General features: G+C 50.2%; 2 protein-coding genes and 1 long non-coding RNA gene across 4 annotated transcripts; 1 reads left to right on the plus strand and 2 right to left on the minus strand.

Annotated features, from left to right (window-relative positions):
- The first annotated feature begins 19910 nt into the window (after positions 1-19910).
- On the plus strand, positions 19911-25473 carry LOC136789022 (uncharacterized). 2 transcript variants are annotated; one of them, XR_010827727.1, is made up of 4 exons: positions 19914-23352; positions 23474-23537; positions 23648-24016; positions 24402-25473. It is a non-coding gene; the product is annotated as an uncharacterized lncRNA (long non-coding RNA). The 2 variants fall into 2 exon arrangements; XR_010827726.1 differs by having other exon boundaries at positions 19911-23352; positions 23648-25473.
- A 2682-nt stretch (positions 25474-28155) lies between these two features.
- LOC136789021 (uncharacterized) lies at positions 28156-31175 on the minus strand. The gene is made up of 3 exons (XM_066988281.1): positions 31073-31175; positions 30873-30936; positions 28156-30762 (listed from the first exon to the last, which is right to left on the minus strand). Exons 1-3 carry the CDS (start codon positions 31121-31123, stop codon positions 28637-28639), a joined length of 2241 nt encoding a protein of 746 aa, XP_066844382.1. The 5' UTR covers positions 31124-31175; the 3' UTR covers positions 28156-28636.
- Positions 31176-53149: 21974 nt separating this feature from the next.
- On the minus strand, positions 53150-56758 carry LOC136788966 (uncharacterized). The gene is made up of 4 exons (XM_066988159.1): positions 56621-56758; positions 55962-56427; positions 55761-55824; positions 53150-55650 (listed from the first exon to the last, which is right to left on the minus strand). The coding sequence occupies exons 2-4, from the start codon at positions 56046-56048 to the stop codon at positions 53549-53551; spliced, it is 2253 nt and encodes a 750-aa protein (XP_066844260.1). The 5' UTR covers positions 56049-56427; positions 56621-56758; the 3' UTR covers positions 53150-53548.
- Between the last annotated feature and the right edge of the window lie 12705 nt (positions 56759-69463).

Below are 69463 nucleotides of genomic sequence, written 5' to 3' on the forward strand. Positions count from 1 at the left end.
CTTTTGGTGTTTTCTTCAGTGTGACCTGTGAGGAGTTCTGCATCGTCCAGCTTCTGGGGTTCTGTTCAGCACTTTTCCCCTGAGGAGAGCTTCATCGTGCAGCTATTTGTGTTTTCTTCACTACGACCATGAGGAGGAGTTCATCATGCAGGTTTTCGGGTTGTGTTCACCAAGTTTTCCCTGAGGAGTTCTTCATCGTGCAGCTTTTGGGGTTTCTTCTCTGCAGCCTCTGAGGAGTGCTTTGCTGAGCAGCTTTGGTTGCTTTCTTCAGTGCGACTTGAGGAGTGCTTCTGCATCCAGCTTTTGGTGTTTCCTTCAGTGCCTTTCCTCTGAGGACATTTTCATCGTGCAGGATTTGTGGTTCTCCACAGCACGTTTCAGCTGAGGATTGCTTCCTCATTGAGCTTTCGTGTTATCTTCAGTGTGGCTCTTGAAGAGTGCTGCTCAGTGGAGTTTTTTGTGTTTTCTTCACCTTTTGGCCCCTGAGGATTGCTTCAGCATGCAGCTTTTGGTGTTTTCTTCACTGCGGCCCTGAGGATTGCTTCACCGTGCAGCTTTTGGTGTTTTCTTCATTACGGCCCTGAGGAGTTTTTCATTGTGCAGCGTTTGGTGTTTTCTTCACTACGGATCCGAGGAGTTCTTCATTGTGCAGCTTTTGCTGTTTTCTTCATTACGGCCCTGAGGAGTTCTCCATCGTGCAGCTTTTCGTGTTTTCTTCACTGCGGATCTGAGGATTGCTTCACCGTGCATCTTTTGCTGTATTCTTCATTACGGCCCTTAGGAGTTCTCCATCGTGCAGCTTTTCGTGTTTTCTTCACTGGGGATCTGAGGATTGCTTCACCGTGCATCTTTTGCTGTTGTCTTCCTTACGGCTCTGAGGAGTTCTGCATTGTTCAGCTCTTGGGGATCTCCTCACCACGTTTTCCCTGAGAGAGCTTCATTGTGCATTTTTTGGTACTTTTTTCAGATTGTTGCCCCTGAGAAGTGCTTCATCCTCCAACATATGGTGTGTTTTTTTCTTGTTGCAGGCCCCTGAGGATTGCGTCATTGTCCAGGTTTAGGTGTTTTCTTCACTGCAGCCCTGAAGATTGCTTCATCGTGCAGCTTTTGGTGTTTTCTTCATTACGGACCTGTGGAGTTCTTCATCGTGCAGCTTTTGGTGTTTTCTTCATTACGGACCTGTGGAGTTCTTCATCGTGCAGCTTTTGGTGTTTTCTTTTCTGCGGCCCTGAAGATTCCTTCATCGTGCAGCTTTCGGTGTTTCTTCACTGCAGCCTCTGAGAAGTGCTTTGTTGAGCAGCTTTTAGTGTCTTATTCACTTAGAGACCACTGAGTTCTGCATCGTGCAGCTTTTGGGGTTCCCCATACCACATGTCCCCTGAGGAGTTCTTCATCATGCAGCTTTTGGTGTTTTCTTCACTACGATCCTGAGGAATAGTTCATCATGCAGGTGTTCGGGTTGTGTTCACCAAGTTTTCCCTGAGGAGTTCTTCATTGTGCAGCTTTTGGGGTTACTTCCCTACAGCCTCTGAGAAGTGCTTTGTTGTGCAGCTTTTAGTGTCTTCATCACTTTGCGACCATTGAGTTCTGCATCATGCAGCTTTTGGGGTTCCCCATACCACATGTCCCCTGAGGAGTTCTTCATCGTGCAGCTTTTGGTGTTTTCTTCAGTGTGACCTGTGAGGAGTTCTGCATCGTCCAGCTTCTGGGGTTCTGTTCAGCACTTTTCCCCTGAGGAGAGCTTCATCCTGCAGCTATTTGTGTTTTCTTCACTACCACCCAGAGGAGAAGTTCATCATGCAGTTTTTCGGGTTGTGTTCACCAAGTTTTCCCTGAGGAGTTCTTCATCGTGCAGCTTTTGGGGTTTCTTCACTGCAGCCTCTGAGGAGTGCTTTGCTGAGCAGCTTTGGTTGCTTTCTTCAGTGCGACTTGAGGAGTGCTTCTGCATCCAGCTTTTGGTGTTTCCTTCAGTGCCTTTCCTCTGAGGACATTTTCATCGTGCAGCTTATGTTGTTCTCCACCGGACGTTTCAGCTGAGGATTGTTTCCTCATTGAGCTTTTCATGTTATCTTCAGTGTGGCTCTTGAAGAGTGCTGCTCAGTGGAGCTTTTTGTGTTTTCTTCACCTTGTGGCCCCTGAGGATTGCTTCATCGTGCAGCTTTTGGTGTTTTCTTCACTGTGGCCCTGAGGATTGCTTCACCGTGCAGCTTTGGTGTTTTCTTCACTGCGGCCCTGAGGAGTTTTTCATTGTGCTGCGTTTGGTGTTTTCTTCACTACGGATCTGAGGAGTTCTTCATTGTGCAGCTTTTGGTGTTTTCTTCATTACGGCCCTGAGGAGTTCTTCATTGTGCCGCGTTTGGTGTTTTCTTCACTGCGGATCTGAGGATTGCTTCACCGTGCATCTTTTGCTGTTGTCTTCCTTAAGGCTCTGAGGAGTTCTGCATTGTTCAGCTCTTGGGGTTCTCCTCACCACGTTTTCCCTGAGAGAGCTTCATTGTGCATTTTCTGGTATTGTTTTCAACTTCTTGCCCGTGACAAGTGCTTCATCCTCCAACATATGGTGTGTTTTTTTCTTGTTGCAGGCCCCTGAGGATTGCGTCATCGTCCAGGTTTAGGTGTTTTCTTCACTGCAGCCCTGTAGATTGCTTCATCGTGCAGCTTTTGGTGTTTTCTTCATTACGGACCTGTGGAGTTTTCATTGTGCAGCTTTTGGTGTTTTCTTCTCTGCGGCCCTGGAGATTCCTTCATCGTGCAGCTTTTGGTGTTTTCTTCAGTGTGACCTGTGAGGAGTTCTGCATCGTCCTGCTTCTGGGGTTCTGTTCAGCACTTTTCCCCTGAGGAGAGCTTCATCATGCAGCTATTTGTGTTTTCTTCACTACGACCATGAGGAGAAGTTCATCATGCAGGTTTTCAGGTTGTGTTCACCAAGTTTTCCCTGAGGAGTTCTTCATCGTGCAGCTTTTGGGGTTTCTTCTCTGCAGCCTCTGAGGAGTGCTTTGCTGAGCAGCTTTGGTTGCTTTCTTCAGTGCGACTTGAGGAGTGCTTCTGCATCCAGCTTTTGGTGTTTCCTTCAGTGCCTTTCCTCTGAGGACATTTTCATCGTGCAGGATTTGTGGTTCTCCACAGCACGTTTCAGCTGAGGATTGCTTCCTCATTGAGCTTTCGTGTTATCTTCAGTGTGGCTCTTGAAGAGTGCTGCTCAGTGGAGCTTTTTGTGTTTTCTTCACCTTTTGGCCCCTGAGGATTGCTTCAGCATGCAGCTTATGGTGTTTTCTTCACTGCGGCCCTGAGGATTGCTTCACCGTGCAGCATTTGGTGTTTTCTTCATTACGGCCCTGAGGAGTTCTTCATTATGCAGCTTTTGGTGTTTTCTTCATTACGGCCCTGAGGAGTTCTCCATTGTGCAGCTTTTCGTGTTTTCTTCACTGGGGATCTGAGGATTGCTTCACCGTGCATCTTTTGCTGTTGTCTTCCTTACGGCTCTGAGGAGTTCTGCATTGTGCAGCTCTTGGGGTTCTCCTCACCACGTTTTCCCTGAGAGAGCTTCATTGTGCATTTTTTGGTACTTTTTTCAGATTGTTGCCCCTGAGAAGTGCTTCATCCTCCAACATATGGTGTGTTTTTTTCTTGTTGCAGGCCCCTGAGGATTGCGTCATTGTCCAGGTTTAGGTGTTTTCTTCACTGCAGCCCTGAAGATTGCTTCATCGTGCAGCTTTTGGTGTTTTCTTCATTACGGACCTGTGGAGTTCTTCATCGTGCAGCTTTTGGTGTTTTCTTTTCTGCGGCACTGAAGATTCCTTCATCGTGCAGCTTTCGGTGTTTCTTCACTGCAGCCTCTGAGGAGTGCTTTGTTGAGCAGCTTTTAGTGTCTTATTCACTTAGAGACCACTGAGTTCTGCATCATGCAGCTTTTGGGGTTCCCCATACCACATGTTCCCTGAGGAGTTCTTCATCATGCAGCTTTTGGTGTTTTCTTCACTACGATCCTGAGGAATAGTTCATCATGCAGGTGTTCGGGTTGTGTTCACCAAGTTTTCCCTGAGGAGTTCTTCATTGTGCAGCTTTTGGGGTTACTTCCCTACAGCCTCTGAGAAGTGCTTTGTTGTGCAGCTTTTAGTGTCTTCATCACTTTGCGACCATTGAGTTCTGCATCGTGCAGCTTTTGGGGTTCCCCATACCACATGTCCCCTGAGGAGTTCTTCATCGTGCAGCTTTTGGTGTTTTCTTCAGTGTGACCTGTGAGGAGTTCTGCATCGTCCAGCTTCTGGGGTTCTGTTCAGCACTTTTCCCCTGAGGAGAGCTTCATCCTGCAGCTATTTGTGTTTTCTTCACTACCACCCAGAGGAGAAGTTCATCATGCAGTTTTTCGGGTTGTGTTCACCAAGTTTTCCCTGAGGAGTTCTTCATCGTGCAGCTTTTGGGGTTTCTTCTCTGCAGCCTCTGAGGAGTGCTTTGCTGAGCAGCTTTGGTTGCTGTCTTCAGTGCGACTTGAGGAGTGCTTCTGCATCCAGCTTTTGGTGTTTCCTTCAGTGCCTTTCCTCTGAGGACATTTTCATCGTGCAGGATTTGTGGTTCTCCACAGCACGTTTCAGCTGAGGATTGCTTCCTCATTGAGCTTTCATGTTATCTTCAGTGTGGCTCTTGAAGAGTGCTGCTCAGTGGAGCTTTTTGTGTTTTCTTCACCTTGTGGCCCCTGAGGATTGCTTCAGCATGCAGCTTTTGGTGTTTTCTTCACTGCGGCCCTGAGGATTGCTTCACCGTGCAGCTTTTGGTGTTTTCTTCATTACGGCCCTGAGGAGTTCTTCATTGTGCAGCTTTTGGTGTTTTCTTCATTACGGCCCTGAGGAGTTCTTTATTGTGCAGCTTTTGGTGTTTTCTTCATTACGGCCCTGAGGAGTTCTTCATTGTGCAGCTTTTGGTGTTTTCTTCACTGCGGATCTGAGGATTGCTTCACCGTGCAGCTTTTTTGTTGTCTTCCTTACGGCTCTGAGGAGTTCTGCATTGTTCAGCTCTTGGGGTTCTCCTCACCACGTTTTCCCTGAGAGAGCTTCATTGTGCATTTTCTGGTATTGTTTTCAACTTCTTGCCAGTGAGAAGTGCTTCATCCTCCAACATATGGTGTGTTTTTTTCTTGTTGCAGGCCCCTGAGGATTGCGTCATCGTCCAGGTTTAGGTGTTTTCTTCACTGCAGCCCTGTAGATTGCTTCATCGTGCAGCTTTTGGTGTCTTCTTCAATGTGACCTGTGAGGAGTTCTGCATCGTCCAGCTTCTGGGGTTCTGTTCAGCACTTTTCCCCTGAGGAGAACTTCATCATGCAGCTATTTGTGTTTTCTTCACTACGAGCCTGAGGAGAAGTTCATCATGCAGGTTTTCGGGTTGTGTTCACCAAGTTTTCCCTGAGGAGTTCTTCATCGTGCAGCTTTTGGGGTTTCTTCACTGCAGCCTCTGAGGAGTGCTTTGCTGAGCAGCTTTGGTTGCTTTCTTCAGTGCGACTTGAGGAGTGCTTCTGCGTACAGCTTTTGGTGTTTCTTTCAGTGCCTTTCCTCTGAGGACATTTTCATCGTGCAGCTTTTGTGGTTCTCCACAGCACGTTTCAGCTGAGGATTGTTTCCTCATTGAGCTTTTCATGTTATCTTCAGTGTGGCTCTTGAAGAGTGCTGCTCAGTGGAGCTTTTTGTGTTTTCTTCACCTTTTGGCCCCTGAGGATTGCTTCACCGTGCAGCTTTTGGTGTTTTCTTCATTACGGCCCTGAGGAGTTCTTCATTGTGCAGTGTTTGGTGTTTTCTTCACTGCGGATCTGAGGATTGCTTCACCGTGCAGCTTTTGCTGTTTTCTTCATTACGGCCCTGAGGAGTTCTCCATTGTGCAGCTTTTCGTGTTTTCTTCACTGGGGATCTGAGGATTGCTTCACCGTGCATCTTTTGCTCTTGTCTTCCTTACGGCTCTGAGGAGTTCTGCATTGTGCAGCTCTTGGGGATCTCCTCACCACGTTTTCCCTGAGAGAGCTTCATTGTGCATTTTTTGGTACTTTTTTCAGATTGTTGCCCCTGAGAAGTGCTTCATCCTCCAACATATGGTGTGTTTTTTTCTTGTTGCAGGCCCCTGAGGATTGCGTCATTGTCCAGGTTTAGGTGTTTTCTTCACTGCAGCCCTGAAGATTGCTTCATCGTGCAGCTTTTGGTGTTTTCTTCTTTACGGCTCTGAGGAGTTCTTCATCGTGCAGCTTTTGGTGTTTTCTTCATTACGGACCTGTGGAGTTCTTCATCGTGCAGCTTTTGGTGTTTTCTTTTCTGCGGCCCTGAAGATTCCTTCATCGTGCAGCTTTCGGTGTTTCTTCACTGCAGCCTCTGAGAAGTGCTTTGTTGAGCAGCTTTTAGTGTCTTATTCACTTAGAGACCACTGAGTTCTGCATCATGCAGCTTTTGGGGTTCCCCATACCACATGTTCCCTGAGGAGTTCTTCATCATGCAGCTTTTGGTGTTTTCTTCACTACGATCCTGAGGAATAGTTCATCATGCAGGTGTTCGGGTTGTGTTCACCAAGTTTTCCCTGAGGAGTTCTTCATTGTGCAGCTTTTGGGGTTACTTCCCTACAGCCTCTGAGAAGTGCTTTGTTGTGCAGCTTTTAGTGTCTTCATCACTTAGCGACCATTGAGTTCTGCATCATGCAGCTTTTGGGGTTCCCCATACCACATGTCCCCTGAGGAGTTCTTCATCGTGCAGCTTTTGGTGTTTTCTTCAGTGTGACCTGTGAGGAGTTCTGCATCGTCCAGCTTCTGGGGTTCTGTTCAGCACTTTTCCCCTGAGGAGAGCTTCATCCTGCAGCTATTTGTGTTTTCTTCACTACCACCCAGAGGAGAAGTTCATCATGCAGTTTTTCCGGTTGTGTTCACCAAGTTTTCCCTGAGGAGTTCTTCATCGTGCAGCTTTTGGGGTTTCTTCACTGCAGCCTCTGAGGAGTGCTTTGCTGAGCAGCTTTGGTTGCTTTCTTCAGTGCGACTTGAGGAGTGCTTCCGTGTACAGCTTTTGGTGTTTCCTTCAGTGCCTTTCCTCTGAGGACATTTTCATCGTGCAGCTTTTGTGGTTCTCCACACCACGTTTCAGCTAAGGATTGTTTCCTCATTGAGCTTTTCAAGTTATCTTCAGTGTGGCTCTTGAAGAGTGCTGCTCAGTGGAGCTTTTTGTGTTTTCTTCACCTTTTGGCCCCTGAGGATTGCTTCAGCATTCAGCTTTTGGTGTTTTCTTCATTACGGCCCTGAGGAGTTTTTCATTGTGCAGCGTTTGGTGTTTTCTTCACTGCGGATCTGAGGATTGCTTCACCGTGCATCTTTTGCTGTTGTCTTCCTTACGGCTCTGAGGAGTTCTGCATTGTGCAGCTCTTGGGGTTCTCCTCATCACGTTTTCCCTGAGAGAGCTTCATTGTGCATTTTTTGGTATTGTTTTCAGATTGTTGCCCGTGAAAAGTGCTTCATCCTCCAACATAGGGTGTGTTTTTTTCTTGTTGCAGGCCCCTGAGGATTGCGTCATTGTCCAGGTTTAGGTGTTTTCTTCACTGCAGCCCTGAAGATTGCTTCATCGTGCAGCTTTTGGTGTTTTCTTCATTACGGACCTGTGGAGTTCTTCATCGTGCAGCTTTTGGTGTTTTCTTCATTACGGACCTGTGGAGTTCTTCATCGTGCAGCTTTTGGTGTTTTCTTCATTACGGCCCTGAGGAGTTCTTCATTGTGCAGCTTTTGTTGTTTCTTCACTGCAGCCTCTGAGGAGTGCTTTGTTGAGCAGCTTTTAGTGTCTTATTCACTTAGAGACCACTGAGTTCTGCATCATGCAGCTTTTGGGGTTCCCCATACCACATGTCCCCTGAAGATTCCTTCATCATGCAGCTTTTGGTGTTTTCTTCACTACGATCCTGAGGAATAGTTCATCATGCAGGTGTTCGGGTTGTGTTCACCAAGTTTTCCCTGAGGAGTTCTTCATTGTGCAGCTTTTGGGGTTACTTCTCTACAGCCTCTGAGAAGTGCTTTGTTGAGCAGCTTTTAGTGTCTTCATCACTTTGCGACCATTGAGTTCTGCATCGTGCAGCTTTTGGGGTTCCCCATACCACATGTCCCCTGAGGAGTTCTTCATCGTGCAGCTTTTGGTGTTTTCTTCAGTGTAACCTGTGAGGAGTTCTGCTTCGTCCAGCTTCTGGGGTTCTGTTTAGCACTTTTCCCCTCAGGAGAGCTTCATCGTGTAGCTATTTGTGTTTACTTCACTACGACCAGGGAGAGAAGTTCATCATGAAGGTTTTCGCATTGTGTTCACCAAGTTTTCCCTGAGGAGTTCTTCATCGTGCAGCTTTTGGGGTTTCTTCACTGCAGCCTCTGAGGAGTGCTTTGCTGAGCAGCTTTGGTTGCTTTCTTCAGTGCGACTTGAGGAGTGCTTCTGCATCCAGCTTTTGCTGTCTCCTTCAGTGCCTTTCCTCTGAGGACATTTTCATCGTGCAGCTTTTGTGGTTCTCCACACCACGATTCAGCTAAGGATTGTTTCCTCATTGAGCTTTTCATGTTATCTTCAGTGTGGCTCTTGAAGAGTGCTGCTCAGTGGAGCTTTTGGTGTTTCCTTCGCTTTGTGGCCCCTGAGGATTGCTTCAGCATGCAGCTTTTGATGTTTTCTTCACTGCGGCCCTGAGGAGTTCTTCATCGCGCAGCTTTTGGTGTTGTCTTCCTTACAGCTCTGAGGAGTTCTGCATTGTGCAGCTCTTGGGGTTCTCCTCACCACGTTTTCCTTGAGAGAGCTTCATTGTGCATTTTTTGGTATTGTTTTCAGCTTGTTTCCCGTAAGAAGTGCTTCATCCTCCAACAGGTGGTGTGTTTTTTTCTTGTTTCAGGCCCCTGAGGATTGTATCATTGTCCAACTTTAAGTTTTTTCTTCACTGTGGCCCTGAGGATTGCTTCATCGTGCAGCTTTTGGTGTTTTCTTCTTTACGGCTCTGAGGAGTTCTGCATCGTGCAGCTCTTGGGGTTCTCCTCACCATGTTTTCCCTGGTGAGATATTCATCATGCAACTTCTGCTATTGCCCCTGAGATGTGCTTCGTCTTCCAAAATTTGGTGTTTTATTTTGTTTTGTATTTATATTTTTTCCTTGTTCCAGACCCTGAGGATTACTTCATCGTGCAGCTTTTGGTGTTTTATTCTCTGTGGCCCTGAGGATTGCTTCATCGTGCAGCTTCTGGTGTTTTCTTCATTATGGCCCTAAGGAGTTCTTCATTGTGCAGCTTTTGTTGTTTCTTCACTGCCGTCTCTGAGGAGTGCTTTGTTGCGCAGCTTTTAGTGCCTTCTTCACGTTGCAACGATTGAGTTCTGCATTTCGCAGAGTTTGCGGATCCCCATACCACATGTCCCCTGAGGAGTTCTTCATCGTGCAGCTTTTGGTGTTTTCTTCTCTGCGGACCTGTGGAGTTCTTCATCGTGCAGCTTTTGGGGTTTCTTCACTGCAGCCTCTGAGGAGTGCTTTGCTGAGCAGCTTTGGTTGCTTTCTTCAGTGCGACTTGAGGAGTGCTTCTGCATCCAGCTTTTGGTGTTTCCTTCAGTGCCTCTCCTCGGAGGACATTTTCATCGTGCAGCTTTTGTGGTTCTCCACACCACGTTTCAGCTAAGGATTCCTTCCTCATTGAGCTTTTCATGTTATCTTCAGTGTGGCTCTTGAAGAGTGCTGCTCAGTGGAGCTTTTGGTGTTTCCTTCGCCTTGTGGCCCCTGAGGATTGCTTCAGCGTGCAGCTTTTGGTGTTTTCTTCACCAAGTTTTCCCTGAGGATTGCTTCATCGTGCAGCTTTTCTTGTTTTCTTCACTACGGCCCCAAGGATTGCTTCATCGTGCACCTTTTGGTGTTGTCTTCCTTACGGCTCTGAGGAGTTCTGCATCGTGCAGCTCTTGGCGTTCTCCTCACCATGTTTTCCCTAGTGAGATGTTCATCATGCAACTTCTGGTATTGCCCCTGAGAAGTGCTTCATCTTCCCAAATTTGGTGTTTTATTTCGTTTTGTATTTATATTTTTTCCGTGTTCCAGGCCTTGTGGATTGCTTCATCGTGCAGCTTTTGGTGTTTTCTTCATTACGGCCCTGAGGAGTTCTTCATTGTGCAGCTTTTGTTGTTTCTTCACTGGATCCTCTGAGGAGTGCTTTGTTGAGCAGCTTTTAGTGCCTTCTTCACGTTGCGACCATTGAGTTCTGCATCATGCAGCTTTTGGGGTTCCCCATACCACATGTCCCCTGAGGAGTTCTTCATCGTGCAGCTTTTGGTGTTTTCTTCTTTACGGCTCTGAGGAGTTCTGCATCGTGCAGCTCTTGGGGTTCTCCTCACCATGTTTTCCCTGGTGAGATGTTCATCATGCAACTTCTGGTATTGCCCCTGAGAAGTGCTTCATCTTCATCTTCTTTGGGTTAAAATCTGGCTGGATGGCCGGGCCCAAAGTGTTGTGGTGAATGGAGCCAAATCCAGTTGGAGGCCGGTTACTAGTGGAGTCCCCCAGGGCTCGGTGCTGGGGCCGGTCCTCTTTAATATCTTTATCGATGACCTGGATGAGGGGATTGAGTGCACCCTCAGTAAGTTTGCAGATGACACCAAGTTGGGGGTGTGTGTCGATCTGCTCGAGGGAAGGAAGGCTCTGCAGGAGGATCTGGACAGGCTGGACCGATGGGCTGAGGTCAACTGCATGAAGTTCAACAAGGCCAAGTGCCGGGTCCTGCATCTGGGGCGTAACAACCCCAAGCAGAGCTACAGGCTGGGAGATGAGTGGCTGGAAAGCTGCCTGGCGGAGAAGAACCTGGGAGTACTGGTTGATAGTCGGCTGAATATGAGCCAGCAGTGTGCTCAGGTGGCCAAGAAGGCCAACAGCATCCTGGCTTGCATAAGAAGCAGTGTGGCCAGCAGGTCTAGGGAGGTGATTGTCCCCCTGTACTCGGCTCTGGTGAGGCCGCACCTTGAGTACTGTGTCCAGTTTTGGGCCCCTCGCTACAAGAAGGACATGGAGGTGCTTGAGAGACTCCAGAGAAGGGCAACGAGGCTGGTGAGGGGTCTGGAGAACAAGTCTTACGAGGAGCGGCTGAGGGAGCTGGGGTTGTTTAGCCTCGAGAAGAGGAGGCTCAGGGGAGACCTCATCGCTCTCTACAGTTACCTGAAAGGAGGCTGTAGCGAGGTGGGGGTTGGTCTATTCTCCCACGTGCCTGGTGACAGGACGAGGGGGAATGGGCTAAAGTTGTGCCAGGGGAGGTTTAGGTTGGATGTTAGGAAGAACTTCTTTACCGAAAGGGTTGTTAGGCATTGGAATGGGCTGCCCAGGGAGGTGGTTGAGTCGCCATCCCTGGAGGTCTTTAAAAGACGTTTAGATGTAGCCCTTAGTGATATGGTTTAGTGGAGGACTTGTTAGTGTTAGGGCAGAGGTTGGACTAGATGATCTTGGAGGTCTCTTCCAACCTAGACGATTCTGTGATTCTGTGATTCTGTGATTCCAAAATTTGGTGTTTCATTTTGTTTTGTATTTATATTTTTTCCTTGTTCCAGGCCCTGAGGATTGCTTCAGCGTGCAGCTTTTGGTGTTTACTTCTCTGTGGCCCTGAGGAGTTCTTCACTGTGCAACTTTTGGTGTTTTCTTCACTGCGGCCCTGAGGATTGCTTCACCGTGCAGCTTTTGCTGTTGTCTTCCTTACGGCTCTGAGGAGTTCTGCATTGTGCAGCTCTTGGGGTTCTCCTCACCACGTTTTCCCTGAGAGAGCTTCATTGTACATTTTTTGGTATTGTTTTCAGCTTGTTGCCCCTGAGAAGTGCTTCATCCTCCAACATGTGGTGTGTTTTTTTCTTCCTTCAGGCCCCGGAGGATTGCATCATTGTCCAGGTTTAGGTGTTTTCTTCACTGCAGCTTTGAAGATTGCTTCATCGTGCAGCTTTTGTTGTTTTCTTCTTTGCGGCCCTGAAGATTCCTTCATCGTGCAGCTTTTGGTGTTTTTTCACTGCAGCCTCTGAGGAGTGCTTTGTTGAGCAGCTTTTAGTGTCTTCTTCACTTAGTGACCTTTGAGTTCTGCATCATGCAGCTTTTGGGGTTCCCCATACCACATGTCCCCTGAGGAGTTCTTCATCATGCAGCTTTTGGTGTTTTCTTCACTACGACCCTGAGGAGAAGTTCGTCATGCAGGTTTTCGGGTTGTGTTCACCAAGTTTTCCCTGAGGAGTTCTTCATTGTGCAGCTTTTGGGTTTTCTTCTCTGCAGCCTCTGAGGAGTGCTGTGTTGAGCAGCTTTTAGTGCATTCTTCACGTTGCGACCATTTTGTTCTGCATCATGCAGCTTTTGGGGTTCCCCATACCACATGTCCCCTGAGGAGTTCTTCATCGTGCAGCTTTTGGTGTTTTTTTCACTGTGACCTGTGAGGAGTTCTGCATCGTCCAGCTGCAGGGATTCTGTTCAGCACTTTTGCCCTGAGGAGAGCTTCATCGTGCAGCTATTTGTGTTTTCTTCACTACCACCCAGAGGAGAAGTTCATCATGCAGGTTTTCGGGTTGTGTTCACCAAGTTTTCCCTGAGGAGTTCTTCATCGTGCAGCTTTTGGGGTTTCTTCACTGCAGCCTCTGAGGAGTGCTTTGCTGAGCAGCTTTGGTTGGTTTCTTCAGTGCGACTTGAGGAGTGCTTCTGCATCCAGCTTTTGGTGTTTCCTTCAGTGCCTTTCCTCTGAGGACATTTTCATCGTGCAGCTTTTGTGGTTCTCCACACCACGTTTCAGCTGAGGATTGTTTCCTCATTGAGCTTTTCATGTTATCTTCAGTGTGGCTCTTGAAGAGTGCTGCTCAGTGGATCTTTTAGTGTTTTCTTCACCGTATGGCCCCTGAGGATTGCTTCATCGTGCAGCTTTTGGTGTTTTCTTCACTGTGGCCCTGAGGATTGCTTCATCGTGCAGCTTCTGGTGTTTTCTTCATTACGGCCCTGAGGAGTTTTTCATTGTGCAGCGTTTGGTGTTTTCTTCCCTGTGGATCTGAGGAGTTCTTCATTGTGCAGCTTTTGGTGTTTTCTTCATTACGGCCCTGAGGAGTTCTTCATTGTGCCGCGTTTGGTGTTTTCTTCACTGCGGATCTGAGGATTGCTTCACCGTGCATCTTTTGCTGTTGTCTTCCTTACGGCTCTGAGGAGTTCTGCATTGTGCAGCTCTTGGGGTTCTCCTCACCACGTTTTCCCTGAGAGAGCTTCATTGTGCATTTTTTGGTATTGTTTTCAGATTGTTGCCCGTGAGAAGTGCTTCATCCTCTAACATATGGTGTGTTTTTTTCTTGTTTCAGGCCCCTGAGGATTGCGTCATTGTCCAGGTTTAGGTGTTTTCTTCACTGTGGCCCTGAAGATTGCTTCATCGTGCAGCTTTTGGTGTTTTCTTCATTACGGACCTGTGGAGTTCTTCATTGTTCAGCTTTTGGTGTTTTCTTCTCTGAGGCCCTGAAGATTCCTTCATCGTACAGCTTTTGGGGTTTCTTCACTGCAGCCTCTGAGGAGTGCTTTGCTGAGCAGCTTTGGTTGCTTTCTTCAGTGGGACTTGAGGAGTGCTTCTGCATCCAGCTTTTGCTGTCTCCTTCAGTGCCTTTCCTCTGAGGACATTTTCATCGTGCAGCTTTTGTGGTTCTCCACAGCACGTTTCAGCTGAGGATTGCTTCCTCACTGAGCTTTTCATGTTATCTTCAGTGTGGCTCTTGAAGAGTGCTGCTCAGTGGAGCTTTTGGTGTTTCCTTCGCCTTGTGGCCCCTGAGGATTGCTTCATCGTGCAGCTTTTGGTGTTTTCTTCACTGCGGCCCTGAGGATTGCTTCATTTTGCTTCTTTTGGTGTTTTCTTCCTTACGGCCCTCAGGAGTTCTTCATTGTGCAGCTTTTGGTGTTTTCTTCACTGCGGCCCTGAGGATTGCTTCATCGCGCAGCTTTTGCTGTTGTCTTCCTTACGACCCTGAGGAGTTCTTCATTGCGTAGCTTTTGGTGTTGTCTTCCTTACGGCTCTGAGGAGTTCTGCATCATGCAGCTCTTGGGGTTCTCCTCACCATGTTTTCCCTGGTGAGATATTCATCATGCAACTTCTGGTATTGCCCCTGAGAAGTGCTTCGTCTTCCAAAATTTGGTGTTTTATTTTGTTTTGTATTTATATTTTTTCCTTGTTCCAGGCCCTGAGGATTACTTCCTCATGCAGATTTTGGTGTTTTCTTCTCTCTGGCCCTGAAGATTGCTTCATTGTGCAGCTTTTGGTGTTTTCTTCATTACGGCCCTGAGGAGTTCTGCATTGTGCAGCTTTTGTTGTTTCTTCACTGCCGTCTTGGAGAAGTGCTTTGTTGAGCAGCTTTTAGTGCCTTCTTCACGTTGCGAACATTGAGTTCTGCATCATGCAGCTTTTGGGGTTCCCCATACCACATGTCCCCTGAGGAGTTCTTCATCGTGCAGCTTTTGGTGTGTTCTTCACTGTGACCTCTGAGGAGTTCTGCTTCGTCCAGCTTCTGGGGTTCTGTTCAGCACTTTTCCCCTGAGGAGAGCTTCATCGTGCAGCTATTTGTGTTTTCTTCACTACCACCCAGAGGAGAAGTTCATCATGGAGGTTTTCGGGTTGTGTTCACCACGTTTTCCCTGAGGAGTTCTTCATCGTGCAGCTTTTGTGGTTCTCCACACGACGTTTCAGCTGAGGATTCCTTCCTCATTGAGCTTTTCATGTTATCTTCAGTGTGGCTCTTGAAGAGTGATGCTCAGTGGAGCTTTTTGTGTTTTCTTCGCCTTGTGGCCCCTGAGGATTGCTTCAGCATGCAGCTTTTGGTGTTTTCTTCACTGCGGCCCTGAGGATTGCTTCACCGTGCAGCTTTTGGTGTTTTCTTCCTTAAGGCCCTGAGGAGTTTTTCAGTGTGCAGCGTTTGGTGTTTTCTTTATTGCGGATGTGAGGAGTTCTGCATTGTGCAGCTCTTGGGGTACTCCTCACCACGTTTTGCCTGAGAGAGCTTCATTGTGCATTTTTTGGTATTGTTTTCAGCTTGTTGCCCCTGAGAAGTGCTTCATCCTCCAACATGTGGTGTGTTTTTTTCTTGTTGCAGGCCCCTGAGGATTGCGTCATTGTCCAGGTTTAGGTGTTTTCTTCACTGCAGCCCTGAAGATTGCTTCATCGTGCAGCTTTTGGTGTTTTCTTCATTACGGACCTGTGGAGTTCTTCATCGTGCAGCTTTTGGTGTTTCTTCATTGCAGCCTCTGAGGAGTGCTTTGTTGAGCAGCTTTTAGTGTCTTCTTCACTTAGTGACCTTTGAGTTCTGCATCATGCAGCTTTTGGGGTTCCCCATACCACATGTTCCCTTAGGAATTCTTCATCGTGCAGCTTTTGGTGTTTTCTTCACTACGACCCTGAGGAGAACTTCATCATACATGTTTTCGGGTTTTGCTCACGAAGATTTCCCTGAAGATTGCTTCATCGTGCAGCTTTTGTTGTTTCTTCACTGCAGCCTCTGAGGAGTGCTTTGTTGAGCAGCTTTTAGTGTCTTCATCACTTTGCGACCATTGAGTTCTGCATCATGCAGCTTTTGGGGTTCCCCATACCACATGTCCCCTGAGGAGTTCTTCATCGTGCAGATTTGGTGTTTTCTTCTCTGCGGCCCTGAGGATTGCTTCATTGTGCAGCTTTTGGGGTTTTTTCACTGCAGCCTCTGAGGAGTGCTTTGCTGAGCAGCTTTGGTTGCTTTCTTCAGTGCGACTTGAGGAGTGCTTCTGTGTACAGCTTTTGGTGTTTCCTTCAGTGCCTTTCCTCTGAGGACATTTTCATCGTGCAGCTTTTGTGGTTCTCCACACCACGTTTCAGCTGAGGATTGCTTCCTCATTGAGCTTTTCATGTTATCTTCAGTGTGGATCTGTAAGAGTGCTGCTCAGTGGAGCTTTTGGTGTTTCCTTCACCTTGTGGCCCCTGAGGATTGCTTTAGCATGCACCTTTTGGTGTTTTCTTCACTGCGGCCCTGAGGATTGCTTCTTCGCGCAGCTTTTGGTGTTGTCTTCCTTACGGCTCTGAGGAGTTCTGCATTGTGCAGCTCTTGGGGTTCTCCTCACCACGTTTTCCTTGAGAGAGCTTCATTGTGCATTTTTTGGTATTGTTTTCAGCTTGTTGCCCGTGAGAAGTGCTTCTTCCTCCAACATGTGGTGTGTTTTTTTCTTGTTTTAGGCCCCTGAGGATTGCGTCATTGTCCAACTTTAGGTGTTTTCTTCGCTGTGTCCCTGAAGATTGCTTCATCGTGCAGCTTTTGGTGTTTTCTTCATTATGGCTCTCAGGAGTTCTGCATCGTGCAGCTCTTGGGGTTCTCCTCACCATGTTTTCCCTGGTGAGATGTTCTTCATGCAACTTCTGGTATTGCCCCTGAGATGTGCTTCGTCTTCCAAAATTTTGTGTTTTGTTTTTTATTTATGTTTGTGTATTTATTTATTTTGTATATTTATTTATGTATGTGTATTTTGTTTTGTATTTATATTTTTTCCCTGTTCCAGGCCCTGAGGATTGCTTCATCGTGCAGCTTTTGGTGTTTTATTCTCTGTGGCCCTGAAGATTGTTTCCTCGTGCAGCTTTTGGTGTTTTCTTCTTTACGGCCTTGAGGAGTTCTTCATTGTGCAGCTTTTGCTGTTTCTTCACTGCAGCCTCTGAGGAGTGCTTTGTTGAGCAGTTTTAGTGTCTTTTTCACTTTGCGACCATTGAGATCTGCATCATGCAGCTTTTTTTTTCCCCATACCACATGTCCTCTGAGGAATTCTTCATCGTGCAGCTTTTGGTGTTTTCTTCAGTGTGACCTGTGAGGAGTTCTGCATCATCGAGCTTCTGGGGTTCTGTTCAGCACTTTTGCCCTGAGGAGAGCTTCATCGTGCAGCTATTTGTGTTTTCTTCACTACGAGCCTGAGGAGAAGTTCATCATGCAGGTTTTCGGGTTGTGTTCACCAAGTTTTCCCTGAGGATTGCTTCATCGTGTAGCTTTTGGGGTTTCTTCACTGCAGCCTCTGAGGAGTGCTTTGCTGAGCAGCTTTGGTAGCTTTCTTCAGTGCGACTTGAGGAGTGCTTCTGCATCCAGCTTTTGGTGTTTCCTTCAGTGCCTTTCCTCTGAGGACATTTTCATCGTGCAGCTTTTGTGATTCTCCACACCACGTTTCAGCTAAGGATTCCTTCCTCATTGAGCTTTTCATGTTATCTTCAGTGTGGCTCTTGAAGAGTGCTGCTCAGTGGAGCTTTTGGTGTTTTCTTCGCCTTGTGGCCCCTGAGGATTGCTTCAGCATGCAGCTTTTGGTGTTTTCTTCAGTGTGACCTGGGAGGAGTTCTGCATCGTCCAGCTGCAGGGATTCTGTTCAGCACTTTTCCCCTGAGGAGAGCTTCATCGTGCAGCTATTTGTGTTTTCTTCACTACCACCCAGAGGAGAAGTTCATCATGCAGGTTTTCGGGTTGTGTTCACCAAGTTTTCCCTGAGGAGTTCTTCATCGTGCAGCTTTTGGGGTTTCTTCACTGCAGCCTCTGAGGAGTGCTTTGCTGAGCAGCTTTGGTTGCTTTCTTCAGTGCGACTTGAGGAGTGCTTCTGTGTACAGCTTTTGGTGTTTCCTTCAGTGCCTTTCCTCTGAGGACATTTTCATCGTGCAGCTTTTGTGGTTCTCCAGACCATGTTTCAGCTAAGGATTGCTTCCCTATTAAGGTTTTCATATTATCTTCAGTGTGGCTATTGAAGCGTGCTGCGCAGTGGAGCTTTTTGTGTTTTCTTTACCTTTTGGCCCCGGAGGATTGCTTCTTGGTGCAACTTTTGGTGTTTTCTTTCTTACTGCCCTGAGGAGTTCTTCACTGTGCAGCTTTTGTTGTTTTCTTCACTGCGGTCCTGAGGATTGCTTCATCGCACAGCTTTTGGTGTTGTCTTCCTTACGGCTCTGAGGAGTTCTGCATCGTGCAGCTCTTGGGGTTCTCCTCATGATGTTTTCCCTGGTGAGATGTTCATCATGCAACTTCTGGTATTGCCCCTGAGAAGTGCTTCATCTTCCAAAATTTGGTGTTTTATTTTGTTTTGTATTTATATTTTTTCCTTGTTCCAGGCCCTGAGGATTGCTTCATCATGCAGCTTTTGGTGTTTTCTTCCCTGCGGCCCTGAAGATTCCTTCATCGTGCAGCTTTTGTTGTTTCTTCACTGGATCCTCTGAGGAGTGCTTTGTTGAGCAGCTTTTAGTGTCTTCATCACTTTGCGACCATTGAGTTCTGCATCGTGCAGCTTTTGCGGTTCCCCATACCACATGTCCCCTGAGGAGAGCTTCATCGTGCAGGTTTTCGGGTTGGATGTTAGGGATGGAGGAGGGGCTTGGGCTTAATGAAGCGGACAGAGGGACTTCGTAGTGAGAATGTGCCAGCCCCAGCATAGGGATGAGTTCAGGTTGGTGGGGATTGCTGCTCAGTGATCACATCTTCCTGCCACTTGTAGGGCCATTGAAACAAGAGCAGAGATCTGCTTGATTTCCTTCTGTTGCACCTGCCTGTATCTGTTGAAGAGCTGAGTTACTTTACCAGCTTTCTGCTCTTGTTTGCCCTGGGTATGTAGAAAGAAGTACGCTTCTAGTTCCTGGAAATGGAAGCTCCATATTTTGGACATGTCCTCCCAGTGACGTTGTCCCTCTTGTGGTCAGGTAACCTCTTGTGAACAGTCATTCCCCTTGCTGATGGATCAGTGTTGTTGCATCGCGTGGAGCCCCAAACGTCAGTCCTGGGTTGCTGCTGTTTCCTGGGGAGCCCGCCCAGTTTCCCTGCACATTCCTTGTCACTAAGAGCACAGTCTGTGTGCCTGCCAGGTGCAGACCTGTCATCTCTTCTATTTGTCTGGGGCAAAGGTAGTCCTTTTTCCCTCTTGGCCCAGCTGGGAAATGCTGAAGAGAGCATGGGCAACCCAAAAGGCTTCAGGAACTCCCCCTTCCTCTGAGGCAGCCCTCCATCAGGGTGGAGAATGCTCTCCTGGACAATGCAGTCCATTTGTGGTGGCTGGCTGGAGGAGCTGACCCCAGAGTGTGGCCCTTGCTTCCTCTTTCCCTCCATGTAATCCTGAATCTCCAGCTTGGATGTTTTGGGTGCCCTCAGGCCATGCAGGCACTGAGTCTGTATGGCGAGCCCACTTGCTTTCCCCATGCTTCTGCTGGTGCCAATGGAAGAGCGTGATTTTTGGTTTGTCACAGTCATGCCATGATCAGCCTTTCTTGGGATGGTAGGTGGTCCTGCTGCTGGTCCTGCTGCCACTTTGGCCATGCCAGGAACAGCTGAAGAGGCCATGGACAAGCCATGAGGCCGCAGCAATTCCTTTTCTCTGCGTGCCTGCCCCTCATCCTTCCGAAAGAAGCTGTGGCGGTTGGTCTTCTCAGGGCTGAAAAGGGCTGTTTCTGTCTCATCCAGTACAGGAGGCCGCTGTTTAAACCCAGGACGAGGGGTAACGGACACAAACGGAAGCACAGCAGGTCCTGGCTGAATATGAGAGGGCATTTCTTTACTGTGAGGGTGACAGAGCACTTGAACAGGTTGCCCAGAGAGGTTGTGGAGTCTCCTTCTCTGGAGATACTCTAAAAAACGCGCCTGGATGCCATCCTGCGCAATGTGCTCTGGGTGATCCTGCTGGGCAGGGGGTTTTGAATTGGATGATCTTCAGGGGTCCCTTCCAACCTCAGCCATTCTGTGATTCTGTGACCACCGTCTCAGTGAAGAACTGGTCCCAACCACCCAGCCTCACCCTCCCCTGTCACAGCTCCGTGCCCTTCCCTCGGTCCTGTTGCTGTCCTCTGGCAGCTCAGCGCCTGCCCCTCTGCTCCCCTTGTGAGGAAGCTGCCGGCCGCCATGAGGCCTGCTCTCAGCCTCCTCTCAGCTGGGAAGGAGCTCTTTATTACTTTTGGTCCCACTTGATGGCAGAATTGTCAGCACAACCGCTTGACTTTTGCTAAAATGAGCAGTTAGCGAAGGGCTTTATTAAGGGCCGGTGTCATGGGGCAGTAATGCCATATCCGCAGGCCTGGCGGGACCGACCCACGCACTCAGGCAGCCCCTTCTTGCTGCTTCCTTTCCAAAGCCTGCACTTCAGGCAAGACTGCAGATTTTCCTCACTCTGCAGTCTGGCTTTGTACACTAAAGAGTTGCTCTTCTCCTTTTAAAGTTCTCTTTCACTCTGCTCTTCCTCTCTTGGCATTTTTCATCAGCTTTACCTCTTGCTGAGTGATGGCTTGCTACTGTTTTATGCACGTAATCGTAGCACAGTCAGGAGGAGGGGCTTGGGCTTGATGAAGCGGACACAGGGACTTCGTGGTGGTAAGGTGCCAGCCCCAGTATAGGGATGAGTTCAGGCTGGTGGGGATTGCTGCTCAGTGATCACATCTTCCTGCCACTTGTAGGGCCATGGAAACAAGAGCAGAGATCTCCTTGATTTCCTTCTGTTGCACCTGCCTGTATCTGTTGAAGAGCTGAGTTACTTTACCAGCTTTCTGCTCTTGTTTGCCCTGGGTATGTAGAAACAAGTACGCTTCTAGTTCCTGGAAATGGAAGCTCCATATTTTGGCAAAACAGATTCTGTTTTATTATGAACCTCAGGAATGTCTTGAAAGAATTTTTGTATTTCTAGCTCTCTAGCCAGTGTAGCAGGAGCAATGGCAGGACTATGCGTAAAATCCTGCGGCAAGTGAGTAAATGCATATTGTAGTCCCTGCCAGGTACAAGCAGATCCCTCCCTATCTGTCTCCAGTGTTGGAATCATAAAAAACACATCCTACGTGTCTACTGTGGCCATCCGTGGAAAGGCCTGTTCATTAGAAAAATAGACTTTCTCAGTTCAACTGGGAATAGACAAAGTAGCCAGTGCAGTGGCGGCATTCAGGGCTGTGTAATCTGTGGGTCGCCACGTGGCCTTTTGTGGGAATGAAAGTTGTGGTTTTGCAGGGGAAAATGCCACTAACCTTGCATATTCAAAAGTGATTGTGCAGGCGAAGCGGTGGTATAACAGTGCCGAGTGTTAAGAAGATAGGTGGATAGTGGAGGGTCCCACTGACTACTCAAGACAGAAGAAGTCCCTCTAGTCACAAGAGAAGAAGGGGAAAGAAGAAAGAAGAACAAAAAAACACCACCACCAAAAAAAGGAGACATTAAAAGTCGGTCAAATAAAATTGTACATATATGGTATAGTAATAAGCGTCAAGTAGGTTGTAAACCTGTAGTACTCAGCCAATGAGGAAACAGGAGAGGAATCAAACATTGGGTAATAGGGGGATATAAGGTTATGATACACCTCTGCTGTGCGCTCTTGCTTGTAGGGCGCCACCACTGCAATCACCAATAAAAATGCTAGTTCAGTGAGATCCTCGCCTGAGCCTGTGTTATTGGCTGCAGGTTGTTTCTCATTCTTTGGAGTCTCAATGGTCAACGCAGGGGAACAGTAGCTTTTAACAGACCATTATGTTTCTCAACCTTTCTGGAGGCTTCTGGATGATATGGGCTGTGAGACATCCATTCAGTGCAGTTTCTTGGTCCAGGAGCTCAGAAGAGTATTTTGGGAATGATTCCCATTCTCTGACTCTGTTCTCTCAGGGCTGTCACGATGCCGTACAACTTGCTTTAAAAGGCCCAAGATAGTGTTTTGGGCAGCGGTGTGATTTACTTGGTATGTTTCAAGCGACCTGCTAGTTGCTTTCACTATGGTGAGTCTGTAGTGCTTTCCTTGGAGGGTCACGGTAGCAGTCCAATATAGACAATCTGCCAGGCCTCACCCTAACAAAAACCTAGCCAGTGCCCTCTAGTCCAGGGAGACTACTCGTGTAGCTCACTTGATTGCTGCACTTGTTTCACATGTTGGGGGGGATCTGTGTGATGGCCTCAATGGTCAGGTCCACTCCTTGATCAAGAGCCTACCTGTATGTGCCATCTCTCCCTAGATGTCTGGATGTTTCGTTGGCCCATCGAGCCAACAGCTCATCCTTAAATTCCCAGTCCAGGTCTACGTGAGACACATTTTTGCAGGCTGCTTTACCTGGTCGTTGCTCCCATGTTCTTTAGTGGTGTGCTTCTTGGACATGTATCTAAATGCTGTAATTTTACATCAGCGTTTTTTGTCTGGGCAGCACGTCTTGCCACGATGCAGCAACCCAGACTGGTTCATATCTGTGCTGCCAATTGGTTTGCTTCCACAACGGTAGACAGACCCCCAGGGCATCCACTACCACCCATGAGTCAGCAGACCAGGCTGCACAGGTCCCTTCCAACCACAGCCATTCTTTGATTCTGTGATTCCTGAGGAGCAATGGCAGTGTTCAAGGCTGGATAATCTCCCGAGAGTCGCCACTGGCCATTTGGAGTCTTTACTGGCGCCAGAGGAGAACTGCAGGGGTGATGAGACTTGACAGTGCTTCCCCATTCTTCTAGCTCTTCTACCAGTTTGCTAAAAGGAGGGATTGTGGTTTAACCCAGCAGACAGCTAAGCACCACGCAGCCATTTGCTCACTCCTCAACAGTGGGATTGGGGAGAGAACCAGAGAAAAGGTAAAACTCATGGGTTGAGATAATGACAATTTAATAGTAAAAGAAAAGGAAGGGATGATAACAGTAGTAAAAATAGAATATACAAAGTAACTGACGCAAAACACAATTGCTTACCACCTGCTGACCAATGCCCAGCCTGTCCCCGGACAGTGGCAGCACACCCTGGCCAACTCACCCGTTTTTATTCTTCAGCCTGACGCCATATAGTATGAGACATCCCTTGGCCTGTTAGGGTCAGCTGTCCTGGTTCTGTCCCCTCCCAGCTCCTTGTGCACCCCCGGTCTCCTCGATGGCAGGGCAGCGTGAGGAGCTGAAACGTCCTTGGCTCCATGTAAGCACTGCCACGCAATAATTAAAATATCCGTCTGTTATCAGCATTCTTCTCTTCCTAAATCCAGAACACAGTACATTACTGCATACTAGGAAGAAAACCCGATCTCAGCTGAAACCAGGAAAGGACAGATGGCATCAGAAGGGAACCTGTAGTGTGGCAGACTAAGCAGCTTGTGGTGGGGGACAGGAGTGGGCTGTGACCCTGGCCCCAAGCGAGGAGCCCGGCGGAGCCGTCCTGGTCCCCCACCTCCCCACAGGATGCAGCACAGGGGCACCGGCCTGCTTCAACGTGGGCTGGGGGCTGTGACCTCACAGAGGCGTTGCCGTGTGCTGTCTGTGACCTCACGGCCGTGTCCCTATAAAGCACCGGCCACCACCCCCCGTCTGCCAGTGCGGTCGTACCTGGCTGTGAGCAATGGTCGACAGCAGCTTTTTCCTCATCCCCAGCCTCATGCTTTTGCTGGCCGGGATCTCCCTGCTCTCCAGGGGTTGACGCCAACAGGTACAGGGCGCTGGAGGGTGGGGGAATTCGGGGCTGGGGGACTGGGGGCCAGGAGGTGTTGCAAGGGGTCCCGTGGGTCCCTCCCCAGGTTGGTCACAGTGCCGTGCTTCTGTGCCCACAGGGTGACGGCCGACTCCGGCGAAGTTGTGGACAGCGGCAGCGGCAACCACCGGTACCGAAGCCAGGTGAGTCCCCTGTTGGTGAGCCTCAGCACCGAGCAGCCCATCCCTATGGGGCTGCGGTGGCCCTGGTGCCTCTCTCCCACTGCAGCTCAGACTCCCTCCCTGTTTTGCAGGCGGCAAGAGGCGTTACCGGTCAGTTACTGTGGACCACATCGTACGTGAGTCCATCATTCGCCCAGACGGGGGGCTGCCTCACAGAGGGGTGCAGCTCACTCGCCCTCTCAAATTGCCCATGGCCCCCCCAGCTGTTCCTGATATGGTTAAAGTGGCTGCAGGACAAGCAGCAGGACGAGCTGCAATGCCAAGGAAAGATGATCGTGGCATCTCTGGAAGAGAAGACAAATTGCTCTCTTCTATCAACACCAGCGGAAGTGTGGAAAAAGCAAGTGATTCCTCCAGAACGAACAAGCAACCACATGGCCTAACTAAAGTAATAGTTACTAAATAGTAACTAAAGTAATTCTAGAACAAATAATTCCCAGGTATGGAATTGTTGGAAATACTGACTCTGAACAAGGAAATCACTTTCTGTCAGAAATGTTGCAAGGGCTAATGTGGACTCTAGGAATTAAGTGGAAATTTCATACTCCTCGGCATCCTTCCTCTTCTGGAAGGGTGGAGCAGATCAGACAGTAAAGAAGCAGTTGACTAAGTTCTGGAAACTCAGCTTCCCTGAACGAAGTGCTTACCTTTGGCACTTCTCTGAATTCAAACTGCCCCAAGAAAAGATGTGGGAGTTTCACCATATGAAATATTATTTGGATTGCTGTACATGGACAAAGGGAATGAATTACCTCAAATTGAGACAAGAGATGCTTTTCTTAATAACTATATACTCAGGCTGTCATCCTCTTTGTCACCTCTCAGGACCCTTGGATCATTAGCTCAAACCCCACCCTTGGAAGTCCTGATCCAACCATTCTGAGCAGGAGATTGTGTTTTGATGCAAGCATGGAGAGAATTAAAACTTCAACCTGAGTGGGACAGACTGTTCCAAGTGCTCCTGACTACTGAGACGACAGAAAGAACGGCTGAGAAAGAGTGGACTCACACCTGGGTAAAAACATCAGATAACCCTGATACCTGAGAGACTGCATTAAGAAAGACTTTTAAGGTTAAAATTGTTTAAACTATCTATTGTAAACATTTAACTTCTCCTTAGAAGGATTCTTAATGAATTATTGAGTAAAAGGGGATTGAATTACACAGAACTGGAGTGTTTCCAGGGAACACTCCCTGGACGTGGGAGAAAAAGGCGGGGGGGGGCGGTATTTAATCCCCACCAGAAGAATCCTTATTAGTTTGTGATTTTTATTGTATTCCTTAATTATTATTTCTTAATTATTATAGGGGTGTATATACACATAGAAATGATGTATTTTAAGTTTATCTTAGTAATACCTATTCTCAATGGATTAGTGATAGGATGGAGGGAAAAATCAGCATTTCCAATTAATCCAGAACATCTCTTGAGTTCTATCTCGAAATAATTGTTGGATTTGCACCCAGATGCCTAGAAAGATTGTAAAGGCCTTGTCCCTGATTGCTATTTCCAGCAGTAACTGTGTCTGGATTCTCTAGATTTCTAAAAATGACAGATCATACTCAGTCCCGGGAAGGAATAGATTTTGAATTTGAGCTCCCTGCACATAATCCTGGCTACAATATGCCGTGTTATCAAAGGTGCCTTTTGAACAACATTGATAGAAACTCAGGGGGCAATATTACTGGCCCTGGGTGTGGAAATATTATCCATGAAGTAGGGAACAATCCATACTGTACCAAATATGGTAGCCACGGGAAGGCTAATGTACATAATGCACACCTGATACAACATGAGAATCCTGTAACTGGATGGCCTGTCCCAAATGGCAAGGGGTGGTACTGGCTATGTGGCAATAAAGTGAGGAAGATGTTGCCCCTAGGATGGAAGAGAGCTTGCAACCTGAGTGCAATAATTCCAAATGTAACTATTATTGAAGACCCACAAAGCTGAAGTCCCTCGAAACCACACGCAGAATTAAGTGGACTCCAGATAATCCTCTAGTAAAATTCTCTAGCATTTCCCAGCTTAGCAAGGTGGTTTTTACCTTGGTTAGGGGTGAGTGAATTAGAAAAAGCTATTGTAAATATCTCAGCTATAATTGAAAAACTAGAAAATAAGTTTGATAAGTCTGCAAAAATAGTACTCTAGAATCAAATGGTATTAGATTTATTATTAACCTCATAAGGAGAAGCATGCACTGTAATTATTACTAGTTGCTCTATATATGTAGATCAAATAGGACAAATTTGACTGATATAAAAAATATTTTGGAAAAAAAAAGAAAAAAAACACAACAAGATCCTACATAGAGTAGCTCAAGATGACAATTCCTGGGGATTTAGAAATATTTGGGAGAAACTAACTTCATGGTTACCTAAATAGAATTTGCTCAAACAGCTATGTGTTGGTATTGTAATAATAATGGCATTGTACACCTACCATCCCCCGTGACATCCGAAGAAGAGTTTTGCACTCTAATCTTGGAAAAACTCAAGAGTGCGGTATGTGAACAGGTGCAAAAACAACAATAGAAGTAAGAAAAGAAGAAGGGGGAATAGTGAGAAACTAAGTTGTGTTTTTGCAGTAGAGACCTAATTTTCTGTATTCCAAGGCAGCTGTGTAGTCATAGTACAGAGAAATGCTAAGAAGGTAAGTGGACAGTAGAAGGCCTCACTGTTCCAAAATAAGGTGGAAGCTTGAGAAAAACAGGATGAGCAGTGTGAGAACAGTAAAACAAAGATCACACGTTCTCAATACATAGCAAAGGGAAAAAAGGGAAAAAGGAGAAATTAAAGGGTTAAAAAAAAAGAAAGAAAGAAAGAAAAATTGTGCATATATGGTATAGAGGAGCATCGAGTAGCTTGTGAGCCTGTAGTACTCAGCCAATGAGGAAACAGGGGAGGTGATCAGGTGTTGGGTAATAGGGAATAAAAGGTTATGATTTGTTTACAAAAATGCACTCCTAATTGGCAGGACGCCCGCCATTGCAATCATGAATAAAATAGCCTCACAGAAGATCCTGTCTGAAGAAAATTATTTGAGATTTTTCTCACAATACCAAGTTGGGAGAGAAGGGCTCTTGGTGGATACTATGCCAACAAGGGCCTCACTCTTCCATAGAATCATAGAATATCCCAAGTTAGAAGGGACCCACCTCGATCATCGAGTCCAACTCCTGGCTCCACAAAGGACCAAAAAACCAAACCCAATGTCTGAGAGCACTGTCTAAACACTGCATGAACTCTGACAGGCTCACTGCTGTGACCACATCCCTGGGGACCCTGTTCCAGTGCCCAACCATCCTCTTTGGTGAAGAACCTTTTCCTAACACCCAGCCTGACCCTCCCCTGTCACAGCTCCGTGCTGTTCCCTCAGGTCCCGTTGCTCTCCCAAAAGAGCAGAGATCAGCACCTTCCCCTCCACTCCCCAGAGGGAGCGGGTGCTGTTGATGGTCGGTACCGCTCCAGTACCCTGGGTGCCACAGGCTTGGTGCAAGTGCCATGAGCACATGTACCTTGTGGCAGGGGCCAGGATGATGACAAAGTCAGTTCTGCAGCCCCGGTCTTTTTGCAGTACTGTGTTGGCTGGGCTGGGAAGCACAGGGAGGGCCGTGGACAATCCAAGAGTCTGCTGGGACAGGTCCTTCCACCGACATCGCCCCTTGTCTGGTCAAGAAGACTCTCATGAAGGATCATCCCTGTTGCTGCTGGCTGGATGGTGGGACATACCCCATCTGGTGGCTCTCATGCACCATGCTGCCCAGCGCTGGCGGCTGGCTGGAGGAGCAGCCCCCTGTGCACATCATTTCAGCTCCGTTTCCTGCCTTGTGATCCTGAACCTCAGTCTGGGCAGGCTCAGTTGCCATCTGCACCTGCAGGCAGTGCCCCTGCCTTGGGCAGCATTCTGGCTCCCTTGCAGCTCCAGATGCACTGAGGCCCCAACTCCTGCCCTGCTGTGTGAGCTGCAGGTTTGGGGCCTTTGCATATTTAAAAGCGATCGTGCAGGCATAACAGTGGCATAACAGTGGGGAGTATGCTAAGCAGATAAAGGGATATTGGAAGGTCCCACTCTCCCAAAACAAGGAGGATGGCTAAGAAATACAACACAAGCAGTTGCGGATACAGCAAAAACAAAAAGTCACGAGCCCCTCCAGTCACAAGAGAAGAAAAAAGGAGGGAAAAGGAGAAATTAAAGGTTGGTCAAATAAAATTGGACATACATGGTATAGCAACAAGCGTCGAGTAGGTTCTGAACCTGTACTACTCAGCCAGTGAGGAAACAGGGGAGGAATCAAGAATCGGGTAATAGGGGATATAAGGTTATGATACACGTCTGCTTCGCGCTCCTGCTTGCAGGACACCCGGCACTGCAATCATGAATAAAAAGCTAGTTCACTGAGATCCTCACCTGAGCCCGTGTTACTTTCTACAGATTGCTTCTCACAAGGGTATCCTGATGTGCCCCTTTTTCCCACACACGGTCCGTCAGTTATAGCTGGAGATGAGTTAACTCCAAGGAGGCCAAGCCTCTCGCGGGAGTCTGAGGGGGTGCATCTGGGTTTGCTCAATGCCTTTCACAGGAGCAGCCAGCTCCATGGCATTGCCTTTGCCCAAATCATCTAAATCATCACTGTCAGGAGGATCAGGAGAACCGCGATCGAGCCGGGTATCTCCTGAGTATTCATCAGCCTCTGCGTATGTAGCTCTCTCACCCTCAGGTAGGCAACTATTTTCTCGATGGATGCACGAAACAAGTCATGAGTTGTGAGCTACCAGTTGGGAATTGCAAGTTAGGAGTTTGAGAAGGTGTCAGTTAGAATACCCCTGAATTAAGAGAGGAATGGGTGAATTCACACTGGACTAATGGGCAAGCCCCCTGCCCTGGGACACCCCTTCCCTGCCACCCCCCTCCAGCCTGCAGGCACAGCCCACCGTGAGTCTGCCGGCGCTTCACAAACAAGACACGATTCCCACCATGGGGCTAGGAAGAGGATTTATTTGGACCGGAGGAGTGAGCTGCCTGGACCCTGGTCCTCTGTCACACCTTTCCACAATTGCTACTTGTGACCGTGGGCCTTGCCCTGCAGGGCAGAGTAGAGTGCCCGCAGGTTCTGCCACTTGCTCTTGTGCACCGCCTCAGCAGAGTCTGCCTGGTGGGATCCCTGGTTCCACGAGGTGCTCGATGTCTTTGCAACTTTGCAGGGCATGCTGGGCAGGGCGCTGGTCCTTAGGGCTGCCCTGCCACCCTCCTCCTGGGGCACAGCTGACTGGGATGGATGCTTCGTGCCCAGACGTCTCTCAAGGATCTGCAGCTTCTTGGCACGAATGTGCAGCTCCAGGGCCTCACGCTGCTCCTCAGGCATAAACGTGGCCTCAGGGCTGTGGAAAAAGACAGGCACGGGGCGGGAGCGTGGTGTCCTCGAGGCCGCTGGGCAGGCAATGGATGCCCCAAGCCTCCTCTGCTTGACCTGGTCCGGATGCAGGAGGGGCTTGTGCTTGATGAAGCGGACACAGGGACTTCGTGGTGGTAAGGCTCCGGCCCCAGCACAGGCATTTTTGGGCAGTGCTCGATGCATCTTTTCAGTGGACCTCTGCACTGGCCCAGGGAAGCGTTGCAGCTGTACTTCCCGGCACTTCTTTGTTATGTGCTCACTGAGCTTGCTGCGGTGCTCTTCCTTCAGCTGCAGCTTCTTGATCCTGAGAGGCGCTGCAGTGTCAGGCTCTTTCCCATTCCTGACATCCGTCACAAACGGATCCAGGATGATAACATAGTCAGTTTGGCAGCCCTGGTCTTTATGCATAATTCCGTTGGCTGGGCTGGGAAGCACTGGAAGGGCCGTGGACAGTTCAAAAGGTTGCTGGGACAGGTCGTCCTGTGGAAGTCGCCCCTTGGACACCTCCTTCCACTGACATCGTCCCTCTTGTGGGTCAAGTAACCTCTCGTGAACAATCATCCACCTTGCAGATGGCTCACTGTTACTGCATTGCGTGGAGCCCCGAATGTCAGTCCTGGGTTGCTGCTGTTTCATGGGGAGCCCGCCCAGTTTCCCTGCACATTCCTTGGGACTAAGAGCACAGTCTGTGTGCCTGCCAGGTGCAGACCTGTCATCTCTTCTATTTGCCTGGGGCAAAGGTAGTCCTTTTTCCCTCTTGGCCCAGCTGGGAAATGCTGAAGAGAGCATGGGCAACCCAAAAGGCCGCAGGAACTCCCCCTTCCTCTGAGGCAGCCCTCCATCAGGGCGGAGAATGCTCTCCCGGACAATGCAGTCCGTTTGTGGTGGCTGGCTGGAGGAGCTGATCCCAGAGTGTGGCCCTTGCTTCCTCTTTCCTTCCATGTAATCCTGAATCTCCATCTTAGATATTTTGCGTGCCCTCAAGCCCTTTGGGCACTGGTTCTCTGTGGAGAGCCCACTTGGTTTCCCCATGCTTCTGTCGGTGTCAGTGGAAGACTCTAATTTGTGTTTTTTCACAGTCATGCCATGACCAGCATTTCTCTGGATTGTAGGTGGTCTTGCTGTTGGTCCTGCAGCCACTTTGGCCATGCCAGGAACAGCTGAAGAAGCCATGGACAATCTGTGAGGCCGCAGGAATTCCTTTTCTCTTCTTGTCTGCTCCTCATCCTTATGAAAGAAGCTCTTGCGGATGGTGTTCTCAGGGCTCAGTACGGCTGGTTCTGCCCTGGGCTGTGCAGGAGGCCGCAGTAACAATCCACTCATGTAAGGCAGCCCTCCATCCGGGCGGAGAATGCTCTCACGCACGATGCAGTCCATTTGTGGTGGCTGGCTGGAGGAGCTCACCTCAGAGTGCAACTCTTTGTCCCTGTCTCCTGCCCTACGATCCTGAGTCTCGGTTATTGAACGTTTGAGGGCTGTCAGGCCATGTGGTTGCTTGTTCGTTCTGGAGGAATCACTTGCTTTTTCCACACTTCCGCTGGTGTTGATAGAAGAGAGCAATTTGTCTTCTCTTCCAGAGATGCCACGATCATCTTTCCTTGGCATTGCAGCTTGTCCTGCTGCTTGTCCTGCAGCCACTTTAACCATATCAGGAACAGCTGGGGGGGCCATGGGCAATTTGAGAGGGCGAGTGAGCTGCACCCCTCTGTGAGGCAGCCCCCCGTCTGGGCGAATGATGGACTCATGTACGATGTGGTCCACAGTAACTGACCGGTAACGCCTCTTGCCGCCTGCAAAACAGGGAGGGAGTCTGAGCTGCAGTGGGAGAGAGGCACCAGGGCCACCGCAGCCCCATAGGGATGGGCTGCTCGGTGCTGAGGCTCACCCACGGGGGACTCACCTGGCTTTGGTACCGGTGGTTGCCGCTGCCGCCGTCCACAACTTCGCCGGAGTTGGCCGTCACCCTGTGGGCACAGAAGCACGGCACTGTGACCAACCTGGGGAGGGACCCACGGGACCCCTTCCAACACCTCCTGGCCCCCCAGTCCCAAAGCCCCGAGTCTCGCAGCCCCGAATTCCCCCACCCTCCAGCCCCCGTACCTGTCGGTCTCGACCCCTGGAGAGCAGGGAGATCCCGGCCAGCAAAAGCATGAGGCTGGGGATGAGGAAAAAGCTGCTGTCGACCGTTGCTCACAGCCAGGTACGACCGCACTGGCAGACGGGGGGTGCTGGCCGGTGCTTTCTAGGGTCACGGCCGTGAGGTCACAGACAGCACACGGCAACGCCTCTGTGAGGTCACAGCCCCCTGCCCACGTTGAAGCAGGCCGGTGCCCCTGTGCTGCATCCTGTGGGGAGGTGGGGGACCAGGACGGCTTCCCCGGGCTCCTCGCTTGGGGCCAGGGTCTGAGCCCACTGCCCAGCTCCAGCCGTGTCGGACAGCTGCTCCTGTCCCTGACCCCAAGCTGGTTAATATGCCACACTACAGGTTCCCTCCTGATGCCATCCATCCTTTCCTGGCTTCAGCTGAGATCGGGTTTTCTTCCTAGTAGCTGGTATGGTACTGTTTCTGGGTGTAGGAAGAGAAGAATGCTGATCACAGACCAATATTTTAATTATTGCGTAGCAGTGCTTACATGGAGCCAAGGACGTTTCAGCTCCTCACGCTGCCCTGCCATCGAGGAGGCCGGGGGTGCACAAGGAGCTGGGAGGGGACAGAACCAGGACAGCTGACCCCAGCTGGCCGAAGGGATGTCTCATACCATATCGCGTCATGCTGAACAATAAAACTTGGGGGAGTTGGCCAGGGTGTGCCGCCACTGTCTGGGGACAAACTGGGCATTGGTCAGCAGGTGGTAAGCAATTGTGTTGTGCAAGTGCCGCGTGATGGCGCTCAAAATAATCTGCTGCATGAGCTTCCCTGGCACTGAGGTCAAACTAACAGGCCTATAGTTTCCCAGGTCTACCCTCCAGCCCTTCTTGTAGATGGGTGTCATGTTTGCTAGCCGCCAGTTGACTGGGACCTCCCCTGATAGCCAGGGCTGCTGATAAATGATGCAAAGCGGCTTGGCCAGCTCTTGAGCCAGTTCTCTCAGTACCCTCGGGTGGATCCCATCTGGCCCATTTGACTTGCATACATCTAAGTGCTGTAGCAGGTCGCCAACCATTTCCTCGTGGGTTGTGAGGGCCACGTTCTGCTCCCCGTCCCCTTCCTCCAGCTCAGGGTACCGGCTATCTAGAGAACAACTGGTCTTGCCGCTAAAGGCTGAGGCAAAGAAGGCATTAAACACCTCAGCCTTTTCCTCATCTCTCGCCACTAAGTTTCCCCCCGCATGCAGTAAAGGATGGAGATTCTCCTTAGTCCTCCTTTTTGTGTTAATGTACTTCTAAAAACATTTTCTGTTATCTTTAACAGCAGTAGCCAGATTGAGCTCCGGATGAGCTTTGGCCTTTCTAATTTTGCCCCTGCACATCCTTACAACATCCTTATAATCCTTCTGAGTGGCTGTTGTGGTTTAACCCGGCTGGCAGCTAAACACCACACAGCCGTTCGCTCACCCTCCCCCCTCCCTCTCTGGGATGGGGGAGAGAAACGGGAAAGTGAAGCCTGTCAGTTGAGATAAAGACAGTTTATTAAGACAGGAAAATAATAATAACAATAATAATAATAATAGTGATAATGGTAATAGTATTAACAATAATAATGTGTAAGTCCCAAAGTATTTGCCTTCTGGCCAGTCCATAATCACCTCCAAGATTCCTGGGCGACTGGGGTTTCCTATTCGAGCCCGCTGAGTAATCAGTGCAACCCACTTGCTCCATGTAGCATCAGTTGCATGATGCGTAGAGGGGACCCTTCCTTTGAACATCCAGCCTAGTACCGGCAGTCGGGGTGCCAGGAGGAGCTGAGCTTCAGTACCGACCACTTCCGAAGCAGATCGAACTCCTTCATATGCTGCCAATATCTCCTTTTCAGTTGGAGTATAGCGGGCTTCAGATCCTCTGTATCCCCGACTCCAAAACCCCAGGGGTCGACCTCGAGTTTCCCCAGGTTCTTTCTGCCAGAGGCTCCAGGTGGGACCATTCTCTCCGGCTGAGGTGTAGAGCACATTCTTTACATCTGGTCCTGTTCGGACTGGCCCGAGGGCTACTGCATGAACTATTTCCTGCTTAATTTGTTCAAAGGCTTGTCGTTGCTCAGGGCCCCATTCAAAAGCATTCTTCTTACGGGTTACTTGGTAGAGCGGGTTTACAATCAGACTGTAATTTGGAATATGCATTCTCCAAAACCCCACGACACCTAGGAAAGTTTGTGTTTCTTTTTTGCTAGTTGGTGGAGACATAGCTGTTATCTTGTTGATCACATCCATTGGGATTTGACGACGTCCATCTTGCCATTTAATTCCTAAAAACTGGATCTCTCGTGCAGGTCCTTTAACTTTATTCTGTTTTATGGCAAAACCAGCCTTCAGAAGGATTTGGACTATTTTCTTCCCTTTCTCGAAAACTTCTTCTGCAGTGTCACCCCACACAATGATGTCATCGATGTACTGCAGGTGTTCAGGAGCTTCCCCCTGCTCCAGCGCAGACTGGATAAGTCCATGGCAAATGGTAGGGCTGTGTTTCCACCCCTGGGGCAGCCGATTCCAAGTATATTGGACTCCCCTCCAAGTGAAAGCAAACTGTGGCCTGCACTGTGCTGCTAGAGGGATGGAGAAAAATGCATTAGCGATATCAATTGTGGCATACCACTTGGCTGCCTTTGATTCCAGTTCATACTGGAGTTCTAGCATGTCCGGCACTGCAGCACTCAGTGGTGGCGGGACTTCGTTCAGGCCACGATAGTCCACTGTTAGTCTCCACTCACCATTAGACTTTCGCACTGGCCATATGGGACTATTAAAAGGTGAATGAGTCTTGCTGATCACTCCTTGGCTCTCCAGTTGACGAATTAGCTTATGGATGGGACTCAGGGAGTCTCGGTTGGTGCGATATTGCCGCCGGTGCACAGTTGTGGTAGCGATCGGCACTTGCTGTTCTTCAACCCTCAGCAACCCCACAACAGAAGGGTCCTCTGAGAGACCAGGCAAGGTAGACAACTGTTTAATGTCCTCTGTCTCCAAAGCAGCTATGCCAAAAGCCCAGCGGAACCCTTTTGGGTCCTTGAAATATCCTCTTCTAAGATAGTCTATGCCAAGGATGCACGGAGCATCTGGGCCAGTCACAATACGGTGCTTTTGCCACTCATTACCGGTTAGACTCACTTCAGCCTCCAATACTTATACCAATTTTAGTTTAACACACTCTGGTCAGATTTGTCGATATCTCAACCCTTCGGGCCCCACGTTGGGCGCCAAAAAGGACTGTTGTGGTTTAACCCGGCTGGCAGCTAAACACCACACAGCCGTTCGCTCACCCTCCCCCCTCCCTCTCTGGGATGGGGGAGAGAAACGGGAAAGTGAAGCCTGTGAGTTGAGATAAAGACAGTTTATTAAGACAGGAAAATAATAATAACAATAATAATAATAATAGTGATAATGGTAATAGTATTAACAATAATAATGTGTAAGAAAACAAGTGATGCACAATGCAATTGCTCACCACCCGCTGACCGATGCCCAGCCTATTCCCGAGCAGCCGGCCCCCCCACCCCGGCCAGCCACCCCTATATATTGTTTAGCATGACGTCAGATGGTATGGAATACCCCTTTGGCCAGTTTGGGTCAGCTGTCCTGGGTCTGTCCCCTCCCAGCTCCTGCTGCACCCCCAGCCTGCTCGCTGGCAGGACAGAGCAAGAAGCCGAAAAGTCCTTGGCCTGGTGTAAACACTGCTCTGCAACAATTAAAACATCAGCATGTTATCAGCGCTCTTCTCATCCTAATCCAAAACATAGCACCCTACCAGCTACTATGAGCTACTTAACTCTGTCCTAACTGGAACCAGGACAGTGGCCCACCCTCTTTTCCAAAGATCATAAACCCTCTTTTTTTCCTTAAGCTCTAGCCACACCTCTCTGTTCAGCCAGGCTGGTCTTCTTCCATGCCGGCTCGTCTTTGGGCACGTGGGGACAGACTGCTCCTGAGCCATTAAGATTTCCTTCCTGAGGAGTGCCCAGCCTTCCTGGACTCCTCTGCCCTTCAGAACTGCCTCCCAAGGGACTCTGCCAACCAGTGTCCTGAACGGCTCAAAGGCTGCCCTCCAGAAGTCCAAGACAGCAGTTTTACTGGTCCCCCTCCTGACTGCGCCAAGAATAGAGAACTGTACCGTTTCGTGGTCAATCTGCCCAAGACAGCTCCCAACCACCACATCTCCCACCACTCCTTCTCTGTTTGTGTGGTGGTTTTACCGTGCTAGGCAGCTGAACACCACAACCGCCCTCTCACTCCCCCTCCTTAGATGAGGAGGGGAAGAAGTAAAGGAAAGAACAACTCACGGGTTGAGATAAGGATGATTTAATTAAAGGAAAAAAAATAATTATTAAGGAAAGATTATTATTAATTAAACAATTTAACTAAACAATTTAACTAAACAATTAACAATTTAACTAAAGGGGAAAAAGGAAAGGGGAAAAGGGAGGGGGAAAGGGAAAACGAAACAAAACAAGTAAAGGCTATGTGGAAGTGCAGAGGAAAGAAGTTACTCTCTGCTTCCCACAAATGAGCGATGCTTGACCACGTCCTTGAAGCAGGGCCTCAACGCACGTAGCCGGTGTTCGGGACGAGGACAGACGTTTTCACAACGAGAGCCCACCGCTCCCCTCTTCCTCCTTTTTCCACCTTTTATTGCTGAGTGTGACATCGTATGGTATGGAATATCCCTTTGGTTGGTTTAGGTCAGCTGCCCTGGTGACGTTTCTTTTCTCACATCTTTGCCCACCCCTAGTGGAGTTAGAGAGAGTCCTGATGCTGTGCCAGCACTGCTCAGCAGCAGACACAACACTGGTGTGATACCATCGCTGTTCTAGCTACGAGTGCAGAGCACAGCACTGTATGGGCTGCTGCAGGGAAAGTTAACATCCCAGCCCGACCCAGTACAGTTTGTGAGCAGAAGGTCTAGTGGGGCACCTCCCCTGGTAGGCTCACTAACCAGCTGCATCACGGAACTATCTTCCACGCTCTCCAGAAACCTCCTAGACTGCTTCCTCTGAGCTGTATCGCATTTCCAGGATATGTCTGGGAAGCTGAAGTCCCCTACGAGGACAAGAGCTGATGATTTCGCAACTTTTGCCAGCTGCCTGTAGAATTCCTCATCCGTCTCCTCATCCTGGTTTGGCGGTCTGTAACAGACCCCCACCAGGATGCTTGCCTTGTTGGCCTTCCCGCCGACCCTAACCCACAGGGACTCAGCCTTATCATTCCCAGTCTCAAGTTCCACAATGTCAAAACACTCTCTAATATAGAGAGCCACACCACCACCCCTTCTGCGCTGCCTGTCCCTTCTGAAGATCCTGTAGCCAGTCATTGCAGCACTCCAGTCATGGGAGTGGTCCCACCACGTTTCAGTGATGGCAACGTCGTCATAGGTATGTTACTATGCGGTGTAACACTGTCTTATGATATGATGAAATTGCTGGTCATGAGACTAACCTGGTATTTGTACTCAGTCGGAGAATGGGAATCATTCCCAAAATACTCTTCTGAGCTCCTGGACCAAGAAACACTGCATTGAATGGGTGTGTCACCGCCCATATCATCCAGAAGCCTCCGGAAAGGTTGAGAGACACAATGGTCTGTTAAAGACTACAGTTCCCTTGCGTTGACCATAGAGGCTCCAAAGAGTGAGAAACAACCTGCAGCCAATAACACAGGCTCAGGCGAGGATCTCACTGAACTAGCATTTTTATTGGTGATTGCAGTGGTGGGCACCCTACAAGCAGGAGCGCGCAGCAGAGGTGTATCATAACCTTACATCCCCTATTACCCAACGTTTGATTCCTCCCATTTCCTCACTGGCTGAGCACTACAGGTTTACAACCTACTTGACGCTTATTACTATACCATACATGTACAATTTTATTGGACCGACTTTTAATGTCTCCTTTAGTTGTTGTTTTCGTTTTTGTTTTTTTCCCTTCTTCTCTTGTGACTAGAGGGACTTCTGCCTTGACAAGACAGTGGGAACCTTCACTGTCCCCCTATCTTCTTAACATACTTGGCACTGTTATACCACCATTATGCCTGCACAATCACTTTTGAATATGCAAGGTTAGTGGCATTTTCCCCTGCAAAACCACAACTTTCATTCCCACAAAAGGCCACGTGGCGACCCACAGATTACACAGCCCTGAATGCCGCCACTGCACTGGCTACTTTGTCTATTCCCAGTTGAACTGAGAAAGTCTATTTTTCTAATGAACAGGCCTTTCCACGGATGGCCACAGTAGACACGTAGGATGTGTTTTTTATGATTCCAACACTGGAGACAGATAGGGAGGGATCTGCTTGTACCTGGCAGGGACTACAATATGCATTTACTCACTTGCCGCAGGATTTTACGCATAGTCCTGCCATTGCTCCTGCTACACTGGCTAGAGAGCTAGAAATACGAAAATTCTTTCAAGACATTCCTGTGGTTCATAATAAAACAGAATCTGTTTTGCCAAAATATGGAGCTTCCATTTCCAGGAACTAGAAGCGTACTTGTTTCTACATACCCAGAGCAAACAAGAGCAGAAAACTGGTAAAGTAACTCAGCTCTTCGACAGATACAGGCAGGTGCAACAGAAGGAAATCAAGCAGATTTCTGCTCCTGTTTCCATGGTCCTACAAGTGGCAGGAAGATGTGATCGTTGGGCAGCAATCCCCACCAACCTGAACTCATGGGCACGAAACAGGGCAAGGGGCGCTTTAGGTTATTTTACTGGCTTTCAAGAAGACAGGCCACCTTAGCTAGGCAAATTCAAAGGCCAACACCCATCTGGGTGAAGAACAGAAACACAAACACAAATGCAAACAGCGGTGACCCTCTGGTCAACCTCCCAGTAAACTTGCACGGATTCACCAGAACACTCTTGCCACGGTTAGGAATAATGGCATGAGAAAAGACAACGGCAAACCTATGCAGGGAAATAGAAAGTATCACAAACACTCCAGTAGAGTGCAGAAAAAATTCACAAACAGAGGTCACGTCGAGATTTCAAATAGCAATACAACACACACTGGTATTAGACCACGTGTCAGGTGCCAAAGGAGCTCTTGGTGATCTTGTGAAAAGCAGTGGTTGCCATTATGTAGACCAAGACAAAAGTAAAAAGCAGATGTAAAAAAAAAAAAAAAAGAAGCAACCTCAAGGGAAACACGTTCTTACTCTTGGCGGGGGGGACCAGGCACCGGTACATGCTTTGAAAATGTTCTCAATGTATTGCTCAAATACGTATGAGAGGACTGATGACTGTAGCTGTAACCTGCATGTCTGCTCAACTAATCACTGTTGGTGCTATGATTATGTGCATAAAACGGTAGCAAGCCATCACTCGGCAAGAGGTAAAGCTGATGAAAATGGCCAAGAGAGAAAGAGCAGAGTGAAAGAGAACTTTAAAAAGGAGAAGAGCAACTCTTTAGTGTACAAAGCCAGACTGCAGAGTGAGGAAAATCTGCAGTCTTGCCTGAAGTGCAGGCTTTGGAAAGGAAGCAGCAAGAAGGGGCTGCCTGAGTGCGTGGGTCGGTCCCGCCAGGCCTGCGGATATGGCATTACTGCCCCATGACACCGGCCCTTAATAAAGCCCTTCGTTAACTGCTCATTTTAGCAAAAGTCAAGCGGTTGTGCTGACAATTCTGCCATCAAGTGGGACCAAAAGTAATAAAGAGCTCCTTCCCAGCTGAGAGGAGGCTGAGAGCAGGCCTCATGGCGGCCTGCAGCTTCCTCACAAGGGGAGCAGAGGGGCAGGCGCTGAGCTGCCAGAGGACAGCAACAGGACCGAGGGAAGGGCACGGAGCTGTGACAGGGGAGGGTGAGGCTGGGTGGTTGGGACCAGTTCTTCACTGAGACGGTGGTCACAGAATCACAGAATGGCTGAGGTTGGAAGGGACCCCTAAAGATCATCCAATTCAAAACCCCCTGCCCAGCAGGATCACCCAGAGCACATTGCGCAGGATGGCATCCAGGCGCGTTTTTTAGAGTATCTCCAGAGAAGGAGACTCCACAACCTCTCTGGACAACCTGTTCAAGTGCTCTGTCACCCTCACAGTAAAGAAATGCCCTCTCATATGGGCATATATGCCCTCTCATACCCCTTACAGAAGGGGTGCCCAGTGCAGTGTGACAGAGGAGGAAGGAAGTGCTCTCTCAGCCTTGGGTAGATAACTATTTTGTCGATGGATGCACGAAACAAGTCATGAGTTGTGAGCTACCAGTTGGGAATTGCAAGTCAGGAGTTTGAGAAGGTGTCAGTTAGAATACCCCTGAATTAAGAGAGGAATGGGTGAATTCACACTGGACTAATGGGCAAGCCCCCTGCCCTGGGACACCCCTTCCCTGCCACCCCCCTCCAGCCTGCAGCCACAGCCCACCGTGAGTCTGCCGGCGCTTCACAAACAAGACACGATTCCCACCATGGGGCTAGGAAGAGGATTTATTTGGACCGGAGGAGTGAGCTGCCTGGACCCTGGTCCTCTCTCACACCTTTCCGCACTTGCAACCTACAACTGTGGGCCTTGCCCTGCAGGGCAGTGTCCGGTGCCCGCAGGTTCTGCCTCTTGCTCCTGCACACTGCCTCAGCGGAGTCTCTCCGGTGGGATCCCTGGATCCGGGAGGTGCTCGATGTCTTTGTAGCTTTGCAGGGCATGCTGGGCAGGGCGCTGGTCCTTAGGGCTGCCCTGCCACCCTCCTCCTGGGGCACAGCTGACTGGGATGGACGCTTCGTGCCCAGACGTCTCTCAAGGATCTGCAGCTTCTTGGCACGAATGTGCAGCTCCAGGGCCTCACGCTGCTCCTCAGGCATAAACGTGGCCTCAGGGCTGTGGAAGTAGACAGGCACGGGGCGGGAGCGTGGTGTCCTGGAGGCTGCTGGGCAGGCGACGTGCCCCCTAAGCTTCCTCTGCTTGACCTGGTCCGGATGGAGGAGGGGCTTGGGCTTGATGAAGCGGACACAGGGACTTCGTGGTGATAAGGTGCCAGCCCCAGCACAGGTATTTTTGGGCAGTGCTCGATGCATCTTTTCAATGGACCTCTGCACTGGCCCAGGGAAGCGTTGCTGCTGTACTTCCCGGCACTTCTTTGTTACGTGCTCACTGAGCTTGCTGCGGTGCTCTTCCTTCAGCTGCAGCTTCTTGATCCTGAGAGGCGCTGCAGTGTGGCTGTGTTTCCCATTCCTGACATCCGTCACAAGCGGATCCAAGATGATAACATAGTCAGTTTGGCAGCCCTGGTCTTTGCGCATAATTGTGTTGGCTGGGCTGGGAAGCACTGGAGGGGCCCTGGATAGGCCAGGAGGTGGCTGGGACAGGTCAACCTGTGGACATCGCCCCTTGGACATGTCCTCCCAGTGACGTCGTCCCTCTTGTGGTTCAAGCAACCTCTCATGAACAATCACCCCACTTGATGATGGAACAATATTTTTGCCTCGTGTAGAGCTCCAAATATCAGTCCTGGGTTGCTGCTGTTTCATGGGGAGCCCGCCCAGTTTCCCTGCACATTCCTTGGGACTAAGAGCACAGTCTGTGTGCCTGCCAGGTGCAGACCTGCCATCTCTTCTATTTGCCTGGGGCAAAGGTAGTCCTTTTTCCCTCTTGGGAAAGCTGGGAAATGCTGAAGAGAGCATGGGCAACCCAAAAGGCTTCAGGAACTCCTCCTTCCTCTGAGGCAGCCCTCCATCAGGGCGGAGAATGCTCTCCCGGACAATGCAGTCCATTTGTGGTGGCTGGCTGGAGGAGCTGATCCCAGAGTGTGGCCCTTGCTTCCTCTTTCCCTCCATGTAATCCTGAATCTCCAGCTTGGATGTTTTGGGTGCCCTCAGGCCATGCAGGCACTGATTCTGTATGGCGAGCCCACTTGCTTTCCCCATGCTTCTGCTGGTGCCAATGGAAGAGCGTGATTTTTGGTTTGTCACAGTCATGCCATGATCAGCCTTTCTTGGGATGGTAGGTGGTCCTGCTGCTGGTCCTGCTGCCACTTTGGCCATGCCAGGAACAGCTGAAGAGGCCATGGACAATCCATGGGGCCGCAGGAATTCCTCTTCTCTGCTTGCCTGCCCCGCATCTTTCTGGAAGAAGCTCTTGCGGATGTTGTTCTCCTGGCTGAATAGAGCTGGTTCTGCCCTGGGTTCTACAGGAGGCCACAGTAACAATCCGCTCCTGTCAGGCAGCCCTCCGTCAGGGCGGAGAATGCGCTCACGGACAATGCAGCCCGTTTGTGGTTGCTGTCTGTAGGAGCTGACCTCAGAGCGCAGCTCTTCATCCCTGTTTCCTGCCCTGTAATACTGAATCTCGGTTATTGAAAGTTTGAAGGCCGTCAGGTCATGTGGTTGCTCATTCTTTCTAGAGAGCCCACATGTTTTTTCCACACTTCCGCTGGTGTTGATAGGAGAGAGGAATTTGTCTTCTCTTCCAGAGATGCCACAATCATCCTTCCTTGGCATTGCTTCTTGTTCTGCTGCTTGTCCTGGAGCCGCTTTAGCCATATCAGGAACAGCTGGGGGGGCAATCGGCAAATTGTGAGGGCGAGTGAGCTGCACCCGTCTGTGAGGCAGCCCCCCATCTGGGTGAATAACAGTCTCATGTACAATGTGGTCCAGGCTAATTGAGCGGTTATACCTCTTGCCGCCTAGCAAAACAGGGAGGGAGTCTGAGCTGCAGTGGGAGAGAGGCACCAGGGCCACCGCAGCCCCATAGGGATGGGCTGCTCGGTGCTGAGGCTCACCCACGGGGGACTCACCTGGCTTTGGTACCGGTGGTTGCCGCTGCCACCGTCCACAACTTCGCCGGAGTTGGCCGTCACCCTGTGGGCACAGAAGCACGGCACTGTGACCAACCTGGGGAGGGACCCACGGGACCTCTTCCAACACCTCCTGGCCCCCAGTCCCCCAGCCCCGAATTCCCCCACCCTCCCGCCCCCTGTACCTGTCGGTCTCGACCCCTGGAGAGCAGGGAGATCCCGGCCAGCAAAAGCATGAGGCTGGGGATGAGGAAAAAGCTGCTGTCGACCGTTGCTCACAGCCAGGTACGACCGCACTGGCAGACGGGGGGTGGTGGCCGGTGCTTTATAGGGTCACGGCCGTGAGGTCACAGACAGCACACGGCAACGCCTCTGTGAGGTCACAGCCCCCAGCCCACGTTGAAGCAGGCCGGTGCCCCTGTGCTGCATCCTGTGGGGAGGTGGGGGACCAGGACGGCTTCCCCGGGCTCCTCGCTTGGGGCCAGGGTCTGAGCCCACTGCCCAGCTCCAGCCGTGTCGGACAGCTGCTCCTGTCCCTGACCCCAAGCTGGTTAATATGCCACACTACAGGTTCCCTTCTGATGCCATCCATCCTTTCCTGGCTTCAGCTGAGATCGGGTTTTCTTCCTAGTAGCTGGTATGGTACTGTTTCTGGGTGTAGGAAGAGAATAATGCTGATCACAGACCAATATTTTAATTATTGCGTAGCAGTGCTTACATGGAGCCAAGGACGTTTCAGCTCCTCACGCTGCCCTGCCATCGAGGAGGCCGGGGGTGCACAAGGAGCTGGGAGGGGACAGAACCAGGACAGCTGACCCCAGCTGGCCAAAGGGATGTCTCATACCATATCGCGTCATGCTGAACAATAAAACTTGGGGGAGTTGGCCAGGGTGTGCCGCCACTGTCTGGGGACAAACTGGGCATTGGTCAGCAGGTGGTAAGCAATTGCGTTGTGCGTCAGTTACTTTGTGTATTCCATTTTTACTACTATTATCATCCCTTCCTTTTCTTTCGCTATTAAATTGTCATTATCTCAACCCATGACTTTTACCTTTTTTGTGGTTCTCTCCCCAGTCCCACTGTTGAGGAGTGAGCAAACGGCTGTGTGGTGCTTAGCTGTCTGCTGGGTTAAACCACAACCCCTCCTTTTAGCAAACTGGTAAAAGAGCTAGAGGAATGGGGAAGCACTGTCAAGTCTCATCGCCCCTGCAGTTCTCCTCTAGCTTCAGTAAAGACTCCAAATGGCAAGTGGCGACTCTCGGGAGATTATCCAGCCTTGAACACTGCCATTGCTCCTCGGGAATCAACCAATACTCCCAGGTCCTTCTCAGCCAGGCAGCTTTCTAACCACTCATCTCCCAGCCTGTAGCGCTGCTTGGGGTTGTTGTGCCCCAGGTGCAGGACCCGGCACTTGGCCTTGCTGAACTTCATACAGTTGGCCTCAGCCCATCGGTCCAGCCTATCCAGATCCTCCTGCAGAGCCTTCCTACCCTCGAGCAGATCGATACACGCACCTAACTTGGTGTCGTCTGCAAACTTACTGAGGGTGCACTCGATCCCCTCGTCCAGATCATCGGTAAAGATATTAAAGAGAACTGGCCCTAGTACTGAGCCCTGGGGGACTCCACTAGTGACCGGCCTCCAACTGGATTTAACTCCTTTCACCACGACTCTTCGGGCCCGGCTACCCCGGCAGTTTCTAACCCAACAAAGCGTACGCCAGTCCAAGCCAAGAGCAGCCAGTTTCTTGAGGAGAATGCTGTGGGAAACGGTGTCAAAAGCCTTACTGAAGTCAAGGTAGACCACATGCACAGCCTTTTCCTCATCCACTAAGCGCGTCACTTTGTCATAGAAGGAGATCAGGTTCGTCAAGCAGGACCTGTCTTTCATAAACCCATGCTGACTGGGCCTGATCGCCTGCTTGCCCTGCAAGTGCCGCGTGATGGCGCTCAAAATAATCTGCTGCATGAGCTTCCCTGGCACTGAGGTCAAACTAACAGGCCTATAGTTTCCCAGGTCTACCCTCCAGCCCTTCTTGTAGATGGGTGTCATGTTTGCTAGCCGCCAGTTGACTGGGACCTCCCCTGATAGCCAGGGCTGCTGATAAATGATGCAAAGCGGCTTGGCCAGCTCTTGAGCCAGTTCTCTCAGTACCCTCGGGTGGATCCCATCTGGCCCCATTGACTTGCATACATCTAAGTGCTGTAGCAGGTCGCCAACCATTTCCTCGTGGGTTGTGAGGGCCACGTTCTGCTCCCCGTCCCCTTCCTCCAGCTCAGGGTACCGGCTATCTAGAGAACAACTGGTCTTGCCGCTAAAGGCTGAGGCAAAGAAGGCATTAAACACCTCAGCCTTTTCCTCATCTCTCGCCACTAAGTTTCCCCCCGCATGCAGTAAAGGATGGAGATTCTCCTTAGTCCTCCTTTTTGTGTTAATGTACTTCTAAAAACATTTTCTGTTATCTTTAACAGCAGTAGCCAGATTGAGCTCCGGATGAGCTTTGGCCTTTCTAATTTTGCCCCTGCACATCCTTACAACATCCTTATAATCCTTCTGAGTGGCCCACCCTCTTTTCCAAAGATCATAAACCCTCTTTTTTTCCTTAAGCTCTAGCCACACCTCTCTGTTCAGCCAGGCTGGTCTTCTTCCATGCCGGCTCGTCTTTGGGCACGTGGGGACAGACTGCTCCTGAGCCATTAAGATTTCCTTCCTGAGGAGTGCCCAGCCTTCCTGGACTCCTCTGCCCTTCAGAACTGCCTCCCAAGGGACTCTGCCAACCAGTGTCCTGAACGGCTCAAAGGCTGCCCTCCAGAAGTCCAAGACAGCAGTTTTACTGGTCCCCCTCCTGACTGCGCCAAGAATAGAGAACTGTACCGTTTCGTGGTCAATCTGCCCAAGACAGCTCCCAACCACCACATCTCCCACCACTCCTTCTCTGTTTGTGTGGTGGTTTTACCGTGCTAGGCAGCTGAACACCACAACCGCCCTCTCACTCCCCCTCCTTAGATGAGGAGGGGAAGAAGTAAAGGAAAGAACAACTCACGGGTTGAGATAAGGATGATTTAATTAAAGGAAAAAAAATAATTATTAAGGAAAGATTATTATTAATTAAACAATTTAACTAAACAATTTAACTAAACAATTAACAATTTAACTAAAGGGGAAAAAGGAAAGGGGAAAAGGGAGGGGGAAAGGGAAAACGAAACAAAACAAGTAAAGGCTATGTGGAAGTGCAGAGGAAAGAAATTACTCTCTGCTTCCCACAAATGAGCGATGCTTGACCACGTCCTTGAAGCAGGGCCTCAACGCACGTAGCCGGTGTTCGGGACGAGGACAGACGTTTTCACAACGAGAGCCCACCGCTCCCCTCTTCCTCCTTTTTCCACCTTTTATTGCTGAGTGTGACATCGTATGGTATGGAATATCCCTTTGGTTGGTTTAGGTCAGCTGCCCTGGTGACGTTTCTTTTCTCACATCTTTGCCCACCCCTAGTGGAGTTAGAGAGAGTCCTGATGCTGTGCCAGCACTGCTCAGCAGCAGACACAACACTGGTGTGATACCATCGCTGTTCTAGCTACGAGTGCAGAGCACAGCACTGTATGGGCTGCTGCAGGGAAAGTTAACATCCCAGCCCGACCCAGTACAGTTTGTGAGCAGAAGGTCTAGTGGGGCACCTCCCCTGGTAGGCTCACTAACCAGCTGCATCAGGGAACTATCTTCCACGCTCTCCAGAAACCTCCTAGACTGCTTCCTCTGAGCTGTATTGCATTTCCAGGATATGTCTGGGAAGCTGAAGTCCCCTACGAGGACAAGAGCTGATGATTTCGCAACTTTTGCCAGCTGCCTGTAGAATTCCTCATCCGTCTCCTCATCCTGGTTTGGCGGCCTGTAACAGACCCCCACCAGGATGCTTGCCTTGTTGGCCTTCCCGCCGACCCTAACCCACAGGGACTCAGCCTTATCATTCCCAGTCTCAAGTTCCACAACATCAAAACACTCTCTAATATAGAGAGCCACACCACCACCCCTTCTGCGCTGCCTGTCCCTTCTGAAGATCCTATAGCCAGTCATTGCAGCACTCCAGTCATGGGAGTGGTCCCACCACGTTTCAGTGATGGCAACGTCGTCATAGGTATGTTACTACGCGGTGTAACACTGTCTTATGATATGATGAAATTGCTGGTCATGAGACTAACCTGGTATTTGTACTCAGTCGGAGAATGGGAATCATTCCCAAAATACTCTTCTGAGCTCCTGGACCAAGAAACACTGCATTGAATGGGTGTGTCACCGCCCATATCATCCAGAAGCCTCCGGAAAGGTTGAGAGACACAATGGTCTGTTAAAGACTACAGTTCCCTTGCGTTGACCATAGAGGCTCCAAAGAGTGAGAAACAACCTGCAGCCAATAACACAGGCTCAGGCGAGGATCTCACTGAACTAGCATTTTTATTGGTGATTGCAGTGGTGGGCACCCTACAAGCAGGAGCGCGCAGCAGAGGTGTATCATAACCTTACATCCCCTATTACCCAACGTTTGATTCCTCCCATTTCCTCACTGGCTGAGCACTACAGGTTTACAACCTACTTGACGCTTATTACTATACCATACATGTACAATTTTATTGGACCGACTTTTAATGTCTCCTTTAGTTGTTGTTTTCGTTTTTGTTTTTTTCCCTTCTTCTCTTGTGACTAGAGGGACTTCTGCCTTGACAAGACAGTGGGAACCTTCACTGTCCCCCTATCTTCTTAACATACTTGGCACTGTTATACCACCATTATGCCTGCACAATCACTTTTGAATATGCAAGGTTAGTGGCATTTTCCCCTGCAAAACCACAACTTTCATTCCCACAAAAGGCCACGTGGCGACCCACAGATTACACAGCCCTGAATGCCGCCACTGCACTGGCTACTTTGTCTATTCCCAGTTGAACTGAGAAAGTCTATTTTTCTAATGAACAGGCCTTTCCACGGATGGCCACAGTAGACACGTAGGATGTGTTTTTTATGATTCCAACACTGGAGACAGATAGGGAGGGATCTGCTTGTACCTGGCAGGGACTACAATATGCATTTACTCACTTGCCGCAGGATTTTACGCATAGTCCTGCCATTGCTCCTGCTACACTGGCTAGAGAGCTAGAAATACGAAAATTCTTTCAAGACATTCCTGTGGTTCATAATAAAACAGAATCTGTTTTGCCAAAATATGGAGCTTCCATTTCCAGGAACTAGAAGCGTACTTGTTTCTACATACCCAGAGCAAACAAGAGCAGAAAACTGGTAAAGTAACTCAGCTCTTCGACAGATACAGGCAGGTGCAACAGAAGGAAATCAAGCAGATTTCTGCTCTTGTTTCCATGGTCCTACAAGTGGCAGGAAGATGTGATCGCTGGGCAGCAATCCCCACCAACCTGAACTCATGGGCACGAAACAGGGCAAGGGGCACTTTAGGTTATTTTACTGGCTTTCAAGAAGACAGGCCACCTTAGCTAGGCAAATGGTAGCAAGCCATCACTCAGCAAGAGGTAAAGCTGATGAAAAAGGCCAAGAGAGAAAGAGCAGAGTGAAAGAGAACTTTAAAAAGGAGAAGAGCAACTCTTTAGTGCACAAAGCCAGACTGCAGAGTGAGGAAAATCTGCAGTCTTGCCTGAAGTGCAGGCTTTGGAAAGGAAGCAGCAAGAAGGGGCTGCCTGAGTGCGTGGGTCGGTCCCGCCAGGCCTGCGGATATGGCATTACTGCCCCATGACACCGGCCCTTAATAAAGCCCTTCGCTAACTGCTCATTTTAGCAAAAGTCAAGCGGTTGTGCTGACAATTCTGCCATCAAGTGGGACCAAAAGTAATAAAGAGCTCCTTCCCAGCTGAGAGGAGGCTGAGAGCAGGCCTCATGGCGGCCTGCAGCTTCCTCACAAGGGGAGCAGAGGGGCAGGCGCTGAGCTGCCAGAGGACAGCAACAGGACCGAGGGAAGGGCACGGAGCTGTGACAGGGGAGGGTGAGGCTGGGTGGCTGGGACCAGTTCTTCACTGAGACGGTGGTCACAGAATCACCGAATGGCTGAGGTTGGAAGGGACCCCTGAAGATCATCCAATTCAAAACCCCCTGCCCAGCAGGGTCACCCAGACCACATTGCGCAGGATGGCATCCAGGCACGTTTTTTAGAGTATCTCCAGAGAAGGAGACTCCACAACCTCTCTGGGCAACCTGTTCAAGTGCTCTGTCACCCTCACAGTAAAGAAATGCCCTCTCATATTCAGCCAGGACCTGCTGTGCTTCCGTTTGTGTCCGTTACCCCTCGTCCTGGGTTTAAACAGCGGCCTCCTGTACTGGATGAGACAGAAACAGCCCTTTTCAGCCCTGAGAAGACCAACCGCCACAGCTTCTTTCGGAAGGATGAAGGGGCAGGCACGCAGAGAAAAGGAATTCCTGCGACCTCACGGATTGTCCATGGCCTCTTCAGCTGTTCCTGGCATGGCCAAAGTGGCTGCAGGACCAACACAAGAGCCATCTACAATCCGAAGAAACGCTGATCATGGCATGTCTGTGAGAAACCACAAGTTACAGTCTTCCATTGGCACGGATAAAAGCATGGGGAAACCAATAGGACTCTCCACACAGAACCAGTGCCCGCAGGGTGTGAGAGTGCCCAAGCCATCCATGATGGAAATTCAGGATTACAAAAAAGGAAAGAGTCCTTTTTTGTCCAAAAATGTCCGAAATGTCCAAAAATCCCTCTGCCGGCTCTGCCCCCCTACCAGCACCAAGTCCCTGTGTCCGCTTCCTCAAGCCCAAATCCCTCCTCCGTCCGGACCAGGTCAAACAGAAGGAGCTTGGGGCATCCATCACCTGTCCAGTGGCCTCCAGGACACCACGCTCCCTCCCAGTTCCCATCTACTTTCACAGCACCGAGACCAGGTTCATGTCTGAGGAGCAGCACGAGGCCCTGGAGCTGCACATCCACAGCAAGAGGCTGCAGCACAGTGGGGACCACCTTAGCACAGAGCATGCGTCACAGCAAGCACTGCCCCAGGAGGAGGGGACCACCAGCACGGAGGGGACAACACCACCAAACAGAGCTGGTACTGAGGCAGGCCCCAAAGGGCACAAGTGGTGGCCCTGGAGTAGAAAATGCCCCAGCAGTGCTGAGAACTCCCCAGGCTTGGGCTCACGCTCCGAGAGCACCCCCAGGAGCACTCCACATGGCAGCTTCCCAGCAGGAAGGCCACACTGGTCGGCCATGACACCTCCCAGCTTAACAGCCTCCACAAGACCCCAAAAGCCCTGCAGCCACTCCAGCTCATCCTCACAGCACCACAGTGCCCCTGTCACCAGGTACACATGCTCCTGTCACTTGTGCCAAGCCTGTGGCACCAAAGGTACTTTAGCGGTACCGACCGGCAGCAGCGTCCACTCCATCCGGGATAAGATTTCCCAGGGGCAACAGAAGACATCACTGCTGCAGAGCTCTACATCTGAGCGCAGCTGCCACCCAGCCTGCAGGAGAGGCAGGGCATGGGGCTTCCAGGTTTCAAAAAACTCCAGTTTCCTACAGAAAAATATTGACTTGTCCATGAGAGAGCTCTGTGGGGTCTCCCCCTGGCAGCAAGGTAGGATGTGTTGGGGAAGTCTCAAGAAAAGTACGCCTTCTTGTTCTTGTGTATAACAGAATTCCCAAAGCCACTGTTCCAATCTTGAAATACCTGCAGGCCAGGTAATAATTTAGGCTTTGACACATGGGTACCGGCCGGGCTGTGCTGTCATAGAATCATAGAATCATAGAATCATAGAATCATAGAATATCCTGAGTTGGAAGGGACCCTTAAGGATCATCAAGTCCAACTCTTGATACCGCACAGGTCTACCCAAAAGTTCAGACCATGTGACTAAGTGCACAGTCCAATCTCTTCTTAAATTCAGACAGGCTCGGTGCAGTGACCACTTCCCTGGGGAGCCTGTTCCAGTGTGCAACCACCCTCTCTGTGAAGAACCCCCTCCTGATGTCGAGCCTAAATTTCCCCTGCCTCAGCTTAACCCTGTTCCCGCGGGTCCTGTCACTGGTGTTAATGGAGAAAAGGTCTCCTGCCTCTCGACACCCCCTTACGAGGAAGTTGTAGACTGTGATGAGGTCTCCCCTCAGCCTCCTCTTCTCCAGGCTGAACAGGCCCAGTGACCTCAGCCGTTCCTCGTACGTCTTCCCCTCCAGGCCTTTCACCATCTTCGTAGCCCTCCTCTGTACACTCTCCAACAGTTTCATGTCCTTTTTATACTGTGGTGCCCAGAACTGCACACAGTACTCGAGGTGAGGCCGCACCAGCGCAGAGTAGAGCGGGACAATCACCTCCCTTGACCTACTAGCGATGCCGTGCTTGATGCACCCCAGGACACGGTTGGCCCTCCTGGCCGCCAGGGCACACTGCTGGCTCATATTCAACTTGCTGTCTACCACGACCCCAGATCCCTGTCGCCCTGGGCAAGGGTCCTGTGGCTTTGAGCATTCTGCCATCATGGGGACGCTGCCCAGGGCTGCTGGCTCTTCCCAGCTACCCCTCTGCTGCATGCCGTGGACAGGGTGGGGGGCCAGGATGGCTCCCCCTGGGCTCCCTGCGTAGGGCCAGGGTCACATCCCAGCTCCCAGCTCCTCCCACACCCCACACCATACCCAATGCTCTGTCTCTGCCTGCAACTCCATCAGCAACCCTCCTGCAGTCCTTTGTTTGCTGAGCTGCCGCTGTCACCCTTGCCTTTTGGTTCTGGGTGGCGGGCACTTCCTTCAGCCCCTCCGGCCTCTGTCAGGTTTTCCAGCACCTTCCATAAAGCAGCACCCATGCCCTGTGTTGTCCCTCGCCAGCTCCCTTGCAGCTCTGGACACATACATCTCACCTGCTGCTTGCTGTCAGCCCCGTGGACTCCCATCTCCATCATGCGTGACACACCGCCAGCTAGCCGTCCGTGGAGGGAATCCTGACAGGGACTGGAGGAGGAGCCCCTCGAAAGTCACGTTGTCTTGAAACGTGTGTTAAAGCAAAACTGGAGCTATGCATGGCCAAACTGCACAGCCTCAGAAAGCTGATTTCAGCCCCTTGTCAGACAGGGGCAGGGCCTACAGCTGCTATGAGGGAAGCCCTGGCCCTTCTGGGCACCCATCCCTTCTCCTGCCACCCCCACAGAAGAGGCCACTCCCCCTGTGAGAAACTAAGTTGCGTTTTTGCAGCAGAGAGCTAATTTTCTGTATTCCGAGCTAATTGTGTAGTCATAACAAAGAGAAATGCTAAGTAGATAAGTGGACAGTAGAAGGCCTCACTGTTCCAAAATAAGGTGGAAGCTTGAGAAAAACAGGATGAGCAGTGTGAGAATAGTAAAACAAAGATCACACGTTCTCAATACATAGCAAAGGGAAAAAAGGGAAAAAGGAGAAATTAAAGGGTTAAAAAAAAAAAAGAAAAGAAAAATTGTGCATATATGGTATAGAGGAGCATCGAGTAGCTTGTGAGCCTGTAGTACTCAGCCAATGAGGAAACAGGGGAGGTGATCAGGTGTTGGGTAATAGGGAATAAAAGGTTATGATTTGTTTACAAAAATGCGCTCCTAATTGGCAGGACGCCCGCCATTGCAATCATGAATAAAATAGCCTCACAGAAGATCCTGTCTGAAGAAAATTATTTGAGATTTTTCTCACAATACCAAGTTGGGAGAGAAGGGCTCTTGGTGGATACTATGCCAACAAGGGCCTCACTCTTCCATAGAATCATAGAATATCCCAAGTTAGAAGGGACCCACCTCGATCATCGAGTCCAACTCCTGGCTCCACAAAGGACCAAAAAACCAAACGCGATGTCTGAGAGCATTGTCTAAACACTGCATGAACTCTGACAGGCTCACTGCTGTGACCACATCCCTGGGGACCCTGTTCCAGTGCCCAACCATCCTCTTTGGTGAAGAACCTTTTCCTAACACCCAGCCTGACCCTCCCCTGTCACAGCTCCGTGCTGTTCCCTCAGGTCCCGTTGCTCTCCCAAAAGAGCAGAGATCAGCACCTTCCCCTCCACTCCCCAGAGGGAGCGGGTGCTGTTGATGGTCGGTACCGCTCCAGTACCCTGGGTGCCACAGGCTTGGTGCAAGTGCCATGAGCACATGTACCTTGTGGCAGGGGCCAGGATGATGACAAAGTCAGTTCTGCAGCCCCGGTCTTTTTGCAGTACTGTGTTGGCTGGGCTGGGAAGCACAGGGAGGGCCGTGGACAATCCAAGAGTCTGCTGGGACAGGTCCTTCCACCGACATCGCCCCTTGTCTGGTCAAGAAGACTCTCATGAAGGATCATCCCTGTTGCTGCTGGCTGGATGGTGGGACATACCCCATCTGGTGGCTCTCATGCACCATGCTGCCCAGCGCTGGCAGCTGGCTGGAGGAGCAGCCCCCTGTGCACATCATTTCAGCTCCGTTTCCTGCCTTGTGGTCCTGAACCTCAGTCTGGGCAGGTTCAGTTGCCATCTGCACCTGCAGGCAGTGCCCCTGCCTTGGGCAGCATTCTGGCTCCCTTGCAGCTCCAGATGCACTGAGGCCCCAACTCCTGCCCTGCTGTGTGAGCTGCAGGTTTGGGGCCTTTGCATATTTAAAAGCGATCGTGCAGGCATAACAGTGGCATAACAGTGGGGAGTATGCTAAGCAGATAAAGGGACATTGGAAGGTCCCACTCTCCCAAAACAAGGAGGATGGCTAAGAAATACAACACAAGCAGTTGCGGAAACAGCAAAAACAAAAAGTCACGAGCCCCTCCAGTCACAAGAGAAGAAAAAAGGAGAGAAAAGGAGAAATTAAAGGTTGGTCAAATAAAATTGGACATACATGGTATAGCAACAAGCGTCGAGTAGGTTCTGAACCTGTACTACTCAGCCAGTGAGGAAACAGGGGAGGAATCAAGAATCGGGTAATAGGGGATATAAGGTTATGATACACGTCTGCTTCGCGCTCCTGCTTGCAGGACACCCGGCACTGCAATCACGAATAAAAAGCTAGTTCACTGAGATCCTCACCTGAGCCCGTGTTACTTTCTACAGATTGCTTCTCACAAGGGTATCCTGATGTGCCCCTTTTTCCCACACACGGTCCGTCAGTTATAGCTGGAGATGAGTTAACTCCAAGGAGGCCAAGCCTCTCGCGGGAGTCTGAGGGGGTGCATCTGGGGTTGCTCAATCCCTTTCACAGGAGCAGCCAGCTCCATGGCATTGCCTTTGCCCAAATCATCTAAATCATCACTGTCAGGAGGATCAGGAGAACCGCGATCGAGCTGGGTATCTCCTGAGTATTCATCAGCCTCTGCGTATGTAGCTCTCTCACCCTCAGGTAGACAACTATTTTCTCGATGGATGCACGAAACAAGTCATGAGTTGTGAGCTACCAGTTGGGAATTGCAAGTTAGGAGTTTGAGAAGGTGTCAGTTAGAATACCCCTGAATTAAGAGAGGAATGGGTGAATTCACACTGGACTAATGGGCAAGCCCCCTGCCCTGGGACACCCCTTCCCTGCCACCCCCCTCCAGCCTGCAGGCACAGCCCACCGTGAGTCTGCCGGCGCTTCACAAACAAGACACGATTCCCACCATGGGGCTAGGAAGAGGATTTATTTGGACCGGAGGAGTGAGCTGCCTGGACCCTGGTCCTCTGTCACACCTTTCCACAATTGCTACTTGTGACTGTGGGCCTTGCCCTACAGGGCAGAGTAGAGTGCCCGCAGGTTCTGCCACTTGCTCTTGTGCACCGCCTCAGCAGAGTCTGCCTGGTGGGATCCCTGGTTCCACGAGGTGCTCGATGTCTTTGCAACTTTGCAGGGCATGCTGGGCAGGGCGCTGGTCCTTAGGGCTGCCCTGCCACCCTCCTCCTGGGGCACAGCTGACTGGGATGGATGCTTCGTGCCCAGACGTCTCTCAAGGATCTGCAGCTTCTTGGCACGAATGTGCAGCTCCAGGGCCTCACGCTGCTCCTCAGGCATAAACGTGGCCTCAGGGCTGTGGAAAAAGACAGGCACGGGGCGGGAGCGTGGTGTCCTCGAGGCCGCTGGGCAGGCAATGGATGCCCCAAGCCTCCTCTGCTTGACCTGGTCCGGATGCAGGAGGGGCTTGTGCTTGATGAAGCGGACACAGGGACTTCGTGGTGGTAAGGCTCCGGCCCCAGCACAGGCATTTTTGGGCAGTGCTCGATGCATCTTTTCAGTGGACCTCTGCACTGACCCAGGGAAGCGTTGCAGCTGTACTTCCCGGCACTTCTTTGTTATGTGCTCACTGAGCTTGCTGCGGTGCTCTTCCTTCAGCTGCAGCTTCTTGATCCTGAGAGGCGCTGCAGTGTCGGGCTCTTTCCCATTCCTGACATCCGTCACAAACGGATCCAGGATGATAACATAGTCAGTTTGGCAGCCCTGGTCTTTATGCATAATTCCGTTGGCCGGGCTGGGAAGCACTGGAAGGGCCGTGGACAGTTCAAAAGGTGGCTGGGACAGGTCGTCCTGTGGAAGTCGCCCCTTGGACACCTCCTTCCACTGACATCGTCCCTCTTGTGGGTCAAGTAACCTCTCGTGAACAATCATCCACCTTGCAGATGGCTCACTGTTATTGCACTGCGTGGAGCCCCGAATGTCAGTCCTGGGTTGCTGCTGTTTCATGGGGAGCGCGCCCAGTTTCCCTGCACATTCCTTGGGACTAAGAGCACAGTCTGTGTGCCTGCCAGGTGCAGACCTGTCATCTCTTCTATTTGCCTGGGGCAAAGGTAGTCCTTTTTCCCTCTTGGCCCAGCTGGGAAATGCTGAAGAGAGCATGGGCAACCCAAAAGGCTTCAGGAACTCCCTCTTCCTCTGAGGCAGCCCTCCATCAGGGTGGAGAATGCTCTCCCGGACAATGCAGTCCATTTGTGGTGGCTGGCTGGAGGAGCTGATCCCAGAGTGTGGCCCTTGCTTCCTCTTTCCTTCCATGTAATCCTGAATCTCCATCTTAGGTATTTTGCGTGCCCTCAAGCCCTTTGGGCATTGGTTCTCTGTGGAGAGCCCACTTGGTTTCCCCATGCTTCTGTCGGTGTCAGTGGAAGACTCTAATTTGTGTTTTTTCACAGTCATGCCATGACCAGCATTTCTCTGGATTGTAGGTGGTCTTGCTGTTGGTCCTGCAGCCACTTTGGCCATGCCAGGAACAGCTGAAGAAGCCATGGACAATCTGTGAGGCCGCAGGAATTCCTTTTCTCTTCTTGTCTGCTCCTCATCCTTATGAAAGAAGCTCTTGCGGATGGTGTTCTCAGGGCTCAGTACGGCTGGTTCTGCCCTGGGCTGTGCAGGAGGCCGCAGTAACAATCCACTCATGTAAGGCAGCCCTCCATCCGGGTGGAGAATGCTCTCACGCACAATGCAGTCCATTTGTGGTGGCTGGCTGGAGGAGCTCACCTCAGAGTGCAACTCTTTGTCCCTGTCTCCTGCCCTACGATCCTGAGTCTCGGTTATTGAACGTTTGAGGGCTGTCAGGCCATGCGGTTGCTTGTTCCTTCTGGAGGAATCACTTGCTTTTTCCACACTTCCGCTGGTGTTGATAGAAGAGAGCAATTTGTCTTCTCTTCCAGAGATGCCACGATCATCTTTCCTTGGCATTGCAGCTCGTCCTGCTGCTTGTCCTGCAGCCACTTTAACCATATCAGGAACAGCTGGGGGGGCCATGGGCAATTTGAGAGGGCGAGTGAGCTGCACCCCTCTGTGAGGCAGCCCCCCGTCTGGGCGAATGATGGACTCACGTACGATGTGGTCCACAGTAACTGACCGGTAACGCCTCTTGCCGCCTGCAAAACAGGGAGGGAGTCTGAGCTGCAGTGGGAGAGAGGCACCAGGGCCACCGCAGCCCCATAGGGATGGGCTGCTCGGTGCTGAGGCTCACCCACGGGGGACTCACCTGGCTTTGGTACCGGTGGTTGCCGCTGCCGCCGTCCACAACTTCGCTGGAGTCGGCCGTCACCCTGTGGGCACAGAAGCACGGCACTGTGACCAACCTGGGGAGGGACCCACGGGACCCCTTCCAACACCTCCTGGCCCCCCAGTCCCAAAGCCCCGAGTCTCCCAGCCCCGAATTCCCCCACCCTCCAGCCCCCTGTACCTGTCGGTCTCGACCCCTGGAGAGCAGGGAGATCCCGGCCAGCAAAAGCATGAGGCCAGGGATGAGGAAAAAGCTGCTGTCGACCATTGCTCACAGCCAGGTACGACCGCACTGGCAGACGGGGGGTGGTGGCCGGTGCTTTATAGGGTCACGGCCGTGAGGTCACAGACAGCACACGGCAACGCCTCTGTGAGGTCACAGCCCCCTGCCCACGTTGAAGCAGGCCGGTGCCCCTGTGCTGCATCCTGTGGGGAGGTGGGGGACCAGGACGGCTTCCCCGGGCTCCTCGCTTGGGGCCAGGGTCTGAGCCCACTGCCCAGCTCCAGCCGTGTCGGACAGCTGCTCCTGTCCCTGACCCCAAGCTGGTTAATATGCCACACTACAGGTTCCCTTCTGATGCCATCCATCCTTTCCTGGCTTCAGCTGAGATCGGGTTTTCTTCCTAGTAGCTGGTATGGTACTGTTTCTGGGTGTAGGAAGAGAATAATGCTGATCACAGACCAATATTTTAATTATTGCGTAGCAGTGCTTACATGGAGCCAAGGACGTTTCAGCTCCTCACGCTGCCCTGCCATCGAGGAGGCCGGGGGTGCACAAGGAGCTGGGAGGGGACGGAACCGGGACAGATGACCCCAGCTGGCCAAAGGGATGTCTCATACCATATCGCGTCATGCTGAACAATAAAACTTGGGGGAGTTGGCCAGGGTGTGCCGCCACTGTCTGGGGACAAACTGGGCATTGGTCAGCAGGTGGTAAGCAATTGCGTTGTGCGTCAGTTACTTTGTGTATTCCATTTTTACTACTATTATCATCCCTTCCTTTTCTTTCGCTATTAAATTGTCATTATCTCAACCCATGACTTTTACCTTTTTTGTGGTTCTCTCCCCAGTCCCACTGTTGAGGAGTGAGCAAACGGCTGTGTGGTGCTTAGCTGTCTGCTGGGTTAAACCACAACCCCTCCTTTTAGCAAACTGGTAAAAGAGCTAGAGGAATGGGGAAGCACTGTCAAGTCTCATCGCCCCTGCAGTTCTCCTCTAGCTTCAGTAAAGACTCCAAATGGCAAGTGGCGACTCTCGGGAGATTATCCAGCCTTGAACACTGCCATTGCTCCTCAGGAATCAACCAATACTCCCAGGTCCTTCTCAGCCAGGCAGCTTTCTAACCACTCGTCTCCCAGCCTGTAGCGCTGCTTGGGGTTGTTGTGCCCCAGGTGCAGGACCCGGCACTTGGCCTTGCTGAACTTCATACAGTTGGCCTCAGCCCATCGCTCCAGCCTATCCAGATCCTCCTGCAGAGCCTTCCTACCCTCGAGCAGATCGATACACGCACCTAACTTGGTGTCGTCTGCAAACTTACTGAGGGTGCACTCGATCCCCTCGTCCAGATCATCGGTAAAGATATTAAAGAGAACTGGCCCTAGTACTGAGCCCTGGGGGACTCCACTAGTGACCGGCCTCCAACTGGATTTAACTCCTTTCACCACGACTCTTCGGGCCCGGCTACCCCGGCAGTTTCTAACCCAACAAAGCGTACGCCAGTCCAAGCCAAGAGCAGCCAGTTTCTTGAGGAGAATGCTGTGGGAAACGGTGTCAAAAGCCTTACTGAAGTCAAGGTAGACCACATGCACAGCCTTTTCCTCATCCACTAAGCGCGTCACTTTGTCATAGAAGGAGATCAGGTTCGTCAAGCAGGACCTGTCTTTCATAAACCCATGCTGACTGGGCCTGATCGCCTGCTTGCCCTGCAAGTGCCGCGTGATGGCGCTCAAAATAATCTGCTGCATGAGCTTCCCTGGCACTGAGGTCAAACTAACAGGCCTATAGTTTCCCAGGTCTACCCTCCAGCCCTTCTTGTAGATGGGTGTCATGTTTGCTAGCCGCCAGTTGACTGGGACCTCCCCTGATAGCCAGGGCTGCTGATAAATGATGCAAAGCGGCTTGGCCAGCTCTTGAGCCAGTTCTCTCAGTACCCTCGGGTGGATCCCATCTGGCCCCATTGACTTGCATACATCTAAGTGCTGTAGCAGGTCGCCAACCATTTCCTCGTGGGTTGTGAGGGCCACGTTCTGCTCCCCGTCCCCTTCCTCCAGCTCAGGGTACCGGCTATCTAGAGAACAACTGGTCTTGCCGCTAAAGGCTGAGGCAAAGAAGGCATTAAACACCTCAGCCTTTTCCTCATCTCTCGCCACTAAGTTTCCCCCCGCATGCAGTAAAGGATGGAGATTCTCCTTAGTCCTCCTTTTTGTGTTAATGTACTTCTAAAAACATTTTCTGTTATCTTTAACAGCAGTAGCCAGATTGAGCTCCGGATGAGCTTTGGCCTTTCTAATTTTGCCCCTGCACATCCTTACAACATCCTTATAATCCTTCTGAGTGGCCCACCCTCTTTTCCAAAGATCATAAACCCTCTTTTTTTCCTTAAGCTCTAGCCACACCTCTCTGTTCAGCCAGGCTGGTCTTCTTCCATGCCGGCTCGTCTTTGGGCACGTGGGGACAGACTGCTCCTGAGCCATTAAGATTTCCTTCCTGAGGAGTGCCCAGCCTTCCTGGACTCCTCTGCCCTTCAGAACTGCCTCCCAAGGGACTCTGCCAACCAGTGTCCTGAACGGCTCAAAGGCTGCCCTCCAGAAGTCCAAGACAGCAGTTTTACTGGTCCCCCTCCTGACTGCGCCAAGAATAGAGAACTGTACCGTTTCGTGGTCAATCTGCCCAAGACAGCTCCCAACCACCACATCTCCCACCACTCCTTCTCTATTTGTGTGGTGGTTTTACCGTGCTAGGCAGCTGAACACCACAACCGCCCTCTCACTCCCCCTCCTTAGATGAGGAGGGGAAGAAGTAAAGGAAAGAACAACTCACGGGTTGAGATAAGGATGATTTAATTAAAGGAAAAAAAATAATTATTAAGGAAAGATTATTATTAATTAAACAATTTAACTAAACAATTTAACTAAACAATTAACAATTTAACTAAAGGGGAAAAAGGAAAGGGGAAAAGGGAGGGGGAAAGGGAAAACGAAACAAAACAAGTAAAGGCTATGTGGAAGTGCAGAGGAAAGAAATTACTCTCTGCTTCCCACAAATGAGCGATGCTTGACCACGTCCTTGAAGCAGGGCCTCAACGCACGTAGCCGGTGTTCGGGACGAGGACAGACGTTTTCACAACGAGAGCCCACCGCTCCCCTCTTCCTCCTTTTTCCACCTTTTATTGCTGAGTGTGACATCATATGGTATGGAATATCCCTTTGGTTGGTTTAGGTCAGCTGCCCTGGTGACGTTTCTTTTCTCACATCTTTGCCCACCCCTAGTGGAGTTAGAGAGAGTCCTGATGCTGTGCCAGCACTGCTCAGCAGCAGACACAACACTGGTGTGATACCATCGCTGTTCTAGCTACGAGTGCAGAGCACAGCACTGTATGGGCTGCTGCAGGGAAAGTTAACATCCCAGCCCGACCCAGTACAGTTTGTGAGCAGAAGGTCTAGTGGGGCACCTCCCCTGGTAGGCTCACTAACCAGCTGCATCAGGGAACTATCTTCCACGCTCTCCAGAAACCTCCTAGACTGCTTCCTCTGAGCTGTATCGCATTTCCAGGATATGTCTGGGAAGCTGAAGTCCCCTACGAGGACAAGAGCTGATGATTTCGCAACTTTTGCCAGCTGCCTGTAGAATTCCTCATCCGTCTCCTCATCCTGGTTTGGCGGTCTGTAACAGACCCCCACCAGGATGCTTGCCTTGTTGGCCTTCCCGCCGACCCTAACCCACAGGGACTCAGCCTTATCATTCCCAGTCTCAAGTTCCACAACATCAAAACACTCTCTAATATAGAGAGCCACACCACCACCCCTTCTGCGCTGCCTGTCCCTTCTGAAGATCCTATAGCCAGTCATTGCAGCACTCCAGTCATGGGAGTGGTCCCACCACGTTTCAGTGATGGCAACGTCGTCATAGGTATGTTACTACGCGGTGTAACACTGTCTTATGATATGATGAAATTGCTGGTCATGAGACTAACCTGGTATTTGTACTCAGTCGGAGAATGGGAATCATTCCCAAAATACTCTTCTGAGCTCCTGGACCAAGAAACACTGCATTGAATGGGTGTGTCACCGCCCATATCATCCAGAAGCCTCCGGAAAGGTTGAGAGACACAATGGTCTGTTAAAGACTACAGTTCCCTTGCGTTGACCATAGAGGCTCCAAAGAGTGAGAAACAACCTGCAGCCAATAACACAGGCTCAGGCGAGGATCTCACTGAACTAGCATTTTTATTGGTGATTGCAGTGGTGGGCACCCTACAAGCAGGAGCGCGCAGCAGAGGTGTATCATAACCTTACATCCCCTATTACCCAACGTTTGATTCCTCCCATTTCCTCACTGGCTGAGCACTACAGGTTTACAACCTACAGGTTTACAACCTACTACAGGTTTACAACCTACTTGACGCTTATTACTATACTTATATACTATACTACTTATTACTATTACTGGCACGTCAGACGCACAGAAGTATAAGGCTTTGGTAGACACCAGTGCACAATGCACTCTAATGCCATCAAGCTATAAAGGGCCAGAGCCCATCTGTATTTATGGTGTGACGGGGGGATCCCAGCAGTTAACTGTATTGGAGGCTGAAGTGAGTCTAACCGGTAATGAGTGGCAAAAGCACCGTATTGTGACTGGCCCAGATGCTCCGTGCATCCTTGGCATAGACTATCTGTTGTGGTTTAACCCGGCTCCAGTTGACGAATTAGCTTATGGATGGGACTCAGGGAGTCTCGGTTGGTGCGATATTGCCGCCGGTGCACAGTTGTGGTAGCGATCGGCACTTGCTGTTCTTCAACCCTCAGCAACCCCACAACAGAAGGGTCCTCTGAGAGACCAGGCAAGGTAGACAACTGTTTAATGTCCTCTGTCTCCAAAGCAGCTATGCCAAAAGCCCAGCGGAACCCTTTTGGGTCCTTGAAATATCCTCTTCTAAGATAGTCTATGCCAAGGATGCACGGAGCATCTGGGCCAGTCACAATACGGTGCTTTTGCCACTCATTACCGGTTAGACTCACTTCAGCCTCCAATACAGTTAACTGCTGGGATCCCCCCGTCACACCATAAATACAGATGGGCTCTGGCCCTTTATAGCTTGATGGCATTAGAGTACATTGTGCACCGGTGCCTACCAAAGCCTTATACTTGTGTGCGTCTGACGTGCCAGGCCATCGAATCCACACAGTCCAATAAACTCGATTGTCCCTTTCCTCCCCCTGGCTGGAGGCAGGGCCCCTCTAGTCCTGGTCAGAATCTTCATTTCTGTGTTTAAAGGACTGCCTGCTGGAAGTTGGAGCAGCAAACCTTTCAGAGAACTCCTTTTTCCCAATTGTTTTCCTTTGCAATTCACGTACCCGTGCCTCTAGGGTCGCAGTAGATTTTCCATCCCATTTTCTCATGTCCTCTCCATGGTCACGTAGGTAAAACCACAGGGTGGCACGGTGTGTGTGCCCACCATATTGTCTTCCTTGCATAGATGAACGTTTACCCCTAATAGCTGAGACACTGGTTTGTACAGGTGGGGAGGAAAATAATCTCTCTTCAAGTTGGTGGATCTTTTCAGAAAGTTTCTCCAAGGTATTCTCTTTTAGCTGGTGGACACTGGTTCGTTCAGGTGAAGGGGAAGATAATCTTTCTTCAAGTTGGTGGATCTTTTCAGAAAGTTTCTCCAAAGCATTCTCTTTTAGCTGGTGGACACTGGTTCGTTCAGGTGAAGGGGAAGATAATCTTTCTTCAAGTTGGTGGATCTTTTCAGAAAGTTTCTCTAAAGCCTTCTCTTTTAGCTGGTGGACACTGGTTCGTTCAGGTGGAGGGGAAGATAAATTCTCTTTAAGTTGGTGGACCTCTTCAGAGAGTTTCTCCACAGCTGAGACACAGGCCTGTAGGGAAGAGGAGAGATTTCCTTCGTACTGCCGGAGTATTTTAGTCACTTCATTCACTGTGGGATTCTCCTCCGTTTTCCAGGCTAGTATTGCCAATGAGTTGGCATATGATGATGGGGAACTCTGTACAAACTTCCGCCACATGGGTAGTGTACACCGGACTGCATCTGGATCTGCGGATGTTTGTGCGTCGTCTAGGTCCTTATAAATTACTTCCCGTACGGCCAATTCCCTCAGGTACTGAATTCCCTTCTCCATGGTGGTCCATTTGCTTGGTAAACATACAAGTTCTTCCTTGAAGGGATACCTTTCCTTCACAGCTGACAGGAGACGCCTCCAGAGGCTGCGAGATTGTGCTCCATCTCCAATTGCTTTGTCAATGCATGCGTCCCTAGCAAGGGATCCCAGCCGCCTGGCTTCCTTGCCTTCCAATTCCACATAATTGGCTCCCGTGTCCCAGCACCGGAGCAGCCAGGTGACAAGCTGCTCGCCTATACAGCGACCAAAATCTTTTCGCACATCTCGTAGCTCACGCTGGTATAGAGTCCGGGTAATTACTGTTGATTTTTCGACATCCTCATCCTCATCTTCAGTCTTCTGCACCTTTGATGGCCGGTGTAGAGTCCGGGTAGTTACTGTTGATTTTCCGACATCCTCATCCTCATCTTCAGTCTCCTGCACCTTTGATGGCCCAGCCTCGTCCTCACTACGCCCAGACTTAGCAGAAGACTGTCTGCGTTTTAAACGACCTGAGCCTCTATACCATTTTTTCACCTTGTCTACAGGGGCAACTTGCACTGCTACAGCTCGTTTCTCTGACCCAGACACAGGGTCTGCCACAGGGGTTGGAATACCCTCTGCGGGGTCAACTTGCACTGCTACAGCTCGTTTCTCTGACCCAGCCACAGGAGTGGGAGCAGCTGCACGAGCTGGGGCAGCTGCAGGAGCTGGAGCGGCTGCAGGGGCTGGAGCTGGAGCGGCTGCAGGAGCTGCAGCTGGAGCGGCTGCAGGAGCTGGAGCGGCTGCAGGAGCTGCAGCTGGAGCGGCTGCAGGAGCTGGAGCGGCTGCAGGAGCCGGAACAGCTGCAGGAGCTGGAGCCGGAACGGCTGCAGGAGCCGGAACGGCTGCAGGAGCTGGAGCGGCTGCAGGAGCTGGAGCGGCTGCAGGAGCTGGAGCTGGAGTAGCTGCAGGAGCCGGAACGGCTGCAGGAGCTGGAGCGGCTGCAGGAGCTGGAGCTGGAGCGGCTGCAGGAGCTGCAGCTGGAGTGGCTGCAGGAGCTGGAGCTAGAACGGCTGCAGGAGCTGGAGCTAGGTTGCTAATAGCATCAATTGCAGCTCGATAGGCACAAGCCAGACCCCAGCACGCTACAGTGATTTGTGTCACTTTGGAACTGCCAGAGTCATGACACCTTTTTTTCAAGCATTCTGCCAGCTTTTTAGGATTTTGCAGTTGTTCAGGGGTGAATGTCCAAAACACTGGAGGTGACCACTGCTCTAGAAACCTGCCCATATCCTCCCACACTCCCTGCCACTCGCAACTATCCCACCTCAAGACAGATCTCCGGATGAGATTCCTAAGTAGTTGTTTAACCCTCCACAAAACCTGAAGCGCATTCAGGAGACATAACAACAAGAGCAGGCTGGTCTGAGTATCCCAAGGATATTCAACATCTCGGAGAACCACCGTAACTAACTCGGGGGAAAAGAGGGTGGTGGTGAAGGAGAAAGGGAGAGTGAACAGGTAGGGAAACATGTCTTCCCCTGTCCCCTTCACAGATTGGCTCCCTAACGAAAACAGGCAATAGGTGTAATTGCTAATAGTTTCCGAGATATGGGTTCCAAAGTATAGAGTCGACGTCAGTGCTGAGTACAAATACCAGGTTAAAGTCGTGACCAGATATCTCATCATTTCATAAGCCATTGCTACACCGCACAGTACCATAACAATCTTAAACCAGGGCCCGGAAAGGATAAACAGTGCAACAGGGAGCACATACAGAAAGTAACGCACCATAAAACTCAATTTGGAAAACAGGCACAGCAGACTGGAGATTAAGGCAATCAACATCGTGACTAGCAACTATTAAGCAGGTCCAATACTTATACCAATTTTAGTTTAACACACTCTGGTCAGATTTGTCGATATCTCAACCCTTCGGGCCCCACGTTGGGCGCCAAAAGGACTGTTGTGGTTTAACCCGGCTGGCAGCTAAACACCACACAGCCGTTCGCTCACCCTCCCCCCTCCCTCTCTGGGATGGGGGAGAGAAACGGGAAAGTGAAGCCTGTGAGTTGAGATAAAGACAGTTTATTAAGACAGGAAAATAATAATAACAATAATAATAATAATAGTGATAATGGTAATAGTATTAACAATAATAATGTGTAAGAAAACAAGTGATGCACAATGCAATTGCTCACCACCCGCTGACCGATGCCCAGCCTATTCCCGAGCAGCTGGCCCCCCACCCCGGCCAGCCACCCCTATATATTGTTTAGCATGACATCAGATGGTATGGAATACCCCTTTGGCCAGTTTGGGTCAGCTGTCCTGGGTCTGTCCCCTCCCAGCTCCTGCTGCACCCCCATCCTGCTCGCTGGCAGGACAGAGCAAGAAGCCGAAAAGTCCTTGGCCTGGTGTAAACACTGCTCTGCAACAATTAAAACATCAGCATGTTATCAGCACTCTTCTCATCCTAATCCAAAACATAGCACCCTACCAGCTACTATGAGCTACTTAACTCTGTCCTAACTGGAACCAGGACACTATCTTAGAAGAGGATATTTCAAGGACCCAAAAGGGTTCCGCTGGGCTTTTGGCATAGCTGCCTTGGAGAAAGAGGACATTAAACAGTTGTCTACCTTGCCTGGTCTCTCAGAGGACCCTTCTGTTGTGGGGTTGCTGAGGGTTGAAGAACAGCAAGTGCCGATCGCTACCACAACTGTGCACCGGCGGCAATATCGCACCAACCGAGACTCCCTGAGTCCCATCCATAAGCTAATTCGTCAACTGGAGAGCCAAGGAGTGATCAGCAAGACTCATTCACCTTTTAATAGTCCCATATGGCCAGTGCGAAAGTCTAATGGTGAGTGGAGACTAACAGTGGACTATCGTGGCCTGAACGAAGTCATGCCACCACTGAGTGCTGCAGTGCCGGACATGCTAGAACTCCAGTATGAACTGGAATCAAAGGCAGCCAAGTGGTATGCCACAATTGATATCGCTAATGCATTTTTCTCCATCCCTCTAGCAGCACAGTGCAGGCCACAGTTTGCTTTCACTTGGAGGGGAGTCCAATATACTTGGAATCGGCTGCCCCAGGGGTGGAAACACAGCCCTACCATTTGCCATGGACTGATCCAGTCTGCGCTGGAGCAGGGGGAAGCTCCTGAACACCTGCAGTACATCGATGACATCATTGTGTGGGGTGACACTGCAGAAGAAGTTTTCGAGAAAGGGAAGAAAATAGTCCAAATCCTTCTGAAGGCCGGTTTTGCCATAAAACAGAATAAAGTTAAAGGACCTGCACGAGAGATCCAGTTTTTAGGAATAAAATGGCAAGATGGACGCCGTCAAATCCCAATGGATGTGATCAACAAGATAACAGCTAGGTCTCCACCAACTAGCAAAAAAGAAACACAAACTTTCCTAGGTGTCGTGGGGTTTTGGAGAATGCATATTCCAAATTACAGTCTGATTGTAAACCCGCTCTACCAAGTAACCCGTAAGAAGAATGCTTTTGAATGGGGCCCTGAGCAACGACAAGCCTTTGAACAAATTAAGCAGGAAATAGTTCATGCAGTAGCCCTCGGGCCAGTCCGAACAGGACCAGACGTAAAGAATGTGCTCTACACCGCAGCCGGGGAGAATGGTCCCACCTGGAGCCTCTGGCAGAAAGAACCTGGGGAAACTCGAGGTCGACCCCTGGGGTTTTGGAGTCGGGGATACAGAGGATCTGAAGCCCGCTATACTCCAACTGAAAAGGAGATATTGGCAGCATATGAAGGAGTTCAATCTGCTTCGGAAGTGGTCGGTACTGAAGCGCAGCTCCTCCTGGCACCCCGACTGCCGGTACTAGGCTGGATGTTCAAAGGAAGGGTCCCCTCTACACATCATGCAACTGATGCTACATGGAGCAAGTGGGTTGCACTGATTACTCAGCGAGCTCGAATAGGAAACCCCAGTCGCCCAGGAATCTTGGAGGTGATTATGGACTGGCCAGAAGGCAAATACTTTGGGATATCATCAGAGGAGGAGGTGGTTCGTGCTGAAGAAGCCCCACTGTACAACAAGCTACCGGAAAATGAGAAGAAATATGCCTTGTTCACTGACGGGTCCTGTCGTATTGTGGGAAAGCATCGGAGATGGAAAGCTGCTGTATGGAGTCCTACACGACGAGTTGCAGAAGCTGCTGAGGGAGAAGGTGAATCGAGTCAGTTTGCAGAAGTGAAAGCCATTCAGCTGGCTTTAGATATTGCTGAACGAGAAAAGTGGCCAGTTCTCTATCTCTATACTGATTCATGGATGGTAGCAAATGCCCTGTGGGGGTGGTTACAGCAATGGAAGCAGAACAACTGGCAGCGCAGGGGCAAGCCCATCTGGGCTGCGGCATTGTGGCAAGATATTGCTGCCCGGGTAGAGAACCTGGTTGTAAAGGTACGCCATGTAGATGCTCATGTGCCCAAGAATCGGGCTACTGAAGAACATCAAAACAACCAGCAGGTGGATCAGGCTGCTAAGATTGAAGTGGCTCAGGTGGACCTGGACTGGCAACATAAAGGTGAATTATTTATAGCCCGATGGGCCCATGACACCTCAGGCCATCAAGGTAGAGATGCAACCTACAGATGGGCTCGTGATCGAGGGGTGGACCTGACCATGGACACTATAGCACAGGTTATTCATGACTGTGAAACATGTGCTGCAATCAAGCAAGCCAAACGGTCAAAACCTCTTTGGTATGGAGGACGATGGCTGAAATATAAATATGGAGAGGCCTGGCAGATTGATTACATCACACTCCCTCAAACCCGCAACGGCAAGCGCCACGTACTTACAATGGTGGAAGCAACCACCGGATGGCTGGAAACATATCCTGTGCCCCATGCCACCGCCCGGAACACTATCCTGGGCCTTGAAAAGCAAGTCTTATGGCGACATGGCACCCCAGAGAGAATTGAGTCAGACAACGGGACTCATTTCCGAAACAACCTTATAGACACTTGGGCCAAAGAACATGGCCTTAGATGAGGAGGGGAAGAAGTAAAGGAAAGAACAACTCACGGGTTGAGATAAGGATGATTTAATTAAAGGAAAAAAAATAATTATTAAGGAAAGATTATTATTAATTAAACAATTTAACTAAACAATTTAACTAAACAATTAACAATTTAACTAAAGGGGAAAAAGGAAAGGGGAAAAGGGAGGGGGAAAGGGAAAACGAAACAAAACAAGTAAAGGCTATGTGGAAGCGCAGAGGAAAGAAATTACTTTCTGCTTCCCACAAATGAGCGATGCTTGACCACGTCCTTGAAGCAGGGCCTCAACGCACGTAGCCGGTGTTCGGGACGAGGACAGACATTTTCACAATGAGAGCCCACCGCTCCCCTCTTCCTCCTTTTTCCACCTTTTATTGCTGAGTGTGACATCGTATGGTATGGAATATCCCTTTGGTTGGTTTAGGTCAGCTGCCCTGGTGACGTTTCTTTTCTCACATCTTTGCCCACCCCTAGTGGAGTTAGAGAGAGTCCTGATGCTGTGCCAGCACTGCTCAGCAGCAGACACAACACTGGTGTGATACCATCGCTGTTCTAGCTACGAGTACAGAGCACAGCACTGTATGGGCTGCTGCAGGGAAAGTTAACATCCCAGCCCGACCCAGTACAGTTTGTGAGCAGAAGGTCTAGTGGGGCACCTCCCCTGGTAGGCTCACTAACCAGCTGCATCAGGGAACTATCTTCCACGCTCTCCAGAAACCTCCTAGACTGCTTCCTCTGAGCTGTATCGCATTTCCAGGATATGTCTGGGAAGCTGAAGTCCCCTACGAGGACAAGAGCTGATGATTTCGCAACTTTTGCCAGCTGCCTGTAGAATTCCTCATCCGTCTCCTCATCCTGGTTTGGCGGTCTGTAACAGACCCCCACCAGGATGCTTGCCTTGTTGGCCCTCCCGCCGACCCTAACCCACAGGGACTCAGCCTTATCATTCCCAGTCTCAAGTTCCACAACATCAAAACACTCTCTAATATAGAGAGCCACACCACCACCCCTTCTGCGCTGCCTGTCCCTTCTGAAGATCCTATAGCCAGTCATTGCAGCACTCCAGTCATGGGAGTGGTCCCACCACGTTTCCGTGATGGCAACGTCGTCATAGGTATGTTACTATGCGGTGTAACACTGTCTTATGATATGATGAAATTGCTGGTCATGAGACTAACCTGGTATTTGTACTCAGTCGGAGAATGGGAATCATTCCCAAAATACTCTTCTGAGCTCCTGGACCAAGAAACACTGCATTGAATGGGTGTGTCACCGCCCATATCATCCAGAAGCCTCCGGAAAGGTTGAGAGACACAATGGTCTGTTAAAGACTACAGTTCCCTTGCGTTGACCATAGAGGCTCCAAAGAGTGAGAAACAACCTGCAGCCAATAACACAGGCTCAGGCGAGGATCTCACTGAACTAGCATTTTTATTGGTGATTGCAGTGGTGGGCACCCTACAAGCAGGAGCGCGCAGCAGAGGTGTATCATAACCTTACATCCCCTATTACCCAACGTTTGATTCCTCCCATTTCCTCACTGGCTGAGCACTACAGGTTTACAACCTACTTGACGCTTATTACTATACCATACATGTACAATTTTATTTGACCGACTTTTAATGTCTCCTTTAGTTGTTGTTTTCGCTTTTGTTTTTTTCCCTTCTTCTCTTGTGACTAGAGGGACTTCTTCTGCCTTGACTAGACAGTGGGAACCTCCACTGTCCCCCTATCTTCTTAACATACTTGGCACTGTTATACCACCATTATGCCTGCACAATCACTTTTGAATATGCAAGGTTAGTGGCATTTTCCCCTGCAAAACCACAACTCTCATTCCCACAAAAGGCCACGTGGCGACCCACAGATTACACAGCCCTGAATGCCGCCACTGCACTGGCTACTTGGTCTATTCCCAGTTGAACTGATAAAGTCTATTTTTCTAATGAACAGGCGTTTCCACGGATGGACACAGTAGACACGTAAGATATGTTTTTTACGATTCCAATACTGGAGACAGATAGAGAGGGATCTGCTTGTACCTGGCAGGGACTACAATATGCATTTACTCACTTTCCGCAGGATTTTAAACATAGTCCTGCCATTGCTCCTGCTACACTGGCTAGAGAGCTAGAAATACAAGAATTCTTTCAAGACATTCCTGTGGTTCATAATAAAACAGAATCTGTTTTGCCAAAATATGGAGCTTCCATTTCCAGGAACTAGAAGCGTACTTGTTTCTACATACCCAGAGCAAACAAGAGCAGAAAACTGGTAAAGTAACTCAGCTCTTCGACAGATACAGGCAGCTGCAACAGAAG

This window comes from Anser cygnoides, chromosome Z (genome assembly GCF_040182565.1).
Source record: "Anser cygnoides isolate HZ-2024a breed goose chromosome Z, Taihu_goose_T2T_genome, whole genome shotgun sequence".
Classification (NCBI taxonomy): Eukaryota; Metazoa; Chordata; class Aves; order Anseriformes; family Anatidae; genus Anser; species Anser cygnoides.

What these genes read in the sequence shown, in the direction of transcription:
- LOC136789021 (XM_066988281.1), bottom strand. Translation starts at nt 31,123, where the DNA reads ATGCTTTTGCTGGCCGGGATCTCCCTGCTCTCCAGGGGTCGAGACCGA. An exon ending in CCAGGGGTCGAGACCGACAG is followed by an intron (nt 30,937 to 31,072) that starts GTACGGGGGCTG and finishes CTGTGCCCACAG; the next exon opens with GGTGACGGCCAACTCCGGCG. An exon ending in ACCACCGGTACCAAAGCCAG is followed by an intron (nt 30,763 to 30,872) that starts GTGAGTCCCCCG and finishes CCTGTTTTGCAG; the next exon opens with GCGGCAAGAGGCGTTACCGG.
- LOC136788966 (XM_066988159.1), bottom strand. Translation starts at nt 56,048, where the DNA reads ATGGTCGACAGCAGCTTTTTCCTCATCCCTGGCCTCATGCTTTTGCTG. An exon ending in CCAGGGGTCGAGACCGACAG is followed by an intron (nt 55,825 to 55,961) that starts GTACAGGGGGCT and finishes CTGTGCCCACAG; the next exon opens with GGTGACGGCCGACTCCAGCG. An exon ending in ACCACCGGTACCAAAGCCAG is followed by an intron (nt 55,651 to 55,760) that starts GTGAGTCCCCCG and finishes CCTGTTTTGCAG; the next exon opens with GCGGCAAGAGGCGTTACCGG.